General features: G+C 47.5%; 1 long non-coding RNA gene across 2 annotated transcripts; it reads left to right on the top strand.

The window, feature by feature from the left end:
- Nucleotides 1-33,321: 33,321 nt before the first annotated feature.
- On the top strand, nt 33,322-65,318 carry LOC128118865 (uncharacterized). 2 transcript variants are annotated; one of them, XR_008221361.1, is made up of 4 exons: nt 33,322-33,488; nt 61,519-62,446; nt 62,957-63,148; nt 64,667-65,318. It is a non-coding gene; the product is annotated as an uncharacterized LOC128118865 (long non-coding RNA). The 2 variants fall into 2 exon arrangements; XR_008221360.1 differs by having other exon boundaries at nt 61,519-63,148.
- Nucleotides 65,319-72,089: the final 6,771 nt, after the last annotated feature.

Genomic DNA, 72,089 nt, shown 5'->3' with positions numbered 1-72,089 from the left:
GCCAAACAAGTCTCCTGGTGCAGCCCACCTAGGGCCTCCCTTTCCTTGAAGGCCGGTTAGAAGGCGCCTCCCCTTTTGTTTTTAAATCCCATTCTCTGTAAAGCAGAATGTCTGCTCTGGCCATCCCCCTTCCCCTGCCTTGAGTGGGAAACAATTGTATTTTGACTGGTTGATTTTTTTTCCCCCTCCTTTAGAATCTGCTCCTTTATTCCCAAATGTAAAATTCAAGCTTCAAAGCAAATCCCCCTCCAATCAGTGCCAAATAAGGCAAGAACCCTCACAAAGCCTGGGATTGTCAAGGCCTCTGTTCAGGTTTCAGCCAGGCTTCAGCGGGGCATTCCTGAAATAGTGCAGGCCGCCTCTACCTCCAGGCACTTAGCAACCCGACGCCTTTGAATTTGCTTAAAACTATTAAGAAGTAATTAAGCAGTTAAAGGGGCTTTTTCAGCCGAGCTGAGGTTGGGGAGGAGGGAGGTGGACTCAGTGAATGAAAGGCCAGTGTCCCGGCCTTGCTTTCCTCTGAGCTGACCTTGCAGGGTAATACATTCATCCTGTATTTTTCTGCTACTGCCAATTTATGGCCTACAGGAAACTAATCTTGTACAATGACTACCTTCCTGTTCGTCGTCCCTAAGTAGAGGCAAATGGATTTGGTGGCGGATGGGCTCTCCAGCAGTTCCCGGGAAACAGTGCTGAGCCCAGCAAGATCTGATAGGGGCTGCCGCTCTTAACTGAGGCTGTATAATTAGGTTCCTGTTTTGGCTGCCCTGCACTTAAGAACAGAAAATAAAAAGCTGTCCTCCGGCCCCGCCTACCTCTGTGGTTTCAATTCCAAGCTAGAGAGGGAGATGGGCTTTGAAACGTGCTGGAGAGATGGAGTCACCATGAGTTTAGGGAGGGAGATGAGGGCCATCCATAACACTGTGTCATCAAAGTCTTTGATGAGAAATGGAAACCGGCTTTGTGATTAAGAAAAAAGAAATTCACATAGGAGTAAATTCTGTAATGAGTTAATGAAAGATGTTCTCATTTCAAAGTCAAATGCATTCCTTAACCAGAGAGAGAGAGAGAGAGAGAGAGAGAGAGAGAGAGAGAGAGAGAGAGAGATCTGGAAGAAAGGAGGTAAAGGGTCAAGATGGGTAGGAGGAGACAGAGGAGGGGGAAGGGGGAGGAAAAGAGAAAGGGAAAGAGAAGGGGGGAGCTTTTCTTTTTTGGGGAGGGGTAAATTTACAGGCTGAGGTGGCCTGGATTAAAATGTAGGATGTTGACAAAAGACAGGGTAATTAATGAATGAATATGCTCACCTGTATGTGGGCGGGGGAGGGGAGAGGGGCAGGTGCATATGCTCACCTGTAGGGGGGGAGGGGAGAGGGGCAGGTGCATGTGCTTTTCTGCCTGTGGGTGCACATTCCTGTGTGTGCAGAGGTATCTTCTTTTATCTCTCCATATTATTATTATTATTTTAATTATTTTGAGACAGGGCCTGGAGTTCACCAGCTGGCTGTACTGGTTTACCTGTCAGCTCTGGGAAGCCTCCTGTTTCTGCCTTCCCTGGACAGAGGTTACGTGTGTGTTCCACCACATCCAGCTTTCAGGTGGGTGCTGGGGGTCTGAACTCAGCTTCTCAGCTGAGTTCAGCTGAGTGATACCTTTTCAGATGTACAAAGAGTGCAAACAGTTGAGGCAGGAAAAGGTCTCTCTGACAAGCTCCTGGCCTCCCCCAGCCCTGCTGCTCCCCTCAGCCCCGCCACCCCACACAGCCCTGCCACCCCCCACAGCCCCCCCCTCAAAGCCTCACTGGCCCCCTAGCTCACTGACAGAAGCCGGACTTCATGTCCACATCGATCTTCCTGTGAACTGCATTCACTTCCTGTTTTATCTTGTTCCAGAGCTATAATGGGCCTGATAATGCAGCAGGAGACAGACTCTTCTTCAAGAAGTTTGAAAACATCACCAAGACCAAAAGAAAATGATAGAGATAATCTTATGGAGGGACTAGAGAGACATGCTTCCCCAGCAGGTATGAACTCCTGTCTAGAGGCCCTGGCTTACAACTCAACACTGTGGCCCAGGGCTCAGTATTTCTCAAAAGTTCTATGGAGTGCGATCAGGCTTTGCAATGGGATTGGGAAGGACCACATTACCATAAGCACAAAATGACTGAAGGCCTGGTTCCCTGGGGCCTCGGTCCTGGTCTCCTCTGAGGATGTCTAGATGGGCCAGCTGCTGTGAAGTAACCTTGAATGAGTAAGAAGGCTTGGCTTTGTCCTGGTCCTGGGCAGGGTTGTCTATCTCTGCATCACACCCCACTGTAAAGGTAAGCACATTAATACCCAATTAGTAGCATCCTATCAAGACGAGGGATCATGGGAAAAAGGGAATGAATGTACGTTGCACACGACTGAGGCAAACGTGATCTAAAAATTCTCTATGCCAGCGAGCAGCCAACTATCTTATTAGTATAATTATTAACATCCATCGCCTTGTCGTCTGACTTAAGCACTGTCCATAAATGGAAGAAATGGTATGTTGGCCTGGGTGGTCTGGAGTGGGATGGAATAGCCAGATAAGGAGACTCCAGAAGGGGTTTCCCTCCTGTGTCTTTTTAATGGTGAGATCTTAAAAGTCACCGGGCTCTTGTGTGTAGGCTTCTTTCTGTGCGTCTCCTTTAAACATTTGAGCCTAGGCAGGAGTCAGGTCTTACTGCAGTGCCCGAGGAAGGGCACTCCAGTTGGCCAGAAGGGTTCCTGAAGAGCTGTCAAGAGAGAGGAGGGCAGGGTCACAGTCTGGGCCAGCTCCCTCCAGCTGTAGCGAAGGTCCAAGTCATAGCTCGGGTCCGGCGCTTTGACAGTACAGAGGCCTTCGCTGAGTCCCCGCGGCTCATTACTTGTTGAAGTTGCACATTCAGACCTGTGTGTTCTGCCCTTCCCTAGTCCCTTCCTGTCCTAAGACTTCATGGGAACCTCCTCGGAAGGGGTTGAAAGACGCATGTGCAGGGTGGCTCCTTGCATTAGACCATGCTGCCTCTCCCACACCAGCCATCTCCTGCCTGGTTTGTCAGATCGGGACCTGCTGCCTTTCTTTTTCCTACACAGTACCCAGCAAAGAGCAGCCTGCACGGAGCACATGGCCATTGCCACTACATGCTGGCAGGATGAGTAGCAGAGGGGACACATGGAGTGACCTGGGGTTGTCCTCTGGATTTCATACCCTCCTGGACATTTTCTCCCTCACCTCTCCTTGCCACCTAGAAGGGAGACAGGCTGGGCTGGGCTGGGTGTCCAGAAGACTTCTGTGACCACAACAGTAAAGAGGCAACAGCCTATTAACAAACAACTGCCAGACAGACTCACGGCTCAGCCAGCATCACCACAGAGCTCTGTATCCATGGCAATATTTCCTGTGTGCTTCTGGACACAACTGCTGAAATAGTTGAGATGAATGGAATGGCTTTGTGCTCCGGCCTGGGTGTTGTCACTGCCCAAATATTTGAAAGAAAAGGCCCCCTTCAAGTCGAGGATAATGGATGGAGAGTTCCCAGTCCACCCGCTCTTCATGCCTAGTATGTTCCAGGGGAGGTCACGATCTGTGCCTTCACCTGTCTTGAGTGGGACATTTCTAAAGAGTGAATTCACATCATAGGATTTCCAGAAAGTGAGGAGGTTTTCTAGGAAATCATAACCTACCTGTGTTGGAGGCTGGAACGGGAGCCTCCTATTGCCTCAGGCTGCTTGAGAGTGAGCTGTGTGGAAACGTGTTCAGAGAACTCTTGCTGTAAAGGGCTTTGATATTCAGGACCATGTCAGTGAATGTAAGCCTATAAAAAGAGAAATACTGCTCAGCCTCCCTTCCCCCAGAGGTAATATGTGAGTGAGTGAGTGAGTGTGTGTGTGTGTGTGTGTGTGTGTGTATGTGTGTGTATGTATGTATATGTATGTATGTGTGTGGTGTGTATGTATGTATGTATGTGTGTGGTGTGTATGTATATGTGTGTGTGGAGTGTGTATATATATGTGTGTGTATGTGTATGTGTGGTGTGTATGTGTGTGTATGTATATGTGTGTATGTGTGTGTATATGTGTGTGTGGTGTGTGTGTTTGTGTGTGTGTGTGTGGTGTGAGGGAAGAGGGTTGGTGACTAGAGACAGAGAACTCGAGGAGTCAGGTCCCCTATCCTATAGCACAGTTGGATGCCTGCGGTCAGGAGTCACTTACTGTATCTTTCAGAACAGCTCAAAGAAAGGGTCTGAGTGTCCGCAGCGCTGAGAAATGGCCAGTTGAAATCACAGAAATTGTCACCTGCTGGTGTTGATCATTGAATTTCATACATGCTGGAGCATCACGCCACACCCAGGGACACACACAATTATTGTATCAGTGTGCTGGCTAGTTTTATGTCAACCTGATACAGCCTGGAGTCATGTGGGAAGAGGGAACCTCAGCTGAGAAAGTACCCCGCTTCAGTGGCCTGTGGACCATTTTCCAGGTTGATGATTGATGGGGGAGGGCCCAGCTCACTGTGGGTGGAGCCATCCCTGGCCTGGTGGTTCTGGGTTCTATAAGAAAGCAGACTGAGCAAACCAATTAGCAGCACCTCTCCATGGTCTCTGCACCAGCCCTTGTCTCCATGTTCCTGCCTTAAGTTTCTTGTCTGGCTTCCCTTAGTGACGAGGCTATATACCTCTTTTCTGCCCAAAATGCTTTTGGTCATGGTGCTTTATCACAGCAATAGAAACACTAAGACATAAAAAGGAGAGGAAGATGGTATAGAGGCCTGTAATCCTCACAACTTAGAAGGCTGAGGCAGGAGGATTGCAAGTTTGAGACTATCCTGGGTCATTTGGTGAGCCCCCGTCTCAAAACAAAGAGGGCTGAGCACATAGTTCAGTGGAACAGTACCTGCCCAGCAGGCATAGGAACCATGTTCCATCCCAGTACCAAAGAGGAAAAAAAAATAAAACCTAAAACATGGATACATAACAACCCAGAGGGACCATTGACAGCAGCTCATAAATCAGAATTCCCACATGTCCTGTAATGACTCACTTGGGGTAGGTGAGGTTCCAGTTGCTTCTTTATCATGGGCCCTGCCTCTGAGGGACAACACTCTTTGCTCCTTCACAGGATCATCGTGACTGCCTCAGCCAGGTGCTCTCGAAAGTGTCATGTGAGATGGCGTGTATAAGGACTTAGCAAGCAGTTGAATGGTATCACCATTGTCCCGGGGGCTAAGATAATCTCATCCCCCCTGGCTGGGTGTTTGAAGAGAGTCCAAGGACAGCAGTGTCTGGACCCCCACACGTACACAGCCTGTGACTAACATGCCTTACATTTCCTCTCTGATGGGCCAGCTGATTGTCCCCAATCTCTGGGTGGGCAGTTGACAGGGATCAGCCGTGGGTGTCACTGCCCTTCATTTAGGATGCTGCAAAGCTGTGAGGGATTTCATCACTGAGCAATGTGTTGGCTTTGAGGGGTGTGTGTCTGTGTGTGTGTGCACGCACTCACACACACACACACACACACACACACACACACACACACACACACACACACGCACACACTCGAGCTTTTCTCATTAAGCTGGGACTTGACTTGTGTGACCCGGGACTACTCTAAATCAGAGCTGTGGAGCCAAGTGGGCGTGGACTGTGAAGCTCCCACAGATTTTCAAACCGCTTTTGGAAAATCTGAATTGCTTAAAAACAAGTGAATATTACAGAGGGACCTCACGTTCCAAACAAGTGACCTTTTCTTGTTCCTTTTGGAAATGACTTGTCCATCGGTCCCGAACCCTGCTCCATGGCTCTTCATGAACAGGTAAACAGTGCTGCAAATTTTAGCACAGCCAACAGAGGCAGGGGATTGGATGACTCATTGCCACAGCCTGGTCCTCAGGCTCCATTCATGTTTGCCTACAATGTACTTAAAAAAGTTTTTTTTTTTTTTTTTTTTAAAAAAAAAGGAAGCTTGGGCAATGGTGGTGCACGCCTTTAATCCCAGCACTCGGGAGGCAGAGGAAGGCAGGTCTCTGAGTTCTAGGCCAGCCTGGTCTACAGAGGGAGTTCCAGGACATCCAGGCCTACACAGAGAAACCCTGTCTTGAAAAACAAAACAAAACAAAACAACAACAACAAAAAGGATCTATCTAGAGACTCACTTGTGTTCAGCTGCCAGATCTTCTCTTGGTCTTCCCTAGCTTTGTCTCGGATGCGGCTGAGCTGGGCCTGTCTGATGCTTCCTATGACTGGTCCACATGTAGCATCTTTGGCCACAGAAGTCCAGGGATGATCCTGTGGTCCCTTGTTCTAGTCTCCCTGTAAACAGCCTGTGACTAACCTGCCTTGTATTTCAGGTCAGTACTCTGTTACTCAGGTGGGCCTGGGACTTTCTACTCCTTTCTTCTTGAGTCAGTATTGTGGGGGTTATCTACTTTTAAAGATTTGTTTATTCTTATTTTATGTGTCTGAGTGTGTCTACATGTATGTTTATGTAACATGCGCATGCAGTGTCTGCAGGCTGGATGCCTGACTTGCTCAGGGTCAGCCTTTGCCGTTGTTAACATTTTAGTGTGAAGACACTACCTTATAACCAACCACACATGCGCTTGGAATGGACGGCCACACAGGAAATGCCAACAAGCTGGCAGAGGAGACTGAGCTCACCACTGCAGAATAAAGAGCCAGGCAACATGATGGGGGTGTGTTAGCTGCTTCCACATCATTGACCAAAACATCCAGCAGAAGCGACTTATGGGAAGAAATATTTGTTTCTGTTCATGGTTTCAGTCCATTATGGAGGACGTCATGGCATCAGGTCGTAGGCTATAACCTTCAAACGCACCCCTCTAGTGATCTACTGCCTCTACCAGCTAGGCTCTACTTCCTTGAGGTTCAGGAGCCCCCCAGTGTAGTGCAACCAGCTTCAGAACAAGCCTTTAAGACATGCACATGGGGATAATTCAGATTCAGGGATTTGGCCCATCGTATAGGGACAGGCTGGCCTCTCAGAGAGCACAGACACAGGCGGCCACATACGCTTCCAGCTTCTTAAATCCCTCAGAGACACAGTGACAGTCATCCTTGGATGGATTATCAGGGCTTGTAGACAAAGAATTTATGTGATCAAGTTGACGTTGGACATCAAGTAGATAAAAGAACTTACTTTTTTCCCCTCAGACAGGATTGTGGCCCAGGCTGGCCTCCAACTCACTATGTAGGTAAGGATGACCTGGAACTTTGGATCCTCCATTTCTATCTTCCCTGTGCTGGGATTACAGGTATGTGTCGCCACACCCAGTTTTATGTAGTGTTAGAGATCACACTTAGGGCTTCGTGCATGCTAACTAAGCCTTAGTTCCTGGGAACTAAGCCCCAGGCCCAGCCTATAAAATGAATGTTTTTAGATGACATAGGGCTGGGAGACGGCTCTGTCAGTTAAACATTTGCTATTCGAGCATGAGGCTCTGAGTTCAAGGAACCTGTGTTGTGATTCATGCTCGTCATTGTGGGGGAGCAGACACATGCAAACCCCTGGGGTGCTCGAACCAGCTAGTCTAGCCTAACTGGTGAGCTTCAGGCCAGTGACGACTCTGTTTTAAGAAACAAGGTGGAATCATGAACTTGACCAAGGATCACCAAAGTGGTGCTAGCTGACACTGAAGTATCCCTACAGCACTGTGTGTCCATTGCATGTGGTCATCGCAGAGGGTGAGTTCAGTGGGACAATCATCACCACCATCATGACCATGACCACCATTACTTTATCATCAATATCATCATTACCATCACCAACCGTCATTGTCATCATGACTACTATTACAATGTCACCATCATCACCGTCATTACCAACATCAGTATCACCTTTATCATCACCATTATCATCATGGTCCTCATCTTGCGAAGGGGGAATTGAAAGTAGGTGGTTGACACAAATATCTCAGGTCAGCTACGGGTAGAAAGACTTCCCACATCCACATTCTACGGTCAGTTCAAGTTAGCACACTTGTTGCTTCCCAGGTCTGGAACTATCTGGGCCAATCAAGAGTCCCCTAGATCATTAGACAGCCAACACGATTCTCTTGATTTAAGAAGGAACATTGCGATTTAGGGAAGGAATGCTGTACTCTGCCTACAAACAAAACCTCCTAAGTAGCAAAGAAACAGAGAATATGCTAAAAGCCCCCCTTTCATCTGCTTCTAGTTTATTTTTTCAAGTTTTACTACTTTAAAGCATAGAGTATAGATTCCGGCTTTTCAAAAGACAACAGAGGCTTCAGTTGTCCTTTTTAGGCCCCCTCCCGCAGCTTTGAAGATCTGATTTACAGCCCAGATGTTACATTTAACCCTGCCACTGGCAGGAAGCCAGCTGACCTGCGTAAAACTGGGACCCCAGTGTCCGGCCAGGGCCTCACAAATCCCACTGTGAAAAGATACTTGTTCGATTATTCAAGAAAAAAAAAATAACACAAGCAATTGGTGACATCTAAAACATGAACTGCTTTCAAAAGAGGAATCTCTGGTATGATCTGATAGCATCCCTGTCAGGAGCCAGAGGTCTATGACTTCAGTAGCATACCTTCTTTCTGCTCCCTGAACATGCTGGCCCTATAGCATTGGACAAGCAAAGTACGGGCATTCAAGAGCCTCAGTGAATCTAAGAGCCAAGGTCAAGTCTTGGGATGGGCATTGGCTGATCCTCTGCAGTTGCACGGGTTCTGGGTCTAGTATGTGCTAGACTGGGTCTCCCCGCACCCATGAGGTGGCCATTTGAAGGGTGTTTTTCTAAGTACATATCTAATTTCACATCTTCCAAAGCTTTCCTGTATCTCACCCTTCCCTGCCAGGCTCTCCTCATCCCTTTGGGGTCTTGGGGTGCTTTCCTGGGCCACTTAACAAAGTACCACAAGTTGGTTGACCTAACATGGCAGACTTGCATCAGCTCACGGCTCTGGATGGGAGGGACAGTCACCCGTGGCCGGGCTGTTCCTAGACAGGAGGCTGACCCTGCCTCTCTCTCCTCATCTGGTCCTGTCAGCAGTCCTAAGCACAAGCTGGTTTGCAGACCCCTTCCTCTGACCTGTGCTGTCTTCCTCACATGGCTTTTCTCTGTTTGCTGTTCTCATAGTTGTCCCCAACCTCTTAACTCACCCTGATCCAGCAAGATGTCATTACAACTGATTTTATCTCTGGAGATTATTTCCCAAATAAGGCGCCATTCTGAGTCCCAGGTGGACATGAGCTTGGAGCTCCACTCCAGCAGGGATAGTACCATTGTCCCAGAATGTGGTTCTGCCTAGCCCGCAAACCAACTGAGTTTTTAGTGCTGAGATGTGAGGGACTGGTGACCGTGTGGCCTTCAGGGTGATGGGATGGGGTTATGGCATTGATCTGAACAGTGTTCTTAATTCTCCTTATTTTGCAGGACTAGATCTTTTATTTTCTGGGGTTACATCCTTTCATCTTCTGCTTTTAAGACATAGGAAGGGATTCAGTTTCATTTTGAAAACTGCCTGTAACTGGAGGCTACTCTCTACTCTGCCCTCTTGTTTCCTGTTTCTTTACCATCCGTGCCCCTGACCTCCACCATCACTGACACAAAATTCAGGTCTGATAGATACGGCTTCATGGTAATCCCTTATACCTACCACTCTGTGTTTGGTGTACATTCTTTCAAAGCAGGAGTGGCATATCGTTTATTTTTGTGTTTTTACTATTGAGTAAAGATATAAAAATAAGCAGGGCATGAGCCTAGCCAGAGATGGTCACTGAAGGTTGAATGAATGGGGAGTGAGCATGTGACATGCACAGGGCTGTAGGCTTTGGCAACCGCTATATCTAAGGGTCCTCCTCCAACAGGACCCCGGGCAGGACTGTGAAAATGGAAGAAGGCTGTGTGTTCACTTACCAAGTTGCTCTGGGAGCTGCTGCTGTCTGAGTTACAGGTCATCAGTCCTGGCTTTCTGCTGGGGTCACTTATTTTTAGTAAGAAGGACTAAGGTGGCTACGGAGAAACACATGACATCACCTGCTCTCCACCACCTCCAGCCTCGGTCACTGCAGGCAATTCCCAAGGGCAAAGCCCTCAGTGATGAGGATGCTCATTTTTTGCCCTGAAGTATTTTCTATCAAGGAGGGCCCTCAGACTTACTTCGTCTGTTGCTTTAAGTACCTCTTCTGGGAAGGATTCTTCGGCTGTGCAAACAATTCTCAGCCACTGCTGCTTCTAGAAGAAAAAATAGTGGAAGCCTCAGCTGACCTCTGCCTGAAGGGCCGTTACCCCAGGGCAAGGACTGGCTGGCAGGAACAGGGCAGTGAGGGTCTGTGGTGGCTGGTCCCTTGGAGAAGCTCCTTTTATGTTACGACACCTTTCCAAGGGATGCATTAACATTTATACATGGTGATGGTGAAAAGTTTCCTGTGGTAGGCTGATGAAAACATCCACCAGCACTGTGTGTGTGTGTGTGTGTGTGTGTGTGTGTGTGTGTGTGTGTGTAATGCGTATGTGGACACACTGAGTTGGAGTTCCATATGTAATACATGAGGTCCTAGAGTCATAAATCATATTAAATCTCTAGATTTCTTCATCTGATTTATCTGCTGCTAGGTACCCCTGACCCACAGCCACATATCCCCATCCCCCCTGGCCCCCTCCCCCATGACCACAGCTCTGCTTTCCATCTCCATATATCTTAATTTATTCACTTAGATTTTACATAAGTACAATCACACATATCTTTCTCACTGCTTAGCTGAACAGGATGTGTTCTGGGGGTAGTAGCTCCCTCCATTTCAGAGATGACTGTGGAAATGGCAGTCCAACACCACATTGCCCATTTTGAAAATGTATAAGGTTGCTATGTTACTGTTCTATGATGCTTTTTATGGGGAGACATCAACAAATGTCTCTTCATGCCAGAAAGGCCGCCGGGCAGACCAAAGAACTGATTCCATTTGGGTCTAGCTTGGTGAGCCAATGAGTTTACTGGTGTTGCCTACAGGAGAATAGGTGAGGGGTGATTGACAGGAGCAGGGGTGAGGGGTGATTGACAGGGGCAGGGGTGAGGGGTTCCCTACAGGGGCAGGGGTTAGGGGTTCCCTTCAGGAGCAGGGGTGACTCAAAGTCAGTCACGTCACCAAACTGTCCACCCTAGAAGGGGTGAGAACCCATCAGGGCTACATCCCTGGAGCTTCTTCACAAAACACAGGCCTCGAATCTTCTAAGTTCCAGGAGGTTCCTTAGCCTTGGCAGTTTTATTCCCTTCTTGAGCCTTGTCAACTTCCGTAGCTCCATGAGCCTCCTCTTCCCTCCAGCAGGGACGGTTTCAATTCACAGATATGAATTTGAATAGCTACACAACATACCTCAAATAGAATGATCTCCTGTGGGGGGGAAAACACACGAGCATTTATTAGGGTTCTCTCTAGAACTGACCCTTGCTGAATGGGTGCGACACTAATTAAACCTTGTTGATTATCTCCCAGGTTGGTGTCTTTAAGTCAGCCAGGAGACATAACATGAATGAGTCTGTATTTATATAGATAGGTGTCCAGCTGGGACAAATACCAGATCCAAGTTAATGGTGCTCCCTGACTGTTGGTGAGACTTAGAACCAACTTACAGCGAGCGAGTTTGCAGCCTGGTTTGAGCTCATAGTTTGACAAATCTCTTCTAAAATCCCAGCCACAGTTGAGGGCTGTGCTCTTGGTCCCAGTTTTGCCCGGTGAGGGAGGGTACCATTGCTTACTATGACTTGCTCTTAAGTTTCTGGATTTGTAGCCTAGAAAAACGCATCCATTAAAATGAACCGTTTGTAGTTTAGTCTATCCCAGGAAACAAACGTACTCTGGGGTGTGCAGCGTTCTGATGCTGTTGATTCAGACACACACGGATTAAAAAAGGAAAGCTGCTGTCCATGTCATTTGATACCTGGTTTCAGATCAGAGAGAATCCAAACTCGCTGTGTTCTGCCCTGCCTGCCTCCCTCTGAATCTCCTGAGACTCTTTCCTCTCTCAGATTAAACAGACTCACCTTTAATATCCTGTTTCTGCAGGGCTTGGGATCTCTTCTATATTATAAACCAAAGCTTTGCACTGGGATTCAGAAACCTTTGAAAGTGCAGTATTTAGATCCTGACAGTGTGGCCTCAAGCATGGGCCACACTGTCCCTTTGTCTCATAGACGGCTACTCTAAGAACCACTCACTTCTGATGTTGCCCGTGAAAGTGGACGGCTGTTTTCTCGAAAATGCAGTTTTACAAAGCCATGGCCCAGTGGACAAACCACAGCCAGTAGGAGAGGCAGAGTCCAGGAGGTAAGTGCTGGGCAAAGAAGGGTCAGAGGCCATGTAGGGACACTGGGCATGGGGTGGTGTGTCTGCCGGTTGAGCTCACGTGTGAGACAGGAGAACAGATCAAAATCATCAAACACAGGCATGCCTAACCTCGGGGAAGCAAATGGAATTCTCCCATCTTGATACCACTGTTAGATCGACCATATCAGAAGTCCAGACGCATTGTGACCACTTCAGCTCACAGAGATAAGTCATGTGAGGGTGAGGGAAGCTGCTGGCTGATGTCCCCCTTTGTGGGGGAGTGTTGAGAGGAAAACTGGTGCCTGCCCAGGTATCAAAATCATCTGCCACCTCATGCTCCTGTTCACACGACACGGCTTGCATTTAGTGGATGTTTTCCTTGCTGAGCAGAGCGCTACAGGGCGGTATGTCACATGCTGTTCAGGGTACTGCTGCCTTCTGGGATGAGACATGGACAGTGTCCTCCACACAGCCCAGAATGTGCCTGGTGCTTCAGTTTGGGAGCCAAGACAGAGTCTAGATTAGTCACTCCTGAGTGTCCCAGATCCAGCAGCAGCCTCCAGCCTTCTGTGGAGTTGCTGTTACCTCAGGGAGGGCATGCCTCAGTCAGAGCAGCTTCCTGGGAATCCGGGGGACTCAGTCCACCACAGGAAGAGGTTCACACTGTTCACTGTCCACACCGCTCTGCAGCTTAGTCACTGCTGACTCTCCAGAGAGATCTGCTTCCTGAGAAAGAAGTCTGTCCATAGCCCTTGAAGGTTTGCCTAGTGATCTATGGATGTGAAGATGTTTCAAAGACAAAGTTCCACTATCTGGCCTGGGCTTGGCTTACTCTGTGGTAATCCTCCTGTCTCAGCTTTCTGAGTGCCGAGATTATAGTTGTGCACCCCCCACCTACGCATAGGATCCAGGCTTTTGGTATCCTACATGAAGTCTGTCACTGCTGTGAGGTCGGTCTGGACTCGTTTCTTCCCTCTGCCCAGCTTAGCTGGCTGTTATTCATTGCCGGCCTGGGAGAGTTCTTGGGAAACATTGTACTGGTCCTCCCATGACAGAAAGGAATTAAAGGGGAAGCAAAGCTCTGAGGGATTAGAGTTGAATTCTTCCTCCCATACTGGAAACAAGCCTGTGGATTTGGTCTGAACTCCAGCCTGGCTTAGCTCACCACACACAGTCAGCCCTGCCAGACTCAGTCACCGAGTTCATGCTGCCCTGACGGGATGCAGAGCCCTTGGCTCAGCTCCTCTCCAAAATCTCAGGGGAGACCTTTGACATAATTTCAGTGTGTCCAAGTTCAAGCCAGTCCGGTTCAAATCCACGGGTGCTTTCTGGCTTAGCCTCTAAGAGTTTAGAAACACGGTCACAAATCCCTGTCCTCATACTCACAAGCATGTGCACACACAGATGCCCAGGGTCCCTTCTAACACAGCCTAACCACTCCTCCAAGGCATAAAGTAAGCCCTATTTCTCTTTGAAAAGCCACGGTCTCTACATCATTGGCTTTTTCTTCACAGTTTGCTTCCTCAGATTGCAGCCCCCCTCTTCCTCTGTTGCAAAAGTTACATCTAGATTGACAGGAACCGTCAAGAGCAGAACACCTTGTTCCAAGTGAGAGCCGGATTGTGACAGGGCTGTCCTCACCATGGCTTCCTGAGAACAAAAGGGTCCCTGCAGTCTCCACACAGCCAGTGTCTGGCTGCGCAAGGGCCCTGCATGACAGCCATTCTGAACGCACAGATTCCACGCCTGTGGGGTTTCCCAGGTGGTCAGAGGTGGGGAAGGCAGCCCTTGCTGTGTGAGCACTCCGAGTCTGGCTCCTTGTTAGCGGCCACGGATTTGGGGGACTATTTCCTGTAGGGTGACTTTGTCTCGTCTTTTCTGATGGGGAGCTCCAGGGAAGATTCCTGTGAAGCATTTCTTCCTATGCTGCGGCCACACGCTGATCCTTGATGAGAGTTCTCTGGGGGAAGTTCATGCCCCTGGATGACTTCCCATTCTGGGATGTTTAGCCTTTCTATCTCAGGTCCTTGACAATAAGGAAACACTTCATTCCCAGCCTGTGAGGGAGAAAGCAGTTGCTGCAAGTTATGACAGGAAATAGCAACCCGGACAGCCACATCCCCCCAGACTCTCGTTTCCTCTCAGTGAACTTTGGCGTGGCCTGGCCGGAGCCGTGGCTGGTTACCAAGAGGGTGGCTTCCAGAGGCCAGATCCCTCAGACAGCCACCGCTTTTCAGAACTTTATCAAAGTGACCCACGTCAGGGTCCCGACTCTGCGGCCTCTGTCTTTTCCTGTGAGGATGAATTCTTGGTGGGTGCTAAAGCTGGTCGGCCATGTTCACATCACCATAGATTGAGGGTTCGAGCGGACAGCCAGTACTAGTCTTCCTGCTTCAGACAAAATGGGTACACGCAGAAGGGAGCTATGGAGTGTCATTTCCTAGAAACTGTCAAGCTGCCCAAACCTTAGAGCGATGGGGGCCCGTCGTACGCTTTCTTGTCAGCGGGTCATTACAACTCCTAAAATTGTGTCCTGTGAACCACTGAGCCCGTATTTTACCCAATATGCTCATGCTATATGTGTGGATTTTCATTTGGCAGGAAAGGGAGGAGAGTTTACAGGGCCCTCCCCTCCCCCACAATGGGCTCTGACTGCTGGACGCTTGTCCTCATTTGTCATTGACGGGCAGGAGGTCTCACTGACCGGCTACTCGCTGGCACAGCTTGGTTCTGTTTTTGTGTTTGGAGCAGGTGGCCTCCCTTCCGGTCCTCTAAAATCAGATCAGATGCTGCCCTGTCCTCTGGTGAGGTTCCAGACACTTCTCTTTCAGCTGTTACCTCCCACCGGCACAAACGCAGATGGACCCTGGGCCTCGGGACTCCAGATGTGCAGGCTGGTCAAGGCCATCCCCACGCTTGGTTCTGGAAGGCAGCCAAGGGGCGAGACGTCAGAGAGAGACAGAGCCACAGAGGGTTTTGTTGTCTGAAGGAGCTGCCAGAAGGTTCTAGATGCAAGGCCTCGTTGTTCTGTCTCAGAGTTGATGTTCCACACACGTCTTTGGCTGTGTTTATCTGGCTACAGTGCGGCGGGCACCTTCCATTCCTTCTCACTGTCTACGTCCCTGTCTGTAGCAATGTTTTCTCTTTTTTATAAAAAATAGTTTGTGACATTTAAATAAGATTGCCAAAAATAGGAAAGCAATTGGATATTTTTATATGTTTTTATAAAATAGAACTTTTTTTTTTTTTTTTTGCTGTGGTTGTGTGTTCTTAGTAAATGTGTGTTGAATATATGAACAAATGATGACCTGCCGTTGGAAACAGACTTGTTTCATACTTTGAACATGGTTCAATTTGTGTGTGTGTGTGTGTGTGTGTGTGTGTGTGTGGTTCGTATTTGTGTGTGTGTGTATATGTGTGTATATGGTGAGAGTGAGTGTGTGTGAGAGTATGTGTATGTGGTGTGTATATGTGTATATATGTGTGTGTATATATATACACATATGTGTGTATATGTATGGTGTGAGTGTGGTGCATGTGTGTGTGTGTGTGTGTGTGTGTGTGTGTGTGTGTGCTTGCACAGGCACATGGCCATGCATGTAGAGGTCAACATCATCAGGTTTCTCCCTCAATTGCTCTTCACTTTGATTTTTGAGGTAATGTCTCTCGTTGAACTTGGAACTTACTGATACATCTAGACTGGCTGTTGAGGGCACTCTGGGCATCATCTCGTCTCTGCCCCTACAAAGCAGAGTGTCCAGACATTCACCACCATGACCAGCTTTTACAGAGGTGCTAGACCCAGGCTCTGTGAGTCAGCCCTGTGTCAGCTGAGCCATCTCTCCAGCCCTCAGTGCTAATTTACTGAGATTTTCTTCTTTGAATAAACTTTTTAAAAATCTTGAAATAAGTTAGACTTACAGATTTGATTTCCAGAGCCAGACTGGAGATTCATCGTTGATGACGTCTTGTATAATGATGAGACTCTTGTTAGAACCTAGCAATGAACACAGAGAGACTAACTTCCACTCAACTATAGGTCTACTCGTAGTTAACCAGGTTGTTAAATGAATGTTCTTTCATCCACTTCAAGGTCCATTTCAGGATGCCACAGTGCATTCACAACAAGTTGAGAATTTTTTTCCTTGTGAAGTTATAAGAATAAAATGTCCTCAGAAAATAGCAATCAATGGATTTGTAAGAGTTTGGCAGAGTTATTCTATAAAGAACAAGGTAGTATTTTAGATTTTATGGTCCATCTAATCTCAGCTGCAGCTGCTTAATCCTGACACAGCAGTGCGGACAGTGACACTTTGTAAGCAATGTGAGGGCCCAGGTTGCAATAAAACTTTATTTATAAAGACAGGTTGTGGGGAGAATGCATCTTGTGCTAGTGGATCTAAGTAGTCCCCATCCTGCTCCTAGAATACTTTGTGCTCCCATGTTCCTTTCTCCTCATCTTTCAAATCCCTGGCCACCATGGCCCCTTTGCTGCCCCTATAGTTGGCTACAACAGAATGTTGTGTAGTTAGAATCTTATAGTCCTTTTCAGACTGGCTTCTTTCTCTTGATAGATAGAATGTATTAAGTTTCCTCAATTGCTTTTTTTTGGGGGGGGGTGTTACACTAGAAAGTTTTTTGGTCCTTAGCACCAAATGATACCCAACTGCCTGGATAGGTACCACAGTCATCCATTCACTCACTGAAACTGATCTCTTTCTTTCTTTTCTTTCTTTCTTTCTTCCTTCCTTCCTTTCTTTCTTTCTTTCTTTCTTTCTTTCTTTCTTTCTTTCATGTTCTGGTAATTACAAATAAAGCTGCTGTTTAAACATTGTAGGTATTTGTGTGGACATAAGTTTTCAATTTATTTAGGTAAATAACCAAAGGATATGAATGCAGGATCATACAACAGGAATGTGTAGAGTTTTGTAAGGAACTGTCAAACTGTCCTCCGAAGTGGTATACCATTCTGTATCCTTCCTAGCAATGCATAGAAGCTCCAGCTGCCACATCTGTGCCAGCGCTTGCTGTAACCAGTGCTGTGGATGTTAGCCACTTAGTGGATGTAGATCGACTTTAATTTTCAGCTCCTGGCTGGCCTGAGGCTAAGCATCTCCACATGCTTGCTCTTTCTCACCTTTGTGTGAGTCACCCAAGGTCTTCTGATCATTTCCCAAAGATGGCTGTTTTCTTAGTTTTAAACTTTAAGAGTTTGAACATGTGTCTTACAGTACACATACAGGATGTGGTATTATCTTTTTTACAGCAAAAGTTTTAAATTTTAATGAGGACCCCTTATCAATTATTCCTCAGGGATCTGGAATCTTATCATATATTTTGCCCAAGGACTCATCACCCCTCCCAAGACCTCAGGCTTTCTGCTGGGAGTTCTGCGGGTCTGTGTTAGTTTGCTTTTAGGTCTGTGAACCAGTTAGAGTTAATTTTCATGAAATCTCTCTAGGTTTGTTTTTAAAAACATGCAGCCCAGTTTCCCTAGCATTGACTGGAAATGCCTTCCCTTCCTTGTTGTACAGCTCGTGGGTCTTTGATAGGGTCGTTAACTTTACTGGTGAGGGCCTCTTTCTGGGTCATCTGTCCTGCTTTTGCTGGTGTTTGTCTGTCCTGAGAACTGCAACGCCGTAGTGAGTCCTCTAATTCCAGCCTTCTTCAACACTGTGTTGGTTGTTTTGCGTTTTTTCAAGTCCTTAAGATTCTAGAAGGGCTAGGGATATGGTTTTTTCCAACTCTGTTCTTTCTCTAGAGGTGTTTGCTGACAGGCTTTGAGTTTTTTTCTTTTCTTCAAATGTCCTTGGCACTCACACAGCTCTTTGTGTTGTTTCGATTTTCCTTCTGGGTTGACGGTACGCATGATGCTTTTTGTTTTTGTTAAGTTTCTGGAAGTTGTCAATGCCCTGGTTAGATCATGTATACAACCCAGTTCGTGTTTAGAACTTGACAGCTGGAGACACTGAACTTCGCCGTGTTTATAAGGTGTGGCTTTTGGCATGCTTAGTGAAAAACAAAACAACTATAAAAAGGAATTTCTGAGAACATCTCAACTTATGAGTAATCTTACTTTGCTTCCTGCTTGGTCTAAGAGCTACTGACCCTCCTGGGAAGGCCAGGATCCACGGCCCTGGGAACGGGACTGGTGATGGGGAGGTCAAAAGGAGGAGGTGGGTGTGGCGTGGTGGAAGCCTGAAGGCTGCTCCCATTGGCTTGCCAGTGGAGGCTTTGGGGCCCTAGGATGTGATGAAGGACTTAGGATTCAGGGATTGTTGTTACTGGGGAATTTCATAGAGCGACTGATGTATTCATCACGAGGAAGAATGAGGATTTGTACGCTGATATTTACCACTGGGTTTTGGGTTTGTTTTGTTCACCCTCAGCCTTCTGGGCACCAGGCCATGACGGATTAGAAATCTGGGGAAAACAGTTGCATAAAGGTTTGCTTATGATTTTTAAAGACATCACAGACCTCCTGCACCCCTGAATGTAAGTCTGCCCTTCAGAACCCTGGTCGAGAAGTCCCTTTCTGAAAGACGTATTGCCACATGTCCGTGTGAGGGCTGCCAAAGCATGTCACAGATGCATGTGCTCTTTGAGCCATGATGGTTTTCTCCTAATGCTATGGACCCTAGCCTGTCAGTACACTACGGCCTATGGGTCCAGTGAGACCCGAAAGCTGTTTTTGTAAGTGAGAGGGCCTTGGACCACAGCCATGAGAGTGACAGCGGGGCAGGCGGAGAGGAGGTGGGACCTCCCTGAGTACCGCCCATGCCTTCCTCCCGTTTCATCTCTAGAACCCTCCACTCCTCTCTGCTGCAGGTTCTGTGTTCTCGGCCGCTTGGTGCTCTCATTCCTTTCCCAGCGGCTGCAGCTGCTCTCTGTTCCTTCCCACTAGACTCTGGCTAGCTGGGACCTGGTTTTTTTGGACTCAGATCTGCTCTCAGGCTGTCCTAGCCCTGATAATTTCTCCCGAGTGATGCTGATATTCTAAACTGGAGTCAAGATCCCTCCAGTCTCTTTCTTCCATGTGCGTCTCAGCATAGAGGCTCAACAGAGCATGGCAAGCCTCCCTTGTATCAACTCACACCCTCACGAGCCTCACCCCTGCTTTCCTCAGATCTGTACTGGGGGCTTGCTGGGAACAGGTGTCTGGCTTGTCTAGTTGGTTCCTATATCCCCTGCTCTTTAAACAGAGCCTACTGGGTAATGGCAAGTACTGGTTGAGAACCTGAATGGATAAAAGCACTCTGTTTGCTGTTGATAGGTGACGTGAGTCTCCCTTTCTTACATGACTACTGGGACAGTCCAGGGAGAGAGCGTGTCTTAACACCTGGCCATCATTCCAGCAAGTGCTTCCGTTTGTATATCCTGAGCTCAGGAGAAGGTGATATACCGTGGTTTTAAGTTTCATTGAGGGGCTGGAGAGATCGCTCAGCAGTTGAGAGCACTGGCTGCTTTTGCAGAGGACCCACATTCATTCAATTCCTAGCACCCGTTGACAGCTCACAACTGTCTGTAACTCCAGTACCAGAGGATTCGACGCCCTCTTCTGGTACCAGCAGGTACCAGGCACACATGTGGTATACAGACATATACACAGACAAAATATCTATATTCATAAAATATAATAATTATGCATAAAACAGTATTCTAACAAAGAGTTTCATTGATTCCTTATTCAAGAATTCCTTGGACAACTCCACACATGGGAAATCCAAGGAAGCATGATGGGAGGTCAGGGTCCAATGGCAGAGGCTAGATTCCAAGTCAGGCCTAGGGGCTTATTGTAGAGCTTTGTCTCCTGACTAAGCATCAGCTCTCATGGCTGACTTCCCTCTCATCCACGAGAGAAGGAAAGCCTAGTGCTCCGAAACCCTGTGTGTGGAGAATGGGTTATCCTTTTCAGGATTAGTTCTTAAGAGTTTACTCATATCTGAAATGGGCAAGGCCAATAGAAGATACAAAAATGGCTGCATGGCTCACTGGAGTCTCTATGTTGTGACAGGATCCCCAGCTGTGGTTAGAGGGCACTGCGAAGGGTCAGCAATACTTCCAGGGACCCCTGGATTGCCCCAAGCTGCACATCTATAAGAGGTAGCGATGGTTGTTGGGAGCTCAGGAAGGGTCTTCTGGGAAGAGTGGCTCATGGTGAAGATGCACTAAGACCCTCTTTGCTTCAGCTAGATGTGCCAGAGCTCAGTTGGAAGGCTTTGTGTCTTGACCCCTGCAGAGCTCAGCCCACATGGAGCGCAGGGTGAGATGGCACCCTCTGTCACCCCTCATGAAAGGATGAGCTTTAGGAACCAGGCTATCACCCACAAAGGGCAGACTCGTTTTGATTAAAGATCAAGAGCAGTGTACATATCTGTTCCTGGACACAAGCTATCGTGACAGACATCTGTGGGCCTGGCGTTCGGCCACACACAGACACGAATGCCAGACACGGTGGAGGCACCAACCACGGGTAGACAGACTGGTGTGTCAGTGGGGAAGTATCTGCTCCGATCATGTTGATTTGTTTGCAGAGAGAAACCAAGCCAGGCCTGCTACCTTCTGCAAACAGCCAGGAATGCTCTTGAGGGCTGTTGAGATACTAAGGACCTTTGTGTTAAAATTAATACACATTTCGTATTAACTCATGACACCTTAGGCACTTCAATACTTTCCCTTTTTTTTTTTTTGAGACAGAGTTTCTCTCTGTGTAGCCCTGGCTATCCTGGAACTCACTCTATAGACCAGGCTGGCCTTGAATTCAGAGATCTGCCCATCTCTTCCTCCTGAGTGCAGGGATTAAAGGTGTGCACCACCATGCCTGACTCTAAATGCCTTCTATCAGTGTGTTGGATGGTGACTTTTTTTCCAGTCTTTGATATACAATGCCTAGGATGGTACCCATCCTCACACCCGCTCAGTGGCTCACGTGTTTGATATACAATGCCTAAGATGGTACCCATCCTCACACCCACTCAGTGGCTCACTTGTCTGTCTTTCTTGCCTCCCCGAAACCAACAAAGTCCAGAGGGAAATCTCAGTCACCCTGTGACCTCGGTCATCCTGTGCCCTTTCAAAGCTCTAATCCTCACTGGTGTGCTTCTGTGGCCCCAGGAACCAATAGCTTTTAACCAGGATCATCTGCTAAGAGCTGCTCTCTTGGATTAAACGATGACAGCCATTGGAAGATGGAGCTGCTCTCCAGACCCCTTCCTGTAAACACAGCACAGGGAAATATTTGCTTAAGGAGCACTCACACTTTGTAAATGGCTGGTGTTCCCGAGAGGCCAAGATCCTATACTGTGCCATAGTTTGGGCACTTCAAATGACTACCATGTGCTCACACCTATATAGTCTACGATTTAGGGAAGAGATCTGAGAACCATCACTGTAGAGAGAGAGCAACCCCAGACCCAGGCATGCTGCTTTGACTAAAACAGACTCAGTACACATCTGTCACGAACAGGTTAACTGCGAACCGTATGTCAATCACCATTCCTTAACCCCTAAGCCATCTAAGGAGACACTCACCTGCTTGGCCACTGGTAGAATCCACAGATATGTGTCTACCTCAAGAAGGTGTTCTGTACAGTCCAGAGAACGGTCTGTGACAGCTATGTTTGTGGTTTTGAATGAGTGAGCTTATTAAGCAGATGGTGAAGAAAGTTGACTTAGTCACTGTTCTACTGCTGTGAAGAGACACCATGGCCGAGACAGCTTACAGGAGAAAGCATTTTATTGGGGATTTGCTTATAGTTTCAGAGGGTTAGTCCATGGTCATCACAGCAGGAGGCCTTGTGGCTGATAGGCAGGCCTGGCGATGGGGAGGTAGCTGAGAGCTACATCTTGATCTGCAGGCAGCAGGAAAAGAGGAGAGAGGGGGAAAGGAGAGGGGGGGGGGAGAGAGAGGTGGGGGAGACTGGGCCTGTTTTGGGCTTTTGAAACCTCAAATGACACACCTCCTCCAAGGCCACACCTACTCCAAGAAGGCTACAGCTCCTAATCCTTCTAATTTCTCTCCCACCGTTCACCAGCTGGGGACTAAGCTTGCAAACCTCGGGGTTTGCCATTCTCGTTCAAATCACACAAAAGGTAATTAAAATAGTGAGTAGCAAAGAGAAGCGACAGACAGCAACACACCACCCAGTCATACGCTCACAGCAGCAGAGACGACTGGAGCAGTCGAATTGAGAGAGCAAAAAATAAGACAACATCATTAAATATGGGGAGTGGGGGGACTCCAAACATGGAGCAGAAACTGGCCAGGGAGATCCCATTGAGGCAGCTGGCTACAGCTCTTGATTGATATAGAGTCCAGAGTAGGGCAGAGTGTAAAAGAAACTTCCAAGGAAAAGAACAAGGAACAACAGAAAGGTGACATCATCAGATGAAGCATTCTGGACATCCAGCCTAAACCGACTGGGGAGGTTGACACAGACAGCTGGCGTTCCTGATTGCCAGGGTCCTCTCCACGTGGTCCTCTCCACCAGCATCATGGATCTGCTCCCAGCTTTCTCACTGAAGGCATTTTTATGTCACAGGGCAAACCATAGTACCCTCTGTTGGAAACAACTTTTCCTTCTAGGTGCTCCCAAAGACACAATGTTTTTTGTTTTTGTTTTTAACACTTTGAGACTCTAGGGAAAGGGGTGGGGGAGGGAGCGGGCAGCCTGAGCCAGGCCAGGGTTTGTTTTGTTTGTGGACAGGGGGTCTTGGAAGACACTTGACAGAAACCCACTTCAGTCTGAAGTGTGGCGGCAAACCCCACTTCCATAGACAGCTTTTCAGTGAGCTCAAACAGCACATGGCTCTTTACCAACAATGTACATTAGAGGAAATTAAGGACAGTATTGGGGAGTCAACAGGAACCTTCTAAGGTGAAATGGGATGTGGGAGAGGAGGAGACCAGGGACTGAGGCTGCAGCTGACCAAGGGATCTGCAGATGCCCAGGTGAGTCAGCATGGGTGGCGGTGTGGGCTGCATAGCCTCTCTGAGGGACACTTCCATATAGCGTGTGACTTCATTTGTGAAGAGTGTCTCTGCTAATGTGATCAGACTGGCACCATGCCGGTTGGGGCAGTGAGCAGGCCAATGAGCAGCACTTACATGGAGGGGCGTTTGGGCACAGCTGCCTGAGTGAGAAGAAAAGGGCAGGATGGTGGGGGCACTGTGTCCACAAGCCAGAGGTTCAGACTGTAACCTCCGCTGGTGGCAAAGAGAGAGGCAGGAGGGTCCTCTCCTGGAGCTGTGGCAGCAGACTTCAGGCTTCCAGAACTGTGAGAGGCGTGATGGCTGTCCTCAGCCACTCAGGTTATCATCCTTTGTGTCATATCTAGGGACCGGCATGGGGGCTGAGCAGGGGGGAGGGGTAGCCTGTATGCGGTGAGGCGACAGCATCTGGCATTAGAGAGTGGCAAGCAGAGTGGTGTAAGGTGTGGCACAGTGGGGCTGCCCTGGCAGTGACCGTGCACGCATTGGACCGTCACGGTGGCTGTAAGGTAGACTTTGGTGATGGGTTCAGATACTCCTATTGAGAGCAGAGCAGAGGTGGGACAACTCACCATGCGGAAGTGAGTGAGAACCAGGACGGGCAGACAGCAGAGCCTGCAGGCAGCTTAGCATTAAGTGTGGCTTCCTGGGCTGAAAACCATCTTCCCGTCTTTCTCATCTCAGAGGCAGATGCTCACCACTTTCAACTGTGGAGGAGTTGGCACCTCATCAGCCCACAGGTTCCCGGATAAGAAGTAGGCATTTAATTTAGGGGGACCTACCTTTGGTCAGGCCCAGCTTGCCCTGAGCCCTCCAGGGGCTGGGATGCAGTGCAGTTTCTTCCATCTCTGCCAGGGTAGCCATGGCTCTACTCCCTCTCGTCACTGTACCACCCAGTCCTGCAAGGCTGTTCTGTGGGCAGTATCCCCAGCTCTCAGCCCTTTGGGCTTCCCACGAGGAACTCAGAAGCATGCTTGACTTCATCTAGTCCTTTATCATTGCACATGGTTCATTAGACTTAATTCCCTCCAGTTTCACGTCTCAAGGAAGTTTTTCTTGAGTCGTGTTTCCCGTTCTTTGGGGGAGGTTCTACCAGCTGGACATGGTACCTGTTTCCAGACCTCACAGGAGAGTGTTTCCGGTGTGTGAGGTACTTGTCTTGATACTTGGACAAACTACCCCCAACAAAGCAACTTTAGGAAGGAAAGATTTGGCTCACGGTTTGAAGGACAGTGCACCCTGGTGAGAAGGTCAGGGGCGCAGGGGAGTGAGGCAGCTGGTCGAGTTACATTCGCAGCGAGGAAGCAGGGAGCAATGGACGCTGGTACTCAGCTTACTTTTTCCTTTTCGTTTGGTCTAGAACTCAGACGGGGAGATAGCGTCACTCACAGCTAGCATGAGTCTTCTTACCTCAATTAACCCGACCTAGAAACTGTCTCAACGACATGCTCAGAGATTTGTCTCCATGGTGATCAAAACTGACAGTCAAGATGAACTTTTGCAGAGAGTAAATGAACTCAGGAGAGGTGGGCTCAGAGCCTCCCCGAGGCTGCAGCCTGACTCAGGTGGATGGTCGGTCTCAAGATGAACTTTTGCAGAGAGTAAATGAACTCAGGAGATGTGGGCTCAGAGCCTCCCCGAGGCTGCAGCCTGACTCAGGTGAATGGTCGGTCTCTTCGCTATTTCCATGCACCACTGTGCCCTCCTCAGGGTACCTCCCACCAGCCTCTTCCCTCTCACCTTCCACATCCAGTCTGCAGTCTTCTTGTGGGATCAATAAGGGAAGTAATAGTTAAGGAACTGATCTTTTCCCCGAACAGATAAGCAATTATCTATAATTAAAATCAATCAAAACTCACTATATTTACTATTATTTTAGAATCTCCGATGACTCGTCACAGTGACAGGAATATTTGTTCTGTGACTTCCCAGACTCCAGTGCATGTACTCTGTCACGGGCAGAGGTCCGCACAGTTCCCTCATCTTCCTTAACCTGGAATTTTCCCCAAAGAGAGAAGAACCGAAAAATGTCCAAAGGTGAGGAGGACCATCCCCCTTCTACCTGGAAGCGCTGCTGTCCTTATTCCTGGAGACTTGGATCGGGACACTAGCACTCAGAGAAAACAGTGTTCCCAAGCAGTTATGTAATCAAGACCGCTGCACCAAACAAACAGGCACGTAAACGCGTTGCTTTTTCGGTGTTTGTGGGGACCTATTGCGTAATCTGAATTTATTGCACTGACCTTGTAAACAACAGTGAAAATCCCACTGGAAAAAACAGCCAGGGTTGAGCTGAGGGAGGACAGGGGAGAGGAGGTCATACAGTAAACAGGCACCTGACCTAAGTTGGCCTTGTTCCTACCAAAGTTTCTGGACAAATAAATGATACTTCCAAGATTAAAAACCTAAGAGCTTGCAAACGGAAAAAAGAACCAAGAAAGGGATTGTGGGGAAAAGGAATCCAGGTCAACAATAGGTGAGAAAAACCATGTGTGTGGATGACAGTGTTAGGAAGAGTGAGACAGAGTGAAATGGTGTCTCTAGTCTCCCCTCAGCCTTGGCCAGACTGAGCACTCTCCTCCGAGGGAACAGGAGTCCTGGGAACACAAATGTGAAATATGGAGAGTTGCTACCCTGTGTTTCCTCTGCTTCTGAACAGCACAGACTGGTGTCAGGCTATGAAAAGAACCAGTCTGTCAATATGTCGTTGTTTTTCTCTACCAGCAAGGAACACTTTCAGAAGCCCAAAAGATCATGGCTGCCTTTCTCATCAAATGCCCCCAGGAACTCAGATGTGGGATGCTAGCTACACTTTCCTGAGGGGCAGTGGCAGCTTAGCTTGTCTGACCCTGTGCTGTGGGTGACAGCACACTGCTTGGATTAGGTTTCCTCGAAGCCCACATGCCCCCACTGTGGGAGTACATCAGGCAGGAAAATCATTTGGTTTTACACTGCCCAGAGGAACACGCACTTCTGCACAGTAAGAGATTTAAGAGAGGATGTCAGACCGCTCAAGAGATCCAAGATCCCTTTCCTGGAGTTGTGTCTTAGTTAGGGTTTCTATTGCTGTAAAGAAACACCATGGCCACAACAACTCTTATAAAGGAAAACAATGAATTGGGGTGACTTATAGTTTCAGAGGTTTAGTCCATTATTATCATGGCATGGTGGGACATGGTGGCATGCAGGCAGACATGGTGCTGGAGAAGGAGCCAAGGATTCTACATCTTGATCCACAGGCAACAGGAAATGAACCGTGTCATTGGGCATAGCTTGAGCACAGGAGACTTAAAGCCCATCCCCACAGTGACACACTTCCTCCAACAAGGCCATGCCTACTTCAACAAAGCCACACCTCCTAATAGTGCCATTCCCTATGGGGAGCATTTTCTTTCAAATCGCCACCAGTTGTGTGACTGACCCCTCTCATACCTGGACAGCCACCCTACTTAACACTTAACCCTCCTGCGAGTTTGGGAACAGAAGTGAACAAAGGCGGTCTTGTTCCCAGCAGGGTGGTGAGTAGAAAAAAAATGCAACTGTAACCTGTCTTCTGTTTACAGTCCCCTCTCCTCCTAAACACCTTTCACCCAAGCCTTCTTGTCTTAAAGAAAGGAAGAATTTATATCAAGCTGTGATGTATTCTCACCTCCTGCAGTGGACCAATTAATTGTTCAAGGCTTTAAAATTTGTATAAAAAAAAATAAACACAAACCCCAAACCACTGACTCACACACACACACACACACACACACACACACACACACACACACACACACCAACTTAGTGATTTTAAATACACACTAAGTGAGTGACAATATTATCTTTTATAAAAGGCCTTTAAATACAGACTCAGAAGAAAAACAATGGAAAATAATCATTTGGTATATTTCCCCAACATGTTGCCTTTTTACTTCTCAGTATATGCATTTTAACTTTGGCTAAGAAATCTGTCCTCCTGTTCATTGCTGATCAGGCAGCATCTCTAGGCACATCTGTCGCTATGGCAAAGGACTGGGAAGGATGGCGGCTCTGGCAATGTGTCATGCTCACACAAGTGTGGGCCTTAGAATTATAAAGGATGGTGTACCACTAAATCAGAACCACAAAGAGCCATTTCTGGAGATGCAAGCCTCTTATCCTTAAGAGTTGTAGGTGAGGGGCAAAGTCTGGTCTCAACCGCTCTCATTGGATGGTGCAACCGTGATCGCAGGAGAAGTTAAAAGACGGACTTGAAACAGGCAGACAATTATCTCAATGCAACTCGAGCATGATTAACCAGGAGATGAATTATTCAGATAAGGGCTGCTGTGGGAATCCAGATGAGGGAGGCTCAGTAGGCATGTTTGATCCAGAAAACGCTCATGGAGAAGAGGGCAGACTGATCTTCTAACACTGGTCAGGGTTGGGATGACCCAGGGAAAGTCATAGAAAAGGTAAAATGTGTGTTGAGGGCTCTAGAGGTTTTCTAAAATAGGGAGTCTGGTGTAAGAAGGTCGGGGTCCTACACTGAAAAGGTTTCTGTCTGAGATGCTTTTTTGAAATGCTGAGGGGCATTATCTATTTTATCCCATGGGAAAGGAGGGGATGCTGAAGGCCTTTGGATGGGTTGTGTTTCCTGCACCTTTCTGAGGGATGCCAACTCTAACAATGACTGTCGTGTGCACACTGTATGGTCAGCCCTACCCAGCTTGGTTTCAGTGTGGCCTTACGCCAGACCCTGTATCTAGAGAGGTATTTGAATCCTAGTGGTATTTCCCATTTTATGTTTTCTGACCACCTATAGCTCAACCTCTCCAAACTTAAGTTCCTAATCCTTATATAGCCCAGCCCTCAGTGGCTGTTTCTGCGTCTCTCCCTAAGTTCATGCCTGATTTCTGCAACTGGCTGGTTTTCAGGGTTGCAGGGCTAAGTCAGGTTCCATCCCGACATTCTGATGTTGTGGATAGTCCTGGCTTTTATATGAGTGGCACCAATAGGCCATACATCTGGCCCATCTCTTGACAACATTCTGGGTCACTCAATTCTTTTGCACCTGTTTCTAAGTGCCAATTACCAGAGGAGCTTCTGGATCAGTGTGACAATAATAACTCTGTTGTGCCTCCCTCCTTTCATATAGCCAACCTAGTCATGTTGACTATGGGGGATAAAGACTCCCTGAGGCTGAAGAACATATAATATTGTGTAAAACACATTAGAAAAAATGGCTGCCATAAATGTAGTGAAGAAGTGTAGGCCTATGAGAAGTGAGATGATCTGAGCTATAGAGAGGTCAGAGTTTTAAAAAGTGATGTATGTGGGAGACTCAAGTAAAAGAAGGCCCAGTTGGGTAGTTTATTGGCTCTGGGGAACAGGAGATGACTGGAGATGTTTCAGGGTGGGCTTTACAGAGAATGAAGAAGGATGCAGAAGGGGCTTTGAACTGGTGAATGGCTCGGTGTAAATTCACAACCAGGCGAAAGTGGGCATTTCTCTCAGTGTCTTCCAGAGAGAGGGATGGCCTTCATGGCATTTAGGGAGTTTTCTGAGGCATATAGTACCCATGCAGTTAAGTCCAAATGAGTGAGTTTGTTTAGGAAGAGGAAGAGGTGGGTGTGGTATCAGAGGGAGAAGAAGGACAAGCGAGGGAGAGAGCAAGACAGGGTCGTTGATGTGAGATGACTCAGGGTCACAGATGTCCAGAAAGTAACACGATTTCAAAACGAACGGAAGGCCAGCCATGCCCTCTACCTAGAGGTCATTGTGAATACGGAACAAGCTCACAGTTGAGTAGTGAGGGGCTCACTGCATTCACGGGCATAGCGATCTCCAGAGATTAGCTCGACAAAGCCAGCCAGACTGTTCATACCACACCTCAATGAGTTTCCACCTGGATTACACTTGGATGTAAGAGTTAAACTTGAGAAAGTTGGCAGTGAGAGGAATGAAGGCTGTGTCTCTAATGCTTGTACTCTCTATCCATGTGGATGTGTTGGGCATGCATGTCTGCATGCATGTGTGTGCATATGCAAAGCCAAGAGAAATCAGTATTCATAGTTATTCCCAAAGATGGAAATGATGAAAGAGAGAGAACTTAGTGACTGAGAAAGGAGGAAGATGATGTTTCCTGGTTTGTCTCTTGACCTGTTTGTAAGCAGCCGGAGGTGAAGTTGTTTATCTTGAAGTAGGTGTATTTGTACTATGTCTACACGGTGTGATGGGGGAGGCCACAGCACCCAACAGAGAGGATGGGTTGTTTCCTATGTCGTCCTTGAGGCTACCATAGCAACACACCACAGGCTGCTAGCTTAGACAACAGAACACTGTCTCCTCATAGGTCTGAGATCACGTGCCAGCTCAGTTCCTTTCTGGGAGGCCTAGCCTCTTGGCGGGCGGCCTTCTTCTGTGACCTCAAGTGTCTCTGTCCTGCGCATGTACCCTCCTGCCATCTTCCTACGAGGACAGCAGTCCTGCTGGGCTGGGGCCCGATTCTCATGTCCTCATTTACCCTGAATTGCTCCTTAGAGAAGCTCTTTCCAAGATCAGTCACACAGAGATCCTGGGCTTCACCATGCAAGCCTGGGGCAGAGCTCTTACTGTGACCTCATCCTTTGTCTCCAGGGCTTCGAGTGGGCATGGGAAGAGTCTGGCTGGAGAGGAAGCTGAATGGCCTGCCCAGTATGCTCATGAGGACAGTTGTACCTTCTCTTAGGTTTGAAGATGGTACTAGCAGTGATGTAGAGGGAACAGAGGGGTGAGTGGCCACAGGAAGGACCATGGAAATATCAGGCGCTCTAATCAGGCACGCACAGGTTTCCCACATGGGTAAAGTGCTTTCTTGGCACAGAAGGGTGTCTGTGGCACCGGAAACACGCAATGTCTCTAAGGGGAGCTGGGCAGTCCACTGTTCCCATAGCTGTTAGAAAGCAAGAATCGGGAGACGGCTAGACAGCTCTCTATTTGTAAATATTTGTTTTCACTCGTTGACAGTGTTGTGTACGAACATACTGTTCTTCGCCCCCTCCATCACCCTCTCTCTCTTCCACTGAGGCAACTTCAGCAAGCGTCCTCCTACTGCGTCATCTTTGTGACCCACTGAGTTTAGTAAAGGTTGCTTACAGGAGCGTGAGTGGGGGGCTTATTAACTAGGCCGTACTCAACTTATCAGCAGCTATGGCAGCACTGAATAAAGCGACACCCCCTCAGCTAGCACCCACTTCCTGTCTAGAGGGTGTCCCTCAGTAAGAGGTATGGTCTCCTGAGTCCCTTCTCCATGCATGATATCATGGTGACAGGCCAGTCTCGTGCAGGCTCTCACCTCTGTAGTAAGTTCCTGAGTGCAGCAGCCATGTCATGTCCAGAAGACACTGTTTCCCAGCATTCCTTGCTAACATTTTTGTCACCCCCTGTCTTTGAATAGATGACATGTTGCAGTCCTCTTGTGACCCTAGGTTGGAAGCATTCCCAGCAGACACCTGCACTGGCCCAGGCTTTCCCTGATCATCACACAGTGTTGATAAAGTCAGTAGCCATTGGGCACGATGGAATGCTGAGTCCTGTCCCCACCATCTGCGATTACCACTGCACTCAATGTCATTCTCTGTCCCTCATTGTAAGACCGAGCTGCAGCATATTGGGTATCATCTCGGGCATTTCTGCTGTGGATACCAATGGCAGTGGGTGATCCACTGGGATCGTCATGGCTACTGGACCATAGTCTAATTCTGATGCTCTGTGTAGATTCATGTGTAACCTAGATTTTTTTTTAACTTCATAATTTTAAAAAAAATATAAGACAGATTGTATAAAGAACTCCCCTTCCCTCCCCTCTCTTCCCATTCTCTCCTTCCCCTCCCTTCCTCTCTCCTCCTATTTCCCTTCCCATCCCCTCCCCCTCCCCTTTCCTTCCCTTTCTCCCACCCCGAGAGAGTAAATGGCCAGTAGTAGCAGCAATTGGTGTTGGGAAGGGCCTCCTGGAAGTTCGGTCATTCACAGAAGCAACCATGTCCCCTGATGCACAGTCCCTCTCCTTTCTTGCAGCTTATTAGTAAATCTTTCATCCCAGCTTCTTCCGTGGCACTATATGGCTTGCCTCTTCCTGTCTTTGATGCAGGGACCTTCACCTCCCTGGCCATCTGTGAGGTTCAATCCCCTGGCTTTCTCAGCCTCTGCTTTTAAGGCAGGAGTGCCCCACTTCCTTCCTCCACACGCATCTCACCTACCTCAACGCTGGGCGAGCACCCCGGATGAGGCGAGGCGGAGAATTTCTAATGGAAAGCTGCTGGTGTCCTACTGTCATGCAAAGCATCAGCCTTGCTTCCTGCCCGTCTTTCTCTAACAAATCCATCCCCAGTGAACGGAACACTTGGATGTCAGCATTAGTTCTCTAGGCCCTGGTGTAATGGGTTTAAAATGACAATGTTAGGAGAAACCTAGAGGCATGCATTACAGTTGCCAACAACACATCCTCCTGGATACATTTCCTGTGGTCTTGGATATTAAAAATGTATGAGGTCTGTGCATCACTTAAGTTCTCTGTTGGCACGAGCCCTCCGGTATAGATCCACACGGACATGAGCGCTATGCTTTACGGCACACTCCGTTCGCTGTGAGCGTGCTCTTGAGTTTGAACTTGCTCCAGTTGAACTTTTCACGAGCAAGAGTCACAGGTAACGTGGCTCACAGAATGGGTAGTGGTTCAGTTGTCATTAGTCGCTAAGATGTATGCTGAGAGGCCACCCAGAGCATCCTTCTACGGAAGAACCCCTGCATCTCGTTTCCTAGGTGAAGGCAGTGCGTCCCTGGGATACCTGACAGGCATCCTGCGGCTTTGGAAGCTCGACCTTGAGGTTGAGCAGCTTCTGCTCTTGCTGTTCCCTCTGCCTGTGAGCTGATGCCACCAAGTTCCTGGGGACAGCGGAAGAGACAGGACAGGAACTTCGAAAGCTTATTGTACAGTTGGAGGTCAGGCATTAAACCAGGTGGGAATGCATAACCAAGGGGCACCAGCAGTGGGGGTACTCGGCAGAGAGCCATTCCTAAAGAAGGGAATTGAAGGGGACATTGAAAAGTTGAGAAGTCAGGAAGTAGTGAGGCTGGCTCAGAAGGACCGTCTATGGGGGAAGGATAGCTACACACCCATCTAGGTCTCGGCCTGTGCAAGGCTCATCTTCAAGACAGTGAGACCTGAGGCATGGAGGAAACAAAGAGGGAGGTCTGAGGCCTCAGGGCTGAGGAGTTGGGAGCAGGATCAGGTTTGAAATTTGTCAGCTTGATGAAGGTTCACACGGTATGGCCGTACATAGCCCGTCTACGTTTCATACAGGGCCCTACATCTTGGGAATGAACAGGAAGATGCAGGGGTGGATTCCAACTGAGTGATGTGTCAGTGATGAACACTTGGCATAGCACAGAGAGTGGGGCTGACTAAAGGCACGGGGTGGGCATGCGCGAGCCGGGTTTGTGCAGTTTTGATCTGACTGTGCTTTTCAGGAGCCCAGTGTGCCTGGCTCTGACACACCTTTCCATAGACTTTCCAGCACAGGTGGAAATGAGATGGGTGTTTCAATTCATCACGCACCTGATTGTTTTCTAGATAGGCCACGTGGGTGGGATGGGGACCGGATGGGGAGAATAAGCTCTTGGGAGGAGAGAAACTGAAGTTATGGACAAGAGAATATAGACTGGAAAGATGGGATGTGAGGATGGAAAAGGACTATGGGAGAGTGATGGGGAGAAGCAGAGGAGAGGGTCTGCCAGGCTGGAGGGAGTTTTTAGCAGATGGGAAATTTCTGGTCACTTTGAGCAGAAATGAAAATCATTATACCCAAGGAGGGTGAAGAAAGGCATGATGAAGATCCTGGTCTGTGTGCCATTGAAATTCCTCCCATCTGGCAAGGTCAGACTCTAAAAAACAAAAATGTTTAGTCAATGAGAAAGATTGGTCAGGAAATGACAGGATGCAAGCTTTGTAGTTTGGGGACGTTGCCATGGTTACCTTGATCCAAGCGCTATTCCGGGAGCTGCAGACATAGCTGGAGTCAAGGCTGAGGACGTCTCCCTTGAATGGTGCTTCCGTACTTGTGGGAGGAACATGGCCAACGTCCAGCATGGAAAGCAGGGAGAAGGTGGAGAGGCAGACATCGCACCGACATTGGATCTGGGACTGGAATGGAAGAGACTGGGAAGCTGCTACTCAGGCTGAAGGTTAAGTAATCCTAGGGTGCTGAGGGCTAGTGATCCTGGGGGTGGCCATGTTGTTTCTCTGCGCTGGTACCTGGTACTCACCCAGGGATAGGGCCAGCCTCTGTCCTCCTGGTGAAGGCTCCTCCTGCCCTCCTTCATCATTAAGACATTGGCAATTGGAAGGCCTTGTTGCCAATGTAAGGACTTCCCTAGAAGGAACACTTCTGCAGGCCCAGGGCCCCTCATGAACAGATGACCCCTGTCATCAGGCTCAATTTCATAGGATACAGGAGGAGGGGCCAGCAGCCATCTTACTTTACCAGAAGAGACCTAGGCAGGAAATGAAATGAGCTGTCACAACCCACATTTATGAGTAGACTTTCCTTTAACCATTAAAAAAAAAAAACAAACAAAAAAAACCCCAAAACCAAAAAAACCCAAAACCTTCTAGAAGTTAAAAAAGTGTAAATGTGGATCGATCTATCATCTTTTTAGGGCCATTGCCCTAAAATGTAAGTTTAACATTTCTGCATCCCTGTTGATTATATAACTTAGTTCCAGGCAAAGAGCATGGCATTTAGAAACTTCCAGGCTAGACTGTGAGATCTCGGCTCCCCTCCTCCCCCCCCCCCCCCCCCCGCCCCGCCCCATACCTTGCCTTTCACTTCAAACTCCAGTGCAGAGCCCTGATCAGGAAGTGTGCCCTCAAGTCCCATGCTTATCTCATAATGTGAAATATAGCCCCAACTTTAAAAGCCCTCAAACCTTTAACTGCTCTCTTTAGAAGCCCAAAGTCTCCTAACTGGGAATTCCTATAAAATCGTGTTAAGCCTCTAACATAGAATGGCAGGGAACAGACTTTCTTATTCCCAAAGGGAAGACTCAGGGACACAGCAAGGAACTGTCTCATGAAAACAAACCCCAAGCTCAACAGGGAAACACAAACTCCCACAGCTCCATGTCCAGCAACTGGGGCTTAGAACAGTGTTCTGGGTCCCGAAGGGCTTGGGTAGCCTCGTGCCTCGAGCTGTGCACACACAGCCCCTGCATCTCCAGTATCCTAGGGTCTCTATTGCAGCTGTGGCTTCACCATTATAGCTTCATGAAATGGCTTCTCAGGGGCCCTCCGCAGGGGCTCCAACAATGCCTCGCCTTAGTGGCTCCCATGACTCTGTTATTCTTGCATCTTTCATGCCTTCAAACCCAGCACCATGTGGGTGGTGCTTAGGGCACTGCGAAAGTCTGCTCCTGGGTGGAGATGTAGTCTGCCTGCGAAAGTCTCTATTGTTCTTTGCTGCTGTGAAGGCTAGGCTTGTTGGCCTGTGAGCTTCCCTGGGAGTCTTCTATCTCTATATTTCATTTCCAGCTGGAGTACTGTGAATACAGATGTGTGCTACCAAATCTGGCTTCCCACATCTGTTCTGGTGACTCAGCTCAGCTTGTCGGATCTGCGTGGCAAGCTCCTTACTCAAGGTCCAGGAGTTGCATTTCATTTTATTTCATTTTTAAATCTCTGCTCCCTCCCCCTGTATCCAGTAATGAACATTGGGTAATGATGATGCCATATATGCCAAGCATTCTTAAAGTAAAACAGTTCCCTTGTTTTGAGACAGGGTTTCATGTAGCCCAGGCTGGCCTGGGACTGTCTATATAGCCAAGGATGACCTTGATCTTCTGATCTTCCTGTCTCTACCTCCTCAGCTTGGGATCACAGAAGTGAGTTATCACACCAGGCTTTCGAAGTGTTGGGGGTTAAAGCCAATGCTTCATGAGTGCAAAGTAAACACTAACAAGGAGATGCATTCCAGCCTTATTCTCTTGTTCTGAACTAATTGATTCAAGTAAGGCTTAGGAAGGTGAAACATAACACTAAAATAATGTCAGCATTGTAAACAGACAATCCCAAAGAACACAGGAAATTAAGTGGAAAAGAGAGTGAAACACAATCACCAGGAGACAGTCCTGATGCATATCTAAAAAAGACAATAATTGCCCGTTTTCACAGGAAAACTCACCCAAGACCCTTACTTTGGAACTTACAAGTTTGAGGCCAATAGAGTACAGGGAAGTGTGGGTAAACCCCCTTTGATAATGGGTGAGGGAGGCAGGCTAGTCAGATAGACAGCTCCGGGGGCACTGGCTTTACCTTACACCTGAGTAAGGACAGCAGACGTGACTCCAGTGAGGTCCAAGGTACCAGAGTTCATGGAATCTAGAAAGCATCTTCCCTGTTACTGACGAGGTTGGTGAATCCTACGTCTCCTACCTGTCAATTCTGGCTTTGTGTTCAACTACCAGGAACACGACAATTGCAGCACATAAGAGGTATCACAGTATTAAAAGGAAAGCATCCAGTGCATAGCCTCTGGACAGCCATATAGCGTTGGCAGATGCAGGCTGTGTATGGTTCCCTGCGGCCTACGGAGCATGCTTGAGTTGACTTCATAATGAAGTTATAGCAATGCCATTTTCACTCGATGGGGTAAGTTTATTAGCACAGCTAAAACTCTCAAAATAATCAATTTATAAATTGAAATGAGCCAACAGGGTGAGAGAGCCCCTGCAGATACCAGGTCAACGTTTAAATCGATAATATTGGATGTCACTGGCAACACGTTGGTCATATAGCAGAGCTGACGCTACAAATAAAATCAATGGGCAATCAGATATGATTTAGCATCAAAAAAGACATGTAGTGGCATCCATACACCTAGTTCCTCTGCCTAGGATGTAGGAAGACACAGAAGGTTTACATCAACGGAGTCTCTGGAGAGCAACTCGCGAAAGAGTTTTGGATATTTCCTATGTATGAGATCAGAATGTGTGGGCAGTGGTGCCAGCGTGGCTTTGTGGAAATGGGATTGGATGGAAGCAGGGCCCTGGGATTCATGTTTGGTTCCTCTGCTTCCTGGCTGGCTGACCTCGATGAGCCTTGTGTCTCTCTCTCTCTTGTCTCCATCATACATCCCCGTGAGGTGGGGAAGAGCAGTTCCAGGGGAGGGAAAGTCAGGGAGGTGGAGGCATGTTGGGAGGGGCATAGCCCCACCTGGCCAGAGGCCCTGGGAGAGAAGGACAAGGTGGTCCTAGGCAGAACTCCGAACTCAGGCAGCCTTGCAGGTGGGAGCAGGTATCAGGCTTAGGGACCAGGGGCAGAGAGAAGTGCATCTGAGGTCAGGCTGTGCTGTTATGCAGGGACCACTAATGCTGGCGTGGGAGGATGCTGGGCACCCAGCTCATTTCCTACTGAGGATTCTGCACCTGTCCAGATGCCAGAAGCCACCCTGCTGTATATGATCTAGCTCTAGCTCTTAAGAGCTTCTGGGACACAAGACCCCACAAGGGAGTTCCCGATAACAGAAATTTGTTTTCCTGATTCCCCAAGTTCAAGGTCCAAGTGTTGGCAGCACTGCGTCTCTGTGAAGGCTCCAGGACATGCTGAACATTGTCCTTTGTCTTCATCTTCCCAACATCTGTGCTTCCAAACATCCCCTGTTGCTCCAGACTTGCACAGGCCTCAGTGGAAGCTCTGCCTTGACTGTCTGTCTTCCTGCAGGGTGTGTCTGAGTCTTTGCCTCTTCTGAAGATCCCAGGACTTAGGTTCATCCTATATATACAATCAAAATGCCCTCACCGGAGTGTGCCCAACATTTGTTAAGATGCTGTTCACTGTGAGACCCCGTTCTGAAGTCCTTGGTGGACATGAATTTGGGTGGCTCTTTCAATGCCTGTTTGTCTCACCATCTCTGACACTGCATCCTCGGGATGCCCCTGGTTCCTGCCACTTTTTGGCTCTGAGGCAGTCATCAGGATTGACGGCTTGGGAAGAAGGGAGCTTCGTCCAGTTTTCCTCCTCTCTTCCTGGAAGCCTGGTCTTCAGTATTTCCCCTTACAGTTTTGCCTTCGCACTGGCCGCCATCACTGAGCTTTTGTGCCCTGGGAGGACTGTTCTCGTACAGACTGCTTGCTATGGCTGTCCATCTTCCTTGTTTCTGTCTCCTACCTTGCCTCGGTACATCTTACCTTTTATAAGCTGTAAAGTAATACCTCTCGGAATTTATACATAGTACACTTCCTCTAGTTACCAACACGTAAGGAGTGTTTCAAATCTATAAAATCATGTAAGTAGCCTTGGTAACTTTTTAACTATGGTAACCTACACGTTCCTTTATGTGTGCCATTCTCATGAGCAACTCTTGACTTGCTCATGGAAATGTCTTTTCCTCTTTCAAACCTGGTCAAGGATGATGCAGAAATTACTGTCCTGTAGGTAATGCATCCAGGCAGCCACACACGGTGCTGTGGAATGAACGAGCTCATGACATTCCCCGGGTGGAAAGCACAGGAGATAGCATTGCTGGCTCCATGAAACAAACGGTTGCCCCAGGTTTTCCTTGTAACATCCCGTGCCTGCTGACTGCTTCTGTTTTGTTTATGATACCTCTGACTAATTAAATATTAGTGCATTTGATTACCTTTCAGGACAGAGGGCTTCCACAGGAAATAATGATTTATTCATCTCCCTAATAAAATTGATTTCTGTGCACTTTTCTCCTTTGTAGTCAAGGTAGCCTGGGCTGCTGGCTCCAGGAGTCTACTGTATCTGGCTTTCTGAGTTAACACGCAGGAAATTGAAGTCAGCCGTTTAACCTCTGTGCCTCAGTTATTCGATCTGCAAATGGGCGATAATTAGACCTTCGTTAGAGAGAGGAAGCAGGACATCTGGAGGGATGGGGAGGCGAGGAGCCCAGCATTCGTCTTATCAGAAGCTCTGGCATGTGAAAGTGCTGTGTGTGCGTATTGCTTGACTGTGAAATGTTTACATGCACCAGCATTGTGTTAGCCATAGGCTCACCAGGAGGCTGAATTTTAACGATGGCAGAACCCTGCCCTTGGTATTTAATGATTTCCTGACATGATCAGAAACCACAGTGCTGGTCATACCATTTGGCATCTTTATGAGTGTCACATGCAAGTATGCTCCGGCTTAACCTCTCCAGTGGGAAGAAATGGGACCATGGGCAGGAAGTGGAAGTTTTTGACAGCAGACAACTTGTGTCTTCCGAAGCTTTCTGCAGCCACTCTCCTAAGAGCTCAGAGAGTATATTCCATGCCAGAGTCCCCCCAAGTGTGACCCCACACTGTAGGGGACGTAGCCTTATGCATGGTACTCACCAATGATACTTTTGTTTATGTTGCACATTCTGTTTTAATGTGAGTCACAGTGCCAAGGCAGAATAGCTGAGAACAGTGTAAATCAATCAAGGGGGATAAAGAGGAAAGCATTAAGCACATGACTGCTGGACTGTGGTACTGGCAGAAGCTCACACTGGTCTCACAGATGAGCACAGTGTGAGACTCTTCACCACAGTCCCCTGTGACCAGGACACTAGCCTCAAAGCTTGGCAAACTGGTTAAACAGGAACACTTTGTTTTAAATCTGAACTCTTGCATGGGCTCTAAGGCGACCTTTGTTTTTCCCTTACACCTCGAGGCATCTTACCATGCTGGAGAAAATGCCGGTCAGGTGTTAGTGTCAGTGTCTGCACCGCTGGGGAGCCGTTGGGTCTATTTGGTGCTTTAGAAGGGTGATAGTGTTGTCAACTTCACACAATCTGGAATCACCTGGCAAGAGTCACAGTGAGGGAGTGTCTACATTGATTTGGCCCTCAGGTTATCTTAGGTTAGTCTAGGCGGGAAGACCCAGCCCACTGTGGGTGTTACCATTCTCTAGTCAGGGGATCCTGAGGTGTAAGAGTGGAGACACTGAGCTGAACAAGTGAACAAGTGACTAAGTTTACATGTGTTAATTGCTCTCTGCTCACGACTGGTCGGGATGTGACTATCCATTGGAAGTTCCTGCCTTGACTTCCTCATAGTGATGGGCTGTTACCTGGAACTGTAAGCTGAAATAGAGCTCTCTCTCCCCTGAACTATATGTGTCAGGGAATTTTATCACAGAGACAGAAGCGAAACTAGAACCACTGGAGATTTTAATCCTCAAGGGAACTCCCCACAAGTTTCATCTGATCTAATTGGGATGACTCTACCTGTGACTTTCAACAAACTTGAAAAAAAATGCAGAAAGAAATATAAAGTGTGGGATAAATGACAGGCGTGGAAGGTCGTATTTTCAGGGTGTCTTTTGGGAGACAGAGGAACTCATATATTTTGTTTATATTTCAGGATGGTGTTATGGAAGCCTTTTTGCTTTAGTGTTGTGGGCTTTGTTTTGTGCTGTGATGTTTCTTAATGGTTTCCCAGAAATTAAACAAATGAAAGCAAGGAAAGATGTAGACAAGAGGCTTCACCTCAACATGAGGTGGGGTTGGGGTCCCAGGTTAAGGAGCTGGGGGCAGTTTGTTGGGGGCAACTGTGGGGACATGAAGATGGGAAGGTGATAGATGCATTGAGGGGGCAGAACTGGAAAGGGGGAAGCCCCACATATCAGTTCCAGCCCTCAGGCCCCTGGGCAGACACTGGTCCTATGCATGCACTCTTCATGGATACAAGTTGGGTGCCCAGATACCTGACAGGTCTAGGTATCTAAAACGCATATGGGGTGTGGCAGAAGAAGCCCCAGACCACCATTCTCTAGATTCCACGTTCTTCCAAAGGTGGACAGGACCTGTGTTAGATGCACAACCTCAGTGTCTGGTACCCACATATGAATGTCATTACCTGTCTAGTAGGGTAACTTGGTAGATGGGTGATGTCATGGTCTCTCCTTTCTTACTCCATCTTTAGATCTGTCTCTGTGGCTCAGCTGTCTTTCCCAGTGCCGCCCAGGTCCCCGCTCTTCTTTCCTCCCAAGCTCTCCCTTTACCCAAGGGGAAAACCTTTAGAATTTACTATTATTACCATTATCATTGGAGACAGTGTCCAGGATGTCTTGGAACTCACTTTGTAGCCCAGGTTGGCTCTGAGATCCCAGCTTCCCAAATGCTGGAATCATAGGCACGAACCTCAATGTTTAGCTCCATTTTGACCTTCAAGAAGCCTCTTTAATGATTATCACAAGTCCACACGGTTTGTGGTGGATTTTTTTCCAGCTTCCTTTTAGCATTCATTTGTTCAGGGTCATTGTTTCCTTGCTAATCACCTTCCACTTCATTGATCTTGTCTTTTTAAAAAAATTATGGAGTATGTTTGTCACTGAGATATAAAATGAATAAAATAAAACAAATGCAAAGGATGGAAGAGTTAGTTTATTATTTTTTTTGTGCAAGTCTGTTTTGAAGACAGAGCTAGCATATATTGATAACTAAGAAGAGCAATTGCAAATCATTATCAGTTCAGACCCAAATTCAGTGGTGAGAGTTTGGAGATATGGAAGATGAGCACAAATGACAGATGATGGTGGAGCCCAGCAGATAGCCTCGAGACGCTGTACATGGCAGTGAGATACCTCAGCAGCCTCAGAACCCTGCAGACTGGGATGAGACCCACTGATGACACTGGACTCTTACAAACAGCTGTTGGACCTGGTGGATGGCCTTGGGATCCTTCAGATGACCGTGGAACCAACCAACAACCCTGAGACCCTGCAGTCCATGGTGGGATGGTTCTGGTTGACCATGCAGAGAAGTTCATCACCACACTGCTGTTTCCTGGTGCTTTCTGTAAAACTCCTTGTTTTTGCAGAACCTTTGGGAAACATGTGACAATGGGGAATGCGGAAACACCTGTCGCTCTGTCACAGGATGACCATTCCTGTGTGTATTTATCCTGACCATTAAAGTGACATTATTCTCCACAAAATGAATATCTCGATTCTCAAAATTAAAAGTTATTCTGTGATTATTTCAAGCATTTGTTCTCTGAAATACACGGAACAGGTGTAACATGATTCCTAATATTTAGCTATTCTTCAGTTCTTAGAAATAAATTTAACCCAATGGAAAGGAAACACAACAGTTATACAGACCTCACTGGTATTGTGCTTCTGGATGCAGCTTGGAGCTGGCAAAATTCACCCAGGGTTCTGCTACTGCTAACACCTAAATATGCTGAACAAAAATAGACGGAGGCTCGCTCCAAGGAAGGGACCAGATTCCAGAGCCAAAGCCAGTCCTGTGGCACTCAGTAGGAGCAGCTGCATTAGGCCAGTGGAGGGTACTGGAGGTTGGAGGCATCGCTAGCCCAGACACATGAGGACAGGGGAAGAGCTGAAAATCTTTGTCCCGTCTTAACCTGAGAACTTGACCTGTCAGCATCCTCAGAGAAAAGACAGCAAAACCCCTCTGAGCTTCCTGTTCAAGAAGTGACACAAATTACCCCTTTCCTCAGGAAGACAGTGGAAGATTCTTTATGTTTTGGGAAGAAAATATTGTCAGCCTGGAATTCTGATGTGGAGAAGCAGTGAGGGTACCCAAGTGCACTTTTTGACAAATGCCAGGAGTTCCACACAGGAAACGCTAATTGATGGAAATTCTGAAAGTTGCAGGAAGAAGGGAAGGATTTGCTGTGGAGTGCCCGAGACAAAGAAAAAGAGCACAGAATGGAGACGTGAGGGGGTGGGCTGATCTAAATGAAGATCAAGCATGTGGAGTCATAGCATGGTTCCCCAGGTAGCCACAAAGGGAAGGAAGCTGCATCGCCCCAAACAACACTGATATCTGTAATAAGCAGATATTGGAAAGGCTGGCTTGGCTTTGGACTGGCCTGAGCCCATGGGGGGTTTTGCAATGTCCAGAGTATCACTAAAGAATTATAGAGATGCATAGTTCTAAAGAGATGGATGAAAAGGGGATAAATAAGCAATAAAATGCATTCTATTAGTACATTATCAAGTGATGAAAACCAGTGAAGGAACATTCTAAGAGAAAAACGAAACAGATCACATGTTACACAAATGCGCAAAACTCCAGAATAGTCACTTTACTGGCACATCCAACCATCATCAGACACATCAAAACAGGCTCAACCTTATGAGTGTGTATCTGTGTGTTTAACTGTGTGTATGTGTGTGTGTAACTGTGTGTATGTGTGTGTGTGTGTCTGTGTGTGTAACTGTGTGTGTGTAACTGTGTGTATGTGTGTGTGTGTCTGTGTGTGTAACTGTGTGTCTGTGTGTGTGTGTGTCTGTGTGTGTAACTGTGTGTATGTGTGTGCATACATGACTGGGCTGTTGTCTCCACTTGTATGGTGATGCACTGACCCTCTGTGTGACTGTATTGTATTTGGAGTTAGTTTTTAAAGAGGTAATTAAGGTTAACTGAGGTCACAGGCCAGGCCTTTGTCCAATATGACCAGTGTCCTTCTAAGAAGAGCAGGACACTGGCATGTTGGCACCAGGGAAGAGGGCGTCTGAGGACACAGAGAGAAGAAGGTATCAGTTGTCATGGTAATAGGCCTCAGGAAAAAAACAAGACTGGACCTCCAGATTTCCATTGCTTACACCTCCAATTTGGTTATAGCATGTTGGAGTGGAGAACATACACTAAGCGGTGGCACGTACGTTCATTCCAGAACATATGAGGACGGGTGAGACGAGGAGAAGACAGGAAGGGACTTGCGGCATGTCGAGCTGGTGGTTTCTGTGGTGGGGGTGGGGAGCTGGACATGGCTGAGGCGGAAGAGCCTTTCCACATGCAGCGGTGAGCAAGGCTTCAACCTGGACGGTGCTCGCCCCTGTCCCTACTGTGGCTTACACTTGGCTACACTGCGTTAACTCCTACATGAGCTGTACGTCTGCAACACACAGACGGGAAAATGAACAATTAAAGAAAAGCTCAAGGGGCTTCCAAGTAGATAACTTAGGGCAGTGCTTGGCTTTATTTGAAAACGCAAACGTAATAATAAAAGGACCCCCGAGGTTGTATTGAGTGTCTTTCCGTAGACCAGGAGGCAGTGGGCATGCTCATCTCATCACTATGCATTTTTATAATGTATCAGTATAATATCCATTTCATGTGTACTCAACACTTCAGAAAATCAATTAAAATGCTTCAGATTTATTTATTATTGTATGTGTATGACTGTGTCGTCTGCATGTATGTGTGTGCACCATGCGCATGCCCGGTGCCTGCAGAAGTCAGAAGAGGAGGTTGAGTCCTTGGAACTGGAGTTAGAGACAGTTGTGAGCCATCATGTAGGTGCTGGGAATCAAACCCAGGTCCTCTGTAAGGGCAACAAGTGCTCTTAACCACTGAACCAATTCTCTGGCCCTCATTAAAAATTTAAAAACAAGAACAAGAATAAAGAATAATGATGCTAGTGGGTTCAGAAATTCAACCATGTTTTGTTTATCAAAGACACCTAATTAATAAGATTATTAGGGAAAAAAGATTTGCCTAGTAGACCCCGAAATCCAGACAAACAGTGGGGGTTTTAGGGAAGACTGTCCAAATACTGTCCGAGATCTTGGGGCACTATTCTGAAGTGTTGCCCCCTGTTTACAGGAGATGCTTAGTAAACTGAGGAAGCTCCCCTTTTAGTTTGGAGTCTGGTGAGCCTACGAAGCATGAGATCATTCATGTTCTTGTTCAGAGTGCAGCACCCCACCTCCCCCTGCAAGACTGAATTCCCTTCTGACACCAGGCAGTCTTCTCTTAGCGCTGGGCTGCTGTACAGATGTATCTATTCCTTGGGCACCTTGCATGTGTCTAAGAACAAACTCATTATCTTGTCTCTTAAACAAGGTAATGGTTCCTCCCGAACTCCCCTGTTTGTGTCAAGGATGTTGTCTTAGGATTCTTTGTTGCAACTGACAGAAACTCAATGGGCCTGAGTGGAGCTGAAAGACAGTTTGCAGCGGGATGTGGATGGCGTGAGTGGAAAGGGAATATCCTTGGGCCCCGGGAGTTAGGAGGAGGTTCTGGTGCAGCCTGTTTGCCTCACCTCTGCTCTCTGCTCTGCGACCTTGTTTCTCCTTGGGTGTTTGTAGCTCTCACGTTGAGCGTTACTGTAGTTTGTGTTCATTTTCCCTCTTCTTCCTCTCCTCCTCCTCCGTTTTTTTTGCTTTTTAAATTGCTGATAATCGGGCCGGGCGGTGGTGGCGCACGCCTTTAATCCCAGCACTCGGGAGGCAGAGGCAGGTGGATCTCTGTGAGTTCGAGGCCAGCCTGGTCTCCAAAGCGAGTACCAGGAAAGGCGCAAAGCTACACAGAGAAACCCTGTCTCGAAAAACCAAAAAAAAAAAAAAAATTGCTGATAATCCCTGTACCCATCTGTGGGGGGTATGATACGATGTTTTACAGAATGATCATGTCAGGTATATTAGCATGTCTATCACTGCAAATATGTCATTTCTTTGTTGAGAGGACATTTGCAACTCCCTCTTTTAGGGCTTAGAAAATGCTCAGTAGGAAAGAGCATGTGCTCCTCAAGATGAGGACCTGAGTTCAAAACCTCAGTACCCACTTAAAAAGCTGGGCCAGGCTGTGTGTGCCCATGGCCCCAGCACCGGGCAGCAGTCAGGCAGTTCTCAAGGACTCACTGTCCAGCCCGCCTCGTTAGAGCAGCCGGCTTCATATTCAGTGAGAGACCGTGTCTCAAGGGAAGAAGGAGGCGAGCACTCTAGGAAGAAACCTGATTCCCTGCCTTGTTTTCCACATGCACACTCACATGCTGGCACCACATCCACACACATAACACACACACACACATACCACACACATTCACACACATACACACGCATACACACGCTCACACATATAACACACACACATGCCACACACATTCATATACATACACACACATAACACACACACACACGCTCACACACATAACACACACATACACATACATAACACACACACAAGTACACATAAAAATTCCAGAACTTGTCTCGGCAACAGATTTTGAAATGTGCACTACCTCACTGTTAGCTGCGGTTGGCATTCTGTGCTAAGCACCCCTATCCAACTGAAGCTTTGATTTGCTCCTTAGGTCCCCTCTCCAGATGCACCCACTGAGTTGATTCCTTGGTAACTATATGTCTACCCTCTTCTTCTGTAAGTTTGGTATTTATTTTTAGAATCCGAGTGATACCATAGGCATTTTATCCTTGGTGTTCTTGCTTATTTCATCCATGCTGCAAGAAACAATTGGTTTTCTCCCTCCCCTGCTCACCCATTCCTTCCTTCCTTTCCTTCTTCTCCCTCTTTCTCACTTGGACAGGATCTTGTATAACCCAGACTGGCTTCAAATTACTACTCAGCTAAGGATGACCTTGACTTCTGACCTTCCCACATGGACTCTCTTGCAGCTTTGTGCTTGGACTTCTATCGGGTCAGGCTACTGGGTGGGCCATGACTGACCTCACATTCCCCATTGTACTCACTGTGGTCACTGTGTGCTGGCCCTGGTGGTGAGAAGCTTTCCTTCTGCTCAGTCTCAAAGCTGAAGACTCTTGCTGTGAGTCCAAGTGCCTGCACCTTACTGCGCCTGACTGGCAGCCATGTTTTCCTGACCAGCTCCAGCTTATCATAAATCAAAGCATTCTGACTCAGGATCCATTGTTCTATATACAAATCACAAGGCTGTCCCCAAGAAATGGTAGTGGATCCAGAGTCTGCCCCATAGTTCTGAAATCTCAGATATTTAGCTATATCAACAGCTATGACAATATTTGGACTAAAGGTCAGAGCAGAGCTCAGACTCCAAATTCAAGGTTGTTGCCCTTCTACAAAGCAGGGTTCAGAGCACAGACCACAGGAAGGGCCATTCACCTGTGCATTGCACCTCTCGTTAGCTCCTTCCTCTCAGGGTAGCCCTAAGGTTGGCATAGATTTTACAGGTGGAATTTTGGGCACCACTATATCAAATGTATTAGAATCTCCATTCTATGTGTCACCTCCGTCTGTAAATCTGTTTCCATCAAGCAAGCAATCAGAGTGTCTCTGGGAGGATTTGCCCCTGCCCCCAGCACCTCTGATGGAGGATGTGTCCCCCCAGCACCCCTGATAGAGGATGTGTACCCCCAGCACCTCTGATGGAGGATGTGTACCCCCAACACCTCTGATGGAGGATGTGTACCCCCAGCACCTCTGATGGGGGATGTGTTCCCCCAATACCTCTGATGGGGAATTTTGTCCCCTCCCCAGCACCTTTAATGGAGGATTTGTCTCCCCAGCACTTCTGATGGAGGATGTGTACCCCCAACATCTCTGATGGAGGATTTGTCCTCCCAACACTTCTGATGGAGGATGTGTACCCCCAACACCTCTGATGGAGGATTTGTCCCTCCAACACCTCTGATGGAGAATATGTACCCCCCATATCTGATAGTTTAATCACCCTGTGACATATTCCAGGCACACCTCTCCTTCCTCCATTGCTTACTGGAGACTCAAGATGTTGAAGATAATTCTGATCCTCCAGCTTGCACTGCTTATAACAACATTAGGTAGGAAGATGCTCCCATCATTCCCCAATGAAGAAAGTCAAAGTGACGTGAAGTGCTTTGAAGCTGCCATCATTTTCCTTTTAATCACTTCAGATTCTTTTCAATTAGAAATTGGGGATGGAAGAACCAGCTTCATCTGTCCCTTCCTCTGGGGGCCTCCCAAACCCTTGGTTCACTGAAGCTGTGATTTGGGCACTCAGTTTGGATGCTCTTCTTGTCCTGCTCGGAGGCTGCCCTGTGCTCGAAGGGCTGGAGCTAGGAGGTGCTCGGCGGCCTCCTGGCCTCAGTCTTCTCAGGAGAACCTTGTCTCTGTGAGGAGGGCAGAGCACTTTACAGCTGGCATTCCTTGGTGGCAGAAATGCTTGAGCAAGCTGGTGGCAGCACTGCAAGAGCTGCTTTGGCCCTTGCCTGGTTGTGGCTGCTGGTTAACGACAGGAAAGCAACATCTCAGAGTGGTTTTCTAGCTAGAACTGCAAAGGAGGGAGTCTGAGCCTCCTTAAGTCCCTTCTTGTAAAGCGACAACACTTTATTCATCTCATTTATGCAAAGGTCACCAAACACATATACAGCTGATGAGTGGGAAAGAGTAGAAGCACTTCAGAGAGCACCAGACTGCAGAGACACAGCAGGAAGATGCGGGCATCATTGCTGGGTTGTAGCAGAAGGTCTGCCAGCCAGGGCATTTTGTCAGGCCCCAGTGCCCATCGCAGGGTCCTGTCGAGCCTTCCCGTGTCTGTAATGGAAAGGTCTGAGACAGATATGCAAACCACGAGTTTGAACATTCCCAGCTGTGCGTGCCTCTCCTGCCTGGACTTTGCACTTCATGTAAACTCCACGCTCGCTCCTGACTGTGTATAAAGGGCAACAGATTGTGGAAAACAAGTCAGACTTGCCCCTGTTTACCACAAACCAGCCAGCTAACAAGGGAAGGGTTGTGAAACTGGGTAGTCCAGGTCACCCTTCTGCATACCTAAAAGCATGGCCCTGTGGCGATAGAGCCATCTTCTGGGGAACAAGGGGCCGCCGGGCTGTAGGGTGACCTGTGTGTTACCAGCCCTTCCAAGTGTCCAGAGCATGAGAGGTCTCACTATGAGAATGGAAAGATGTCCTTTGCATGAAGCATGCAATGGGAATGATTGGGCCACTTTGCTGTATTTCCTGTGGTCTTCAGGGAATGTGGAGTTGAGGAGTCTGGGTGTGTGGGCAGCACTTCAAGCTTGCTTCCTTCAATTTAAAGAGGTTCAGCCCCATATGTTCCTCCATCATCTCTCTTCAAGAACCAGCAGTCAAATGAAGCTGCCATTGGTGTCCTTGTGACTTTAATCTACTCTTGCTTCCTCCTGTGTTGATGATGCTCGTGATGACAGCCTTGCAAATTGTCAAGTGCATTAGCAAGGACACATGGTCCCTTTATAAAACATAAGGAAGACTGGCTTTTCTAATCATCGATGATGAATGAGGGAGGAAGCATGTTTGAGTTTCTGGAATGTTCCTGGTTCGCTTTGATCCATCTTACTAGATACAAGCTGTCTTGAAGAGTGAAGACTTTGAACGGCTTTGCAAAGCTAGTAAGTTTCTTGCAAAACCTTCAAGTCAAAAGACTATTGATTGGCTCTGACGTCAGCTGACCGCTAGCCGACCACAGGCTGCGCCTGGGGGAGGCCAGCGTTTTCTCATGACATCAGTCCTCTGGCCAAGGATGAGAGGGACAAGACAGATCTTCAGCTGGGAGACTTTAAAATAAATGCCTTTTAAGTAATTTGTGTTTTCTTTTAAAAAGAAAACTAGAACTCATTTCAAGGAACTCCATAGCAAGCAGAAGCGGCTGCCAGCATGTCAGAACACAGCTTAGCACGCTGGTGCAAGTGCATCACTCGTCTGCAGGGTTTCCCTTCCCTGTCATCGGTGTGGAAGATGGGATGATTGCTAGGATCCACCTCCTGTTTACATTGTGAACATGTGACTTAGCCTGCAGGTCTTCCAGTGAAGTCTTTCCTGTAATTTTGGGGCAGTCGCAGCAGAAAAAGGAGCATCAGAACCTCTGCCGTGTGGTGGATTCGAGGGAGCATTTTGCAAAGAGCTGCAGGAGGCTCAGCCAGCTGTGTGTGTGTGGGGGGTGGGGGCACGGTATTCACGATGGCAATTTCCTCTGCAGATTCACCTGTCTCGCTGGGCCTCTTCACTGGTTCTGTCCAAGCTGTGAGTACTCATCCCATAGTACTGTCTACAGGCCACGTTCCCCTGCTTCTAGCTGGTAGACAATTAACAGCCCGCACTCACTGTCTTCAGTTGCCTTGAACAGTGGATTTGGTAACTCTTAAACCACTGTTGCCAGGGGAAGCAGAGGGATCAGCTCTCCTGACATTCTGGCCACGTTTCTACCAACTGCTCCACAGGCTTGTCCCATGCATGCTTCTGTTTAAGGAGCTCTTATTTTGTACAGTTGATAACTCAAGCCCAAACCAAACTTCTCTAAAGTGCACACATTTTCTGGAGGGTGCATCACAGTATTCTTGCTCTATGAGAAACTGGGTTGCCCGTTGGTGTTGTGTTTGGGGGCTGTTTTAAATTATAAATAAAAAAGCACAAAGGAAAAAAAAAGACACGATGCTCACTCAATAGAAGGTGCTTATGTATGCCATGAGAAAGCTAAGGTAGGCATTGGTGGGAGCATGGGCGTCTGAGGGGCATCCATACTCAGCTGCTGTGACCCTGTCCTTGAACCTTGCAGGCAGCATGGTCTTAGGTTAAGCTTGAGGGTGACTTGTACTTGGTCACTTAACATGGCCACTTCCACCTGCTTGGCTATGTAGACAAACCTGAGTGTGTGTTGGGTCTTACTCAGTCCCAGCAGCTGACCTCCACCCACTGCTTGTGCCCGTCAATCCAGAAAGCTTTCATGTCTATAGATACCTCCTCTGTTTTGGGTCCTAGTGATGCTGGTCTGACCACATCTCTGCAGAGGTCCTGGTTCTGAGGGTCTGCCTGACCAGTCCTGGCACAAGGCCATCAAGACCAGGATCTTGAAGTCTGTTGCAGCTTGGACTTTGTAGTTTTGGATTTACACATAAGTTTTAGAGACTAGGTAGCTGTCAGACAGAATCGAGGACCAGCTGACCCAGCTTTTTAAACTGGGGTCACAGTTCTACACTGGGTAATGTAGGTACATATGGGGGCCATGAAAAAATGGGGAACAGTAAAAGGTTTCTGAATATGCAATGGGCAAAAATGAATTCAAAAGCAAGCACGTAAGGACTCTGAGGTGTTTTGGTGACTTCGTTGCCGCTTTGGTCCTAACTATGCAACATGGGCATTCTGCACCATGTGCTGTCATTTGCCACAGCCGTGAGTGCAGCCTGAAATACCTCAGCTCAGACTGGGGACCGCTGTGTGTTATCAACTGTAGTGTTTTCCCATACATGCTGAGTTTTCTTCTGGTATAGAAAGCTAATGTGTTCATGTTTGAAGACATACTGTTACAATGTTCCTCCTGTCACTTCTCAGCACTAAAGTATCAGATTAGTCTGTTTTGGGATTGCATTGGGCCATGTTGCTTGATTTTTAACAATTAATGTTTGAGTCACTGACTTGAACTTCATAACACACACACACACACACACACACACACACACACACACACACACACCCACACACACCCATTGGATACATTTTAGCTTTGGATTGAGAGGGAATTTCTAACAATTTTTGAAAAGATCCTGACTACACACCTGCTATTTTGTGCTTTGTATTTTGTAAAGTAGTATTCTCAGCACTGATGGTTATAAAACTGAAAATTTCAATCAATTGAAGATACCCTGTCCTGCAGTATCAATTGTTCAGCCGTGGGTTTGCTCTTAATGGAAACAACAAAGAAGCCTGCCCATCTCATTTGAATGGATTAGAATTTTACTTTTGTCTTTAATAATTGGTAACATTGTATGTACACTAAAGGATTGTTTTAAAATAGATTCCTTTGTAATTTATTATTAGTAAACCTTTGATTTGCTTATCTGTCCTATATGCCTGGATGGCATACGCTTGTTGAATGAGGAGACATGAGGGGAGAAGTTTAAGGACCGCTGATTTATGACTCTGATCTCTCCTGGCTTCAGCCTCAAAATTTTAACCCTAAGTGTGCCAACCAGAGAGGCTCTCTGGCTTGATGTGGGACTAATGTGGCTGTCTGGGAACCTTTCTTGGGGGCTCTTCCTTGGGGCAGAAGCTGAATCCATGCATGACTTTCTTGGCACTCTGGTTTAGGGCAGGGCTCTTCCTTTCTTTGAATAGCTTGGAAAGATGCCCTTTGGCACCCTGAATACTGACAGGTGTCAGGGGCCAGAAGTGAAGGAGTGTGGTTTTGCAATCCAATGTAGCTTTCCCATGATTTAGGGGAACCCAAGGAAGGCATGCAGTTTCAATTCACTCAATTTCTTTGAACCTTACACCCCATGTCTGAGAAATTCTACTGATATTCGTTCTTTTCCTCTTTATACACAGTGATGATCATGTGCAGAGATTTGAACCTTCTGAGTGTGTGCAGACATAAGACATGGCAGGGTGAGTCTGCAAGACTAGCCATGAAACTAAGTCAACATCTGACTATTACTACGTTATCAAGAAATATAGCACAGGGGATGCTTCTTCTCTGACACTCCACCATGAGAGTGGTGTGTATGTGTGTGTGTGTGTGTGTGTGTGTGTGTGTGTGTGTGTGTGTGTGTGTTGCATGAATAGGTGTGCACATCATGTGTATATACATGCCCCCATACATGTGATTCTGGAGGCAGAGGTCTATGTTTAGTGTCTTCCTCTATTGCTCTCCACTTACATTTTGAGACCACCGTGGAGCTTGTGGACTGTCTAGGTAGGCTTACCAGCAAGCCCTGGGATCCTCTTGTTCTTGTGTCCTAGTTCCATGATTACTGGTGTGTGTTTCCATGGACAGATTTCTAAGTGGGTGCTGGCGCTCCAAACTTAAGCCCTTGTGTGTGTGAGCTGCAACATCTTACCACAGGGCCATCTCTCCCTCTTTTATCCAGAGGTTCCTAAAGAACAGAACAAATTCTCAGAAGCAAGCGGGGTACATTAGAATCCCCACGCAATGCTTGGTTTTAACTCCGGGGTAGAAGTGAACCAGTCACCTCTGAGCCGCAAGACAGGTTAGGAGGAAGCATAGATCAGTGGTCTCTTACCCGTGCCTTTCTTCTTTGTCCCAACAAAGAGCCCTTGGAGATTTATTTATTTATTTATTATTTTTATTTTTTTACTCATTTGCTTTTGTGAATGGAGAGAAACAGAATGAAAGACTCTCTCAGGGGCCCCAAAGCCTGGACTCTGTGATTTAAACTAAGGTATAGACATAATGCAACTCCCATTAAACATACCGTGGTTGTCGACCTTGGCAGAGTCTGGATATCTGGTCAGAGAGGCCCTGAAGAGAACAGCTACCTGTTCATAGAGCAGAGGCCCAGACATGGCTGAGCCCAGAACGCACAATGGGCTTGTTCAGAGCCTACCATACCTCCATGAGGTCATCAGTGAGATGTGTGACACTCATCTCACAGACCGTTTGTGTAGTAGGTCTAGGGGTCGGGGGGAGGTTGCTTGAGTTTACTATGACTTCTCCCCTGCATTCATACTCAAACTCAAACCCCATGGGGGCAGAGTAAGTGGGCTAGGGCATGATTAAGTCAGGCAAGCTGGAAGGAACCAACCAGGTGCGTTTCATTCTTCTGTCCCCCATAGCCATGTGAGGTCAAGGGGACATCTTGCAGCAGAATCTCAGCTCATCAGACCCCAAGCATTCTCACCCTGATACTGGATACCTGGTTTCCAGAACCATCCATGGAAAACTCACTGCTCTTACTTCCAAATCTCCACTTTGGGGTCTTTTTTGAAGCACCAAGAGAAAAAGTCACTTACAACCTCCCAACTCTGACAAGCTTTAAAGAACTCAAGTCTGGTCCCTGTCCTGAACCTCTGAGGCATGACAATGACATCTCCACCATCAGTGATGGAGGTGGCCCTCTAATTCCTACGAGACAGTCCAAGACTGACCATCCACACCGAGCAGTGGACTTCACACTGTCCTCAGCAGCGGACAGTCCATCACTATAGGGCCACTCCAGTCACTGTACTGTAAGTCCCTTCCTCTGCTCAGTCTGGGCCTCCTAGGAGACAAATGTGGCAGCTATGTTCCCCTGGGGTTTCCCATTATCTCAGTTCCTGCCCATCCTGAAGCCGGTGACTCAACTCCAGAAAACCGCTTCCCCTCCAGATCGCCATCTGCTTGGGGTGAAAGAAAAAGGGGTTTCTTGTCTTGGTTTATTATTTTTAAAACCCAAGGTTTCAACTAAGCTTCAGTGATTCCCAGGGACATCTCGAGCTCCCAGCCTTCAGGGCTAGAGCAGGTGCAGCCAGTTGGATGGTGTAGGGGACGGGGGATAGCTTGTAAATCCTTCCGAGAGTCACAGTCTCGTCGCTGTCAGCGCCAGCTCCCCAGCTCTTACCGACCTGTGATACGAGCATCATTACAGCCTCCTTGCACTCATCCTTCACACTTTTGGAATGGGGGAAAGGGAGATTAATTGTCGAGCGAGACTCTTCAGCAATTTGCTGAACCTATACATTCCTGGCATTAATCTTCCCCCAAGTGCCCTATCATTAACTTGGAAAATCAACCGGGCAAAACCATCACGTAGATACATGCAAATGCAAACACATAAATAGTGTGCAGAGCCAGAGGGCGGGGGGAAGAGCTGTCGGGCACCAGAGAACCAGCTGAGAAGGAAGATGATACATGGGGCTCTTTCTCCGGAAAGCTCTGTCTATGACTGTGCCATTTATCTACAGCCATGCACTATTTATTAGAATGGCTTACTTTGGGCTTGGGCTATGGAAAACGTTTCCATGTCCAGGGTGTGCTCAAATCTTGTGAATAAAAATCACTTCATTGTTGCTCTCCCCAAACACTCTTCTGCCCACTAAAGAGTCTAGGGACCATTTGCCCACTAAATTCTCCTCCGCTCAGAAGGAAAAAAATAGGCAAAATATGCTGATTCTGACGTTTTTCACATTGTAGCGATTTTTATTATGCCGAGTTAGATTAGTCTTATCACATATAAAATTGGCCAGAGCACTGGACTGCTTGACGCAGCCTGGAAGACTGACTGTCCACATAAAGATCTGATTTTCAGATAACCAGAGGTCTCTGTGCCCATAAAATCATACTGGCCAGCAAGGCAGGGAAATCGGCGTCCTCCGGAGGACAGTGGCCCTTGAGTCTGGGTGGAGGTTGGGGGCTTTGTTCCGGCCACTCCTCTGCATTCTCCACTCAGTGCGGACTGAAGCGGCCAAACTCACACTCAGCACTGCCGGCGTGGGGGAGAAGAGGAAGCGTGGGCCTGTGTCCCCCCGACCGCTGGTAAGCAGAAGGATCTCTCGGCTTAGTTCTGTACCCACGTCTTCCAGCTAGCTGAACTAGCTAGAGCAGAAAATACAGGTATAGTAAATGAACACATAGCGACTCTGAAAATGGAGATTTGGGGAAACACCCACGTTTAGGTTGTTTTCTAAGTTTATTTGAAAGGTGGGTATGTTTGTCGTATCAAGCCTGTGAAGCTGATGCTTGGGCACCAAATTCAAACCTGAATTTAAATTATTTAAAGCAGAGGTGGAAGCTCTTTGCCAGGGCTCTTGAGAATAGAGTGAAGCACATGGTAAGAATTAGATCCTAGACCCTCCTGAGGTCATACGTAGAGATACCCCCACGTTCTAGCAAGGTTCTTGAAGTAACAAGGGTCTTGCTCTTGAGATCTTTCAGCAAACAGGACCGGTGACTTGGGTTCTCTCAGCGAATAAGAAAGTGTGTTGTTGGGTTGTCATGCTAAATGTCAAGATCTCAGCAGCACCAGGAGGTGCAGAACGGCAGCATCATCTTCCAGTTAAGAGGAGAAGATGATGTGGCCTCTGAAGATCAAAACCCCCTTCTACTTGAATCCTGCTCTGATTATCAGGAAAATCCGTCAGTCACAATCCATGACACTAACTGAATATATAGGACAGTAAGTATGACAGTCACGTGACACTGCGGGAAAGCGCCCAACAGAGCAGCGTAAGGGCTCTCAAGCTGGTGCACAGTTTCAGGGGGATGGAGTCCATCACAGTGAGAAAGGCAGAGCCTGTCTGTTGTGGTGGGAGAACAGCGAAGGCAGGTTTTTAACATGAGGAACAGAGAAGCAGACAAACATTGGGAGTGTGTGCCAGGTAGTACCCTTCTAAGGCCCGCCTCTTGGGATCTACTTCCCCTGGCTATGCCATCTTCCAAAGGTTACACAGTCCTCAGAATAGAGCCACCGGCTTGGGAACAAGCATTCAAACCTTGAGCCTGAGAGAGGAGATTTCAGAGTCAAACCACCGCAAATCATACACAGAGTATTACCAAAGCGAGAGGAGTCGGACTGAGTCCTACAGAAGGCAGTGGGTTTTAAAAGACGCTTTAAGCCAGGAGGTGGTGGCACATGCCTTTATTCCCAGCACTTGGGAGGTAGAGACAGGAGGATCTCTGTAAGTTCAAGGCCAGCCAGGTCTACAGAAGTGAGTTCCAGGCCAGCCAAGGCTGCGCAGAGAGACCAGACCCCGTCTTGAAAACAAACAAAAACAAAAGATACTTTAAATTATGTAGCAAACTTATTTTTAAGGACTAAATATGGTAGGACCTGTGTACACAATGCATTGATAATGTATGGATGTTGGATTTCAATAGTATGTCTGTGATGTGGGATGTCCTTCTATATGCTGTGAATATGTGTTGCTCTCATTGGTTGATAAATAAAGCTCCTTTGGCCCATGGCAAGACAGGATAGAGCTAGGTCGGAAATCCAAGCAGAGATACAGGAGAAGAAGGACAGAGTCTGAGAGATGCCTTCCAGCCGCCCAAGGAGCAACATGTCAGCAGACCAGTAATGCCACAGCCATGTGGCAATACTTAGATTAAGAGAAATGGGTTAATTTTAATGTAAGAGCTAGCTAGTAATAAGCCTGAGCCATCAGCCAATCATTTATAATTAATATTAAGCCTCTGAATGATTATTTGCAAGCAGCCATGGGACAGAATGGGACAGAAAAACCTCTGATTACACATCTGTATGTCTATGTACATGTATATGTGTGTAAATTCATGGGCGTCTGTGCACACATATGCAAATATGCATGTACATAATTTAACAGTCTCAATTAGCAATGTGTGAATTATGCACCCCTGTGTAATCTGTCCAGGACTCTTCAGATGGCCCAGCCTGCTTTTTCATATACATGCCTATCATGTACTTCTTATATTCCTTCACTTATTTGAGTTTCATGATGGGAAAGGCTGAACTCTTCTATATTGAACATTTTCCTATTACAGTGCTTTGATAGAATTCTATGTATTTGGGTAGGGGTATGTGAGCAATCTTTTCTAATTTAAAAAGGGACACACATTGAACATGACACACAGATCAAACATTCCCGAGGCTCTCTGAGTTGGCTGTCCTGTTTTGTGAAGCTTGCTTTGCAGGTTAATTTTTGCCCCGAGAATGTGCCTAAGGGAAACATTTGGCTTCGGACACTCTAAGAAATTTCATCAGATGCCTGGACACAGCCCTCACTAAAGATAGATGGCAGTCTCCAGAGAACCAAAACGTACAGCTAGGAGTTATAAATAGCTTCTAGAGGTGGTGCTAGACGAGTCCTAGTCAGGAACTCTGAGCTTCCCAGCCCTGCGATCACACACCACTTGAATTCTTATGCTTGAACACTGCATGCTTTGTCTGCTGGGGGCAGGGGGCATGCAGCTGAAGGTCCCTGTGTGATGTTCCTTGTATACCAGGAAGCATCTCAGAGTGAACACGACACAGAGAGTGTATGCCGGCTGCCGAGATGCTCTTCCCAGAATCCTGGTGTACAATGACTTGAGAGAATGCCAGCTGGAAACAATTCCATTCCTTACCTCTTCTAGATGAGACCGGAATGCTGTGTTCTCATTGTATTCTTGGAAACAAATTCTCAGAAACAAAAAGACATCATTTAGCTGCAATTATGCCAAATGTTCCTAAACAGGTGTTGGTGAAGAGATCAGAATCCTCACCCACGTTCCCTGGGAATGTAAAGTGGTGTAGAGACTTGGGAAAAGAGTTTGGCAGTTCCTCAGAATGCTAACCGCAGAGTTAGCACGTGACTCTGTCATGCCACAGCTGGAGACGTGCCCAAGAGACTCGAAGACTTCACGTCTACGCAAAAACCCGCACACAAATGTTCTTGTGTGCTTATCCATACGGGCCAAGTTGGAAGTAAGCACCCATCAACAGATGGCTGAGTAAACAAAATTCAGGGTGTCTGTGCCATAAAGCACTTATCAGATATTTTATATATATAAAAAAAGATGGAGTCCTGATCCACGCTGCAGCATGCGTGAACCTTGAAAACATTATGCCAAGTGAAAGCCGTAGCAATAGGGCACATATTGTGTGATTCAATTTATACTGAAATGTCCAGAATAGATAACTCCATGAAGAGAAAGTAGGTTAGTGGTTGCTAAGAGATTGAGGGGCATGGGAGGGAAAGGATGGCCACTGTTAACGTGCTTCATGCTGCGAGGATGACAGACAGTGGCTTTACAACTCTGTGAATAAACTAAGTAAGTGACCGGGTTATATAGTTTTAAAGTGAAGTTTATGGTTATGTGAATGACATTTCAATGCAATTATTGTGAAAAGCATGAGCTCCCTCTTATTACTCTTATCGAATCTCATATACGTATATAAGGAAATGTGATCGTACCCATACCCGTGTCCCCTCCCGACTCCCTCCACATCCCTGCCCACATTCACCTCCTAACGTCACGCCAGGTCACCCCTGGCTTTCAACAGTGAGCTGGGTTTCCTTGGTTGCGGTGAGACGTGCTCGGCCTCCAGCTAAGCTGAAGATCGGAGCTGGAGACAAACAAGAACAAAGTAATACCAAGCTGCACTTCCACGTTGGGATTTCGTGTTTTCAAACATCCAAGGAAGATCATCCAGAGAATGAATCAGAAAGATAAGAGACTTTTGTGCAATACTGTCACAGATGGTCTGATTTAAACACATTTCGGGTGAGGATAAATACAGAAGCCTGCAGTGTTACAGGATATGAGACCAGATGAGCAATTCTTCTGAGAGAGTGTTTCTTCAGCGTCTATGGGAGCTGACAGGAGGTTAACAGCACCACTGTACCTTAGCTGGGGTGTTTTGAAAGGACGCCTCAACCAGCCCTAAAATCGACATCCCATTCTCTTCGAGAGAACGTAATTTCAAAGAACAACCTATTCTGCACATAGTGTATGTTTGATAAAGGTTTGATGAAAAAATTCATAAAATAATAAGCGTGTGGAGAGGTAAATGTGGCTTGTATAAAAGTGGCATGAACTGAGGCTCAGCCCCACCTGGGTAGCTAGCATCTCCCCTCACTTTATATAAGTATTGAGATTTTAAAGCATTTTAAAAAGCCAAATATCCCAAAGTATGTCAAGCTACGTTTGTTTATGGCATGTGTTCCAAATGGCTCTTTCCTGGGTTCATGATTAATAAGAATAAGAATTTAAACAATAAAAAAATGAGAATAGTATTTCCTGGAAAGTAATTATTTCAGAGTAAAACTTGGTTCTAAGTTGTATCATGTGATTGTAAAATGCTTTTGTTAGAATAAAGGAACTCCAAAATATCAGGAGGCTTTTCATCAATCTTTATTGGTTTTTCTCCCACAAACTCACTGCACCTAGAATTCCACAGAAATAGATAATGTTATGTGCACATCTATGGGTATTTCCTGGTATAGTCTTCTATAAATGTGTGTTGTTTGCCAAGGGCACAGGGAGCTCACTGGAATATTCTCTAATATGACACTTTCCATGGATGGAAATTCCTTTGATATTTTGGGTCATTTCCAAATTCTGGAAACCTCCTTCCTTTTTTTAAATGTGAAAATTTTCTTTATCAGACTGACTTGGTTCACAGGTCTTGACATGTGATAGATGCTACTTAAAGGACTATGAATGCTCTGGCTGCGTTCTTCTGAAGTGACCAGTGGCATGTATTACAGTCAAAGTTGTCCCCTATCAAAATCTCTGACAAAGCCAAGGCTTGAGGATCGTAGTGGACCAATGCTTCAGGTAAACCTGCTGGTGTTGGAAGGTTGCAGAAACTCTTGGCTTGTGTCTTTCTGTAGATTTGCACACTCTGAGGTTAGCATGGAGTGAGAACAGAGGAATGTTCTTAAATTCGAGTAGGAATATGTCACAAAGCTGGTTACTCTCACTTTGCCTTATAAGTAGAAGATATGTTCTCAACCCAGAGTCTAGACTCTCTAGACTTGACTGGCAAGCAGCGTCTTCCTCCATTTTTTGGCCCTCTTCACCACAACTTTTAATGAATGAGGAAAACTTCATCACCCACCTTCTCGACCCTGAGCCCATGAATGCTGCTCTCGATGCTTCTAGGTGGCAAAATTCTCTAAACTAATCCTCTTTCTGCAACTTCACTGCCTCTTTCTGCTTCCGGGTATCTTGACCACTTCAAAGTCTTACTACCCATTCGTTTACCCAAACGGTGAGATGGCTTCATCCATGACAGGGCTTCCGAACCCTACACATTTAAAACCCTGCTCCGTACTCTTCACGTTTATCACCTGTCTTGGACATGTGGCCAGCCCATTTACAACTTTGTTTTGAAGCTAATGTGTGTGTGTGTGTGTGTGTGTGTGTGTGTGTGTGTGTGTGTGTGTGTGCGCGCGCGTGCACGCGCCAGGGGCTGGGTTATGAATCCTGGGAGATCAGCGAGTACTCTGATTGATAATTGCAAGGTATTCCACACGTGGTAAACTTGCAATAAACGTCTGTTGACTGAATGAGGGAGTGAGGAGAGATTAAAGCTGAGTCAATTGCTCATCTGAAAGGAGCCTCAATGGTGAATGATTAAACTGGGTGTGGTGACTTCCCAGATCTCTTCCTTGGACTTGCCTGTGTTTTGGAAGCTGAGGCGCCGCGGTCACCGAGTAATCAGACATATGGACATCCTCCCCTGAACTGCTCTGGGAGGAAGGACTTTGATCACCATACACAGTGTTCAGAGGAACGTGGCTGTGTGGAGAGCCCTGGCTTTTCATTCTGTGCACTGTCCCTGTCACTCTTCGGTCCCCAAAGACATATCTCCTTCTAAAAAGTGTAGAATTTCTCTCCGGAATCTATCCATGTAGCCCAAGACAGTTCTGTTTACCTTGAGTGACAATGAGCTTGCTCTTGCAATTGAGACTTTAGTTTTGGCTCCCCCCACAACCTCGCCCCTCTCCCTTGCAGCAAAAGGTGGAAGTGAGAGAGAAGGATTCCAGCAGAGACCTGGGTACCTTCTCTCAATGGGCTGTTTTCAAAGGTTCCAGCGCAGGCCCTTCAGGTACCAAGGGTCAGAGGCAGTCCAAACAAATGCTTGACAATAATAGGTACAAAGGACTCCTGTCCTTGGTGAATGGTTAACCATTAGCTATCATAAACAAAAAATGTCCCATACATCCGATAAACAGCCTCGTAGAAGAACGCAGAGCACACAGAAAGAAACCACATCCTTCAAATTTGAGTCAACAGCAGACAGTACCTGAGGGGCTTTTACTTTTGAGGGGTTTTCATTAATCATGTTGATGGACATCCCGCCTGATATCTTGGACCTGGTGACATGCTTGTATCATAATGAAAATGTATACTCAGCCCCCTGTGTTTCTCTGTTCCTGTCGCCATCCGGTAGCTATTTCATGCGGGTTCATCCCCAGAAGCCACAGTGTTGGGATGCCTCATGCTCCCTCTCCCCTTCCTTCACCTCCACTTTCTCTTACTCTAAGGAAGAGAGCAGCTAGCTCTGACACTCGCTGGGACAGGAGGACTGTGAAGCCTTGAGAAGAAAACAAACAAATAAAACAAAGCCAAAACAGTTTGCTGTGTTTTCAGAGAAGCCTAAGAATAAAAGTGTGACTATATAAAAAAACACAACAAAACAAAACACAAAGACGCCATCCCACATTTGGCTGGAATGTAGGTAGGTGCATGTGATCACTGAGTGGCCAAGTTGGAAGATTATTCAAATATTTTCCAGCATTTTAGAGATTCTATTGAGGATTTGCTTTGCAAGTGGTGTGAGAAATGATTTTCTTCTCTAGGTTCTGAGTCAACGAAGGCACCAGCAGAATTAGCATGGTTCTTGTGTAGAGGGGAGTATTTAGCCTTGCAGCTCTGGTTGGAATGAAGCTTGTAGACCGGTCAGAGCCAGAGCAGACCTCAGGGACTTAGGCAAATTATCATAAAAATGAGAACGAATTGGACATGTCATAATTGGTATGCTCGGCTGTCATGGGTCAACACAGATCCCGGAGAGGAACTGGTCACTAGGAAGACAAAGTCAGAATTTGGCTACAGAGATGGGTCAGTGGCTAAGAGGTTTGAGCTTTGGTTCCCAACACCCATGCAGGGCAGTTTACAACCTCCTGTAACTCCAGCTCTAGGAGATTAGATGCCCTCTTCTGGGATCCTTGGGCACCTGCATTCACACACACACACACACACACACACACACACACACTAAAATTAAGAAGAAGTCAGGAGTCTCTTCTATTTGTTCTCCAATACCTCCTTTCTCAACTTTGTTACAGTGTCAAATGTCGGCAACAACACAACACAACATGTGGACCCAGAATATTAAAGTCATGCAGGGCCAGGGGCATCGCTGGAGACCAGGAAGGAAAAGGGCTGACAAGACAGAGTGTACGCAATGCCAGCCATATATGTCTTCTGAAGCACAACCTGAGGAAGTTTCCTGTTATGGCTGCCTTGCAGGACACAGGTGAATCTGCTGGACCCCATGTGCTGCGCTGCTCCGGCTGAACCAGACTCCGGGCTTACCGTCTGCTGCCTTGGGGACTCTGCTCGATGCCAGTGTGGAGTATGGAGACCAAAACCACAGCCTTGAGAGGATATCACATCACACATTCTGTGGTTCTGTCACCACACAGTGTTAGCTCCAGGAGAACTGCTGCATGACTCCAGGACTCCTTGTTGGAGAGAACCCCTGCCTCAGAAGTGTCAGTGTTAAGCAATGGTTAAAGGCTGTATGTAAGTCACCAAGTACTGGCTCAGGGTATACCAAGAATACTGTGACAAAGTGCTGTAGCACGAATCCTAATTGGCTTTAATAATAACCTGGAGTCAGATATCAGGGTAAATGCTGAAAGATCAGTAAAGGAGCCAGTCACTAGAGAGACTTCTTACCTCTACGGAATCCTCAGCCTGAAAGGGGGCTGAGCCCCTGCCTCCTCCCACCTTATATTTCTCTCTCTGCCCAGCCATATCACTTCCTGTCTCTCTCTCTCTAGTGCTGGGCTTAAAGGCATGAGATCCCAAGTGCTGGGATCAAATGTGTGAGCCACCACTGCCTGGCTGTTTCTCTTTTAGACTGGATCAATCTTGTGTAGCCCAGGGTGGCCTTGAACTCCTGATCTTCCTGCTTCCTCCTTACAAATGCTGGGATGAAAGGTGTGTGCCACCACTGCCTGGCCTCTAGCTCTGCACTCTGATCTCCAGGTGAGCTTTATTTGTGAGAGCACAAACAAAATATCACCATAAAGTACTTTCCTTCAGAAAGCTTGGACAAACAGAGGTGACCCTGTCCTTACTGTTCAGAAAGGTATCCCTGTGACTCAACCTTTGGAGTGTGCCACTGTCTCAACCCACACAAGAGGACAGGGTTCTGAAGGGGCTTCCCTGTCTGCTCTTCAGCTAGTGCGTTGGCCACATTTTCAACTGTCCCCACAAGTTTGTGTCTCTTCTCATCACTGTTTTTACATTTAACATTTAAACCAGACACTTAATTGTTACCATTTTGATTTTGTTATTTTTAAGGGATCTCTCTCTCCTCTCTCTCTCTCTCTCTCTCTCTCTCTCTCTCTCTCTCTCTCTCTCCCTCTTCCCCCACTCTCTGTGTGTATCTGTTTATCATACTGTTAAACAAGCTCGTGACTTACTATTTTTTTAAACGTATGCCCCCCCATCTTAAATGTTCATCAGCCATGCTTTTATTTTTCTAATTGACAGTGGTTCCGGGAGTAAGTATGTCATCAGCTCTTGCTGTAGATGGAGCAGAATCCTGGCATCCCTGACTGTACTGACTTTCTGTGGTGTTCACCGTTACCCTTTTACACTAAACACAGCAACTCAAGGCAGTTGTGAGAGAAACCTGAGTTTACCAGGACACAAGGACAAAGGCCAGATTCCAGCCCAGATAAGGTCGGTTCTAGAACCTCCCTTGCACTCTGCTGTACCTTTCTGCTCCTCTGTTCTCTGAGCTTGGCTACAAAGTCCTTTACCATCTTTAATCTGTAACTCCAGCTCTCCGAGTGGGTGACTTGTGGCAGTGTTTCAGAGACCCTCCTCTTCTCACATTGCACGGAATGCATGCCACACAGCAAAACTGAGAGTGGCTGGCTGTGTCTGGTACTGTCTGCTGCTTTTTCTTCACCTGAGTCAGAAATGTGCCTTGCCATCCCGGTCCACTCTGAAACCCTCCTCCTGTCCTCAGAAGCCCTCTAATCACCTTCTGGATGCCTTCGACACCTGGTAGCTTGGGAAAGACTTTGCATCTTGGTCCCTGCCTCCCACAATTCCTCTTTCCTCTTTCTCTAGTTCACTCGTTTTTCCACCCCCTGGGGAAGTGGATCATCCATGTGTCTGTCAGCCTATATACATTTGCTGCCCATAGTGGGTCTGTCTGTCCTGCACTTGAGATGTCCACTCACACCAACCTGCCCACAGTGGGTCTGTCCACCCTGCCCCTGAGGTGTCCACTCACACCAACCTGCCCACAGTGGATCTGTCCACCTGCACCTGAGACGTCCACTCACGCACACCAACCTGCCCACAGTGGGTCTGTCCACCTGCACCTGAGACGTCCACTCACACACACCAACCTGCCCACAGTGGGTCTGTCCACCCTGCCCCTGAGGTGTCCACTCACACCAACCTGCCCACAGTGGGTCTGTCCACCCTGCCCCTGAGGTGTCTACTCACACCAACCTGTCCACAGTGGGTCTGTCCACCCTGCCCCTGAGGTGTCTACTCACACCAACCTGCCCACAGTGGGTCTGTCCACCTGCACCTGAGACGTCCACTCACACCACATGCTCTAACTCCCCCACCAGCCATGTCACTGTATGAAATGAGAGCTGGAGGGGTGCATGATGTGAGCTTTGGAAACAGAAAGAGATCTCACCTGCTTCCAAATGTTCGCACTGAGATTATGCCATTCTCAACTTAGGGCACACATGTGTTCCTGCTCTTTATTAGCCCTGCTCCTATACAGACTCTGGTCTGCGTCTGGGGAGATATTCTGTCCGTGCATGAATACGGTCAGCTTAACAGACTAAATATGTAGATCTTTTTTCCCATCAAATAAAAGATGCCACTGCCTTACAAGTTGTTCTTAACTATCAAGGGTATAATAACTCATCTATTTTTTTTTTTTAACTTGAGATTGTCTAAGTTTGTTAGATCTCTTTTGGGACTGTACCTACATACCTGGGTCTGCATTTATGTCAATGAGTGACTCTGGGAGGGAAAAAACTCACCCTGAATGAATGAAACACAGGCTCTGATTTACCTCATAGGAAAGCTCAGAAGAAAGTTAAATGTAGTAATAATAACAACAACAACAACAACAATAATAATAAATCTCAAACAAATGAGCAGCAAGAGGTACTAGCTCAGCTTTGTGTGAACTGTGTTCATCCTGGCTTTTTATCTCTATAGTGTGCACAGGTGTCCCATCAGGGACTGCGCATTGGGCAGATATCGTATCTTACAAGAGTCAGCTGAAGAGGAAAGTTGGAGGGATGTGGAAAGAAATTGGGACACTCAGTTTTCTCGGTAAATAATGCTGGTTCTCCTGAAGAACTCATGACTGGTCAAAGTGCAGAGAATGAGTGACCGTGGAGTGTTCGGCTCTCAACGGAACGTCCACATCACTTCCCTCCCCTCACAGGCTCTGGGAACAGTGTGAGAAGAGAGGTCAGGACAGAGTCTTCTGGACCTCACACGGCCGGCCGGCCGGGGAACTCTGAACTCGGAGCAGCTGCTGTTGCCCGCACGCAGATCAAGCCGGTCGACAGAGATGCAGAGCGGCTCCTGAGTCCTGCTTCTAGCTGTGGAGATTTTGCCAGTTGCTGGAGAGTTTTCTTCAGGGGTGTGGGCTCTAGTAGGGCGCCCATCCTCCATGGATAGCTCCACAGCCCTGCAGTGATGGGCCGCACTAACTGGAGTCAGTGTTTTCTTGTTGTTTTGTTTTTTAATGGAAGACAAGAAGTCGTGGAAGGCAGATGTGGCAGGGAAGGGGACCCACACGGTTCAGATACATTGAATATGTAGCAAATCCTCAAATAATAAAATAACTTTATGTGGTTAATTTTTAATGAAATAATTTTATATTAAGAATACACAATGCAACAGCAGGAGCCCCTCTCCTGTTTCAAAAACTGTCGCTTCCCTCCCCCTCCCCTTCTGAGCCATGGAACCTGGCACACTCTCTCCGCACGAACTAACTGCACTTGGATCTGAGCATCCCATTGGAAAGCCTACATGCCCTGCCGCCATCCGGATGGAGGCTCCGTTTTCAGGATCCCTCCTGCACCTTTCTCACCAAGTCCCAGCCGAAGGAAGTCCTGGCCAGGGACGTTATTCCAGTGTGGTGTTCCTTGCGACTCTAACTGACCAAGTCCCATCCCTTTCACTGTGGGGAAGAACCCAGTGTCCCTAGCTTGACATTTGCAGAAGGGCATGCTCCAGTCTCCGCCCCAGACAGACCCGAGACACAGGCCAGGAGGCAGCCTTGGCTTGACCAGCACAGGTTCACACAGGAGCAGGAACCCTTACCTGGGCTGCTGACATTCTGGATGTCTGCCACCTTCGATGCTGGCCACCGAGGAGAGAGAGGTAAAGGCTAGTGCTTGTTATTGTTGAAGGGGATCCAGATATTGAGCAGAACTGGAAGGGCCTTTCCCTTTCCCTCCTGTAACAGGCCATTACAGAAACACAAACTGTGGTGACTTGTGAATGGCAAGTTACCCTTTCCAGACCTGATTACCCAGGAAGTGGCCTCCAGAGGAGTTGGAATCATCCAAAACCAACACCTAGTGTCAGAAACGTCACAAAGCTTTGTTTATATTTCACGAACCAATGGTTGAATCCTATTCTGGTTAAGTGAGACGTATAGGTCTCCCAGCTTCAGGCATAGGAAAGGTGACGGCATGGACTCTGGTGCATGCGTGGGACAGGCGTGGCTAGGCGTGGCTAGGCGTGGCTGCATCTTTCTGGGGAAGCACCTAACAGCTCAGGGCAGTGCAAGTATGGAATGGGTGTCCCTTGGGCATGTCACAGCCAGTATTTGCAGGCCTTACGTTTTTCATGGTGACTCCGATTCTCACAGCGTAGGCAGCAAATCCACCTTTTCCCCATTTGATTTGGTTCTAGAGTGAAGCATAGTGTATCCATGGTGGTGTTCGTGTTGGGAGAGCAAATGGAATGCACTCGAACCTAGGACAGCAGGCTACATGCAGGCAGAGGACATCCATCAAAGGAGAGAAGTCACAAAGGAGGTCTCACTGAGCCTTTGCTCTTTAGCAGGTCGTCCAATCGGCCTTCCCTCTGGCCAAACCGCCTTCCCGTCCTGGCTTTGTTGCCTGCCAAGCTCTTGTGTTCTTTGTAGTCCGCTGTGTGGTTCCCACACAGGAACCTTGTCCCGTCCCTGAGGAAGAGCAGGCTCCTCCAAAGGGAAAAATCGCCTGATCATATGCAAATAGGGCCGTGTTCCTTTAAGGAGATACTGGGAGTGCTTTGTGGCCATCAGGGCCCTGGTCAGGATGGGGTGTCCAGTCTGAGACTCTTAGAAAAGATACTCAGCAGAGTCAGATGGGGCTGTGTGCCCATCCCCAAGGGGAGATGAAGGTCTACCCTACCTGATGTGTTTAAAACTGCCACAGAACATGGATAGAGAAACAAGCCCACAGCAGCCGGGTCCACATATGGGCCTCACTAATTGGACTCAGTGGGGGTTATTTAAAAAAAAAATGAGGATGGGATTTGTGAACATACCTCAGTACTCAGTATTTAGGACTTAATTCCTTCAGACCCTGCTCCCCTCCTGGTAACTAAATGCGTGTTCTCCTGTCTGGGCACAGCCAGGCAGCTGTGGCTGTGGTAGGTCAGGACTGGAGACAGACAGACAGACAGACAGCAGGCGGTGATGGAGCTGTGGTGGGGAGAGGTGGAGTCCCGTGTTAGATATTCCTTTACCTGGTACTGTGCACAGCACCTAAGAAGACTGCATGGACTTAGATACACACCGAAGTGGTTGAGCTTAGTCTTCCAGTTGTTAGCTGGCTATGTTTCCTACCTTTCCACGTGTGTTGGTTCTCTAGAGAGGCAGAACCATCCCTACCCCACACACATTGACACGTGCATACACTCACACAGACACACAGTCACGCACACACGTGTATACACTCACATGCACACTCACACTTGTATACACACACTCACACACATACTCCTACATACACATGCATACACTCACACATGCACCCACACTCACTTACACATGTACCCTCACACTTGCATACACATTTTCACACATACATATACTCACATGCATAACGCACTCATGTGCACACAGTAACACAAATACATGCATCCACTCACATGTGTATTAAAACATTCACACACACGTACACTCATGTACATACATGTATACACTCATACATGTTCACATACATACTCACACAAACATGCACACACATACACTCAGACATTCACACTCACACTTGTGCACACTCACACACACAGAGGACAGCACATTTGCTGGGCAGTGAGCTTTCCCACATGATGAACCTTGCATATTCTCAGGGGAGGCCAGGCTTGTTTCAGGAAGAGTGTGGGGCCTCTCCCCTGCTGGAAGTCAGAGTTCTTCATCTGAGAGAACATCTGCATGGAGGAATACACACATCTACACACCGCACATACATAACACACACACACACACACACACACACACCCCACTCATACATATACTTTCTCACACACCACACTTATACACATATACACATACAAACACCACAGTACACACACACCACACACATACACACACATACAGACAGACACATACACACACATATGGATGGTCACATACAACATATGGACATGAACCTCAACTGAGAAATGAAAGAGAAAGCAAAGACTGAAAGTACCCTGGGATCTCTCTGGCTCCCCCAGTCAATTTTCAGGAAAATAGAAAATGTGAGTGAGAGTTTGATTTCAAACCCAAGGGAAGATCCTATCGTTACCAAATTCTAGCATGTTCTGTGAGAGCTGTCAGTTAGGTAGACTTCTGAACTGAGGCTCAGCACATCTTCCGTTTAGATGGAGAGCAGCTTGCTGCCTTAGAATCCTCACCTCTGCCTGTGTCTCATGCTAGAGAAATCAATGGCTTTCCTACTTCAAAGGCAGAGCCGTTCCCAGGAGCCGAAACCTCTGGGTGGAAAACAGAGAGGACGAGAGGTGGACACGTAGGTGTGCTGATTACCAGGCGGCAGGCAGCGGTAGGGGATACTACCTGATAGACACCATGTCAATCAACTGTGACAATCAATTCAAGCTCCACCCACCAGAGAGCCAGCTTCTCCAGCTGGGTTCTGCCTCCTGAAGGTTCCGTGGCTCCCCAATACAGTGCTAGGAGGTGGGGACCATGTTTTCACACACACGAGCCAGTGGAAGACATTGTGGCTATCAGGCCTACCCAATATTTCAAATAAACACAGTAGAATGTACTAAAAAGGAATTTGAATGAAAAGCTTGATTTGACATATATCAGACAGACTTGACAATAAGTATCTCAATATAATACTCAATCATGAAGCCATTTATTATGTGAATTGATTGTCACCACAATTGCACACCAGATGTGCCCTGGATATCACTATCTGGGTGCTGCACTATCTCCATACAAGGTCCACACATGCAGAATTAGGGTGCTGTGCGGGAACATGTGTCTTGTCTCCTAGTGACCTTCAGCAAGGGCTGAGCAGCCTTAGGGTTTCTCTGCTAGAGAGAGGAAAGAGTTCGTGTTCTCTGGAGAGAGGGAGAAGACCAGACAGACAGACGGACTGGAGAAAATGGAGGGACATATTGGAGGGACAGATGGACCAACTGATGAGTCAGATAGATGATTGATAGATGACAGATGAATATGTTAGATATATGACAAGCAGGTTGGTAGATAGTCAAGGGACAGAGAGATTAGATAGATGACAGGTGGACAGGTAGACTCACAGGCAGGTGAACATATTTGTTGGGGGGTGCATTGGCTCATGCAGTTATGAAGGAAAGAAATCCCACCTAGGGCAATCTGTGAGCTGCAGATCCTGGGCTGTCAGTGGAAGGGCTCACTCTCATTCTGCATGCCTTTGAGCTAGGGAAGCAGACACTATAATTTTTAGTCCTTGGGCAGAAAAGCATCTCAGCAGCAGGAAGAAGAAACCCTCTTTCCTGGCTTTTTGTCTTACCCTCCTGTACTGGCTGGTTTGTGTGTCAACTGGGCATAAGCTGGAGTCATCAGAGGAAGGAGCCTCAGTTGAGGAAATGCCTCCATAAGATCCAGCTGTGAGACATTTTCTCCATTAGTGATCAGTGTGTGCACTGTACTGCCTCAGATTCCAGTGTGCAGGGCCTGCAGGTGTGTTTGCACTGCACTACCTCAGACTCCAGTGTGCAGGGACTGCAGGTGTGTGTCACTGCACTGCCTCAGACTCCAGTGTGCAGGGACTGCAGGTGTGTACACTGCACTGCCTCAGACTCCAGTGTGCAGGGACTGCAGGTGTGTTCCACTGCACTGCCTCAGACTCCAGTGTGCAGGGACTGCAGGTGTGTGTCACTGCACTGCCTCAGACTCCGGTGTGCAGGGACTGCAGGTATGTGCACCGCACTGCCTCAGACTCCAGTGTGCAGTAACTGCAGGTGTGTGTCACTGCAGTGCTTCAGACTCCAGTGTGCAGTGACTGAAGGTGTGTACACTGCACTGCCTCAGACTCCAGTGTGCAGGGACTGCAAGTGTGTGTCACTGCACTGCCTCAGACTCCAGTGTGCAGGGACTGCAGGTGTGTGTCACTGCACTGCCTCAGACTCCAGTGTGCAGGGACTGCCTGCAGGTGTGTGCACTGCACTGCCTCAGACTCCAGTGTGCAGGGACTGCAGGTGTGTTCCACTGCACTGCCTCAGACTCCAGTGTGCAGGGACTGCAGGTGTGTTCCGCTGCACTGCCTCAGACTCCAGTGTGCAGGGACTACAGGTGTGTGTCACTGCACTGCCTCAGACTCCAGTGTGCAGGGACTGCCTGCAGGTGTGTGCACTGCACTGCCTCAGACTCCAGTGTGCAGGGACTGCCTGCAGGTGTGTGTCACTGCACTGTCTCAGACTCCAGTGTGCAGGGACTGCAGGTGTGTGTCACTGCACTGTCTCAGACTCCAGTGTACAGGGACTACAGGTGTGTGTCACTGCACGGCCTCAGATTCCAGTGTGCAGGGACTGCAGGTGTGTGTCACTGCACGGCCTCAGACTCAGCTTTATCACAGATGGTAAGTTTTTAAAGGATCATTTCTGAGACTCTCTGGGACAAGGAAAGGTTTACCACAGAGAAGTCTTGTTCTACCAGGAGGCTGTGTGGCCATCACATTGATCCCAGAAGTTCTAATGTTTGTGTGTTTTTAAGGGTGCTCAGCCCTATGAGCTGTGTGCCTGTGTGCATGAAGGAACAGGATGGGGCCCTTGGGTGTACACCCTGGGTTCCCTCAGGTTTTGAGAAGACCAGTTGTATCTGGCTATGTGGGAACTCCTCTGGCTTACCTCTGTCATAGGTCAGTCTAGAAAGAATGGAAGAGAGACAGTATCATTGATGTAGGACCTGGATGCTGCCTGCTTTTTATAAATGAAATGATGAAATAGGTTCACTCTCTCTTGGCCCCTGGAAAAATGTCCCATCATACTCTGGGTGTCCTACAAGAACACACCTGCTGTCCTACGGTAAGAATGGGGCCAGTCTAGCTTCAGTACAAATAAACACAGTGGCCCCGGGGAGCTTGGATTTCCTCTTCCTCTTTCGTGGTTCCTCTTGGCAAGTTCTCATGGGAATCTGGCTTGCTGTGAGTGGACCTTTGTGCTTCTCGCTAACAAGGATGAACCGAGGAGAGGTGGCTAAGATTGGCAGTTGGGTTCTCATTGGTGAATGTGGGCAGAGCTCTAGTAGATGACCGTCCATGATTGCTGTCTTTTTATTTGTGGACTCAATAATCTCACCAACTAAGCTTTGATATCCCCAGGTGTAAACATATCTATCAATGGCACTGTGACTGTGATGGTGAAGAGTGACCCAGGGTGAAAAAAAAATAAGCAAACCATAATTTTCAAACTAGGATGCTTAGTGATGCTTCCTATAATTTTTATCTTTTTTTTCAGACTTTTACATTCAGGATACAGAATCTCATGATAAACTCAGAACCATTCAAACATTAGGTGTAAAACCCTGGAGTTTTCCTTGATTGAACAGTGCACTTGAGAGCCTAGAAAGTTCAAGGGTGTGCCCAAGGTCCCAAGGCTCAGCAGGGGCAGAGGCTGGGCAGTGATACAGGCCTCCTCTTCTTAAGCCCCTGCTGCCTCTGCTCACTCAGTATAGGCTTATCTTGAATTCTGGGTCAAATGGAAACTTCTAAGTCACTCTGTGCTCACACACATGGGCTGTGTCATGCCAGTGACGTGCCTCCCTTGGAAAACAAAACACTGTCCCTCACAGTTGTCCCCTTGTGCGTAGACGGTGGCAAGTACTTGTTTGCTGAGCCTTCTGTCTCCTCCACCTCTGTGTCCCATTGAGATCATGGAAACACAAAGTAAATAACCACAGAGAAAAATGCCCCTGAGAGTATTTATTTAAGAGTATTGTTCCAGGATATGCACAAAGATAAAGACTGTGTAATGAATGGTAACTCTGGAGGCCAAGCACCAAAGTGTTCTATCCTGTACCAGCAGTTAACCCTGGCCAGGAAGAGGCCTTAGAACATGCCCTTATAAAAGAGTCACCTTGCCAAGCTGCCAACTGGTTCTCTTTGCCCTAGAGGATCAAGGAACAGAACAAAGG

This window comes from Peromyscus californicus, unplaced genomic scaffold, assembly GCF_007827085.1.
Source record: "Peromyscus californicus insignis strain IS unplaced genomic scaffold, ASM782708v3 Scaffold_23__1_contigs__length_62951481, whole genome shotgun sequence".
Classification (NCBI taxonomy): Eukaryota; Metazoa; Chordata; class Mammalia; order Rodentia; family Cricetidae; genus Peromyscus; species Peromyscus californicus.
This window is presented reverse-complemented; position numbering and strand designations above follow the sequence as displayed.